Raw genomic sequence first — 70,687 nt, 5'->3', positions numbered from 1 at the left:
TCCTTATCGTTAACTATCTTTGAACAATAGTGCTTGTCTAAAAACTATAACTTAGTAACACAGTAACTCTACGAGACCCCTTTTATTCTACATTCTACACCTTAAAAATGGGAAATTTCTACTTTTCAGTTTCCTACTATGATGTCATTAGAGATATACATGCAGCAAATGTTTTGTGCTGTACCTGTTGGGCCTGTTTCCTCTAGCGCACATGTTCTGTCTCTCTGGGTTAATAAGAACTATAGCTATAGCTCTGCACTAAGTGGCCTCGGGGGTCATTGTGAAAAGCTGTAGAGTTGTCCATAAAAGCAGCTGAGATGAGAGGAAAAGTTTCTTGTACAGCAGATTCACTCTATGTTTGAAGAGCAGAGTGAATAGACTCAGGCTCCAGGTAAGTGACATGTTGTACTTACTTCAGTTTCTTTTTTTCTATTTGGTCTATCTTTCCTCCTCAGATTAGAGAACACTGACTTTTCTTTAAAATGTCTTGAAGCGTTGACTTTTGTATGTATGCTTTGCTACTATTTTTATTAAATGGATTTCTAATATATTTTAAACAGTTCTAAAACTGACCTTTAAATATTCAAAGATTTTCCATTGAGCGTTTAATGTTGTAGATTAAAGCAGTATTGCTAATCAACGAACCATTATAAATTATAAACATTAAAAATGCATGCAGTTTCCAAAATTGTACTTGTAGAGTTCATTCATTTTTAAATAATACAATGAAAATGGTCTATAAAGTAACATTTATGCACTGATATACAACATATTTTATTAACATAACAGCAAACAGTGACAGTCACAATTCATTGCAATAGACAATAATGAAAATGGTGCTTTTGTATTGCAAACATTTTAATTTGGTCTCATAAAGGAATAATCTCTAATTAGACTGTTCTGTCTACATACAGAACTCTTTAGTATTTGTGGCACAGCATCTTAAAGCACAAAATGCAGTAATGTTTATTACATTATTTACATGTATTATTGTTGTTTCATAATTTTAATGTAATGTTCTATCTATACAGAAACACAGATAAATAACTATTTCTGACATATCTCAAGTGAAAATATTTAATAATGGTTATCATATTTAATAATAATAAAAAGTGTGTAAAATAAAAGCAGTCCGCTGAAGACCAGGCTCACACCAGGAGCAAAAGATTCACATATCACAGCATCCATTGTTGAGATTGTTACTCGACAATGTACTCGCTACTAGAATGTCATTGAGATGCACATTATTTATATTACTAATCCCTTGCATTTTCAATTAATTTGACAAATTTTATGTGTATTCTTTTTTTTCTATATTGTAAATAGTGTGGAAATATTAAAAATAGAAATATACAACATCTTTGAAGTATTCTAAATCTTCTAGGTGTTCAGAAACCTCAACTTCTAAAGAGATTCACTCTGTGTGAGCAAATCTCGCCTCAGAGAGCCTCAGTGACTTAAATATTTTTCTTGACCAACCTCTCTTGTCTAGTTTGATAATGAGATGGAATATACTTTGCCTTTTGAGTTGTGCATTTTAGTAGATAATTATCCCATCATCACAATGATACCTCTACTACTGCATATAACAATGTTCATATTTATAACAATATAACAATGGTCATAATTCATTGGTTCTGAGAGTGTGAAACAAGATACCCAGCCATGTTGTCGGATCCAGTGCTCTGGCTTCTTTAAAGAAACAGTGGGAAGAGATAAATTGTACTTGAATTATTGAGGGCTGGATGGCCTGTTTTTATTCATAACCTTTCCTATGTTAACATCCTTGTCGTCATCATCATTATCAACATAATAATTATAGTAATGCTGCTGATACTACTGATACTTTTACAAGTGCTTTTATCATTAACTATCATCTTTAAATACTGTATTAAAACAGTTGAGCATGCAACTATGTAAGCAGAAAAAAGTAAGTAGACGACATTGAAAGACATCTTTTTAAAGGGCCTTTCATAGCAAAACAACATTCAGCTCAACTGCTTTTCTTACACTGCAGAACAAGTGATTCATTGCTTTCCAGCTCACCTGAGACTCAAGCTGAGGCAAAACTGAAACATCAGTACTTACTGGTGTGACTTGATATCCTTAACACCCAATTTACAGGAAAAACTGCCACTTCCATCTCATTCTATTTGTGTGTTTTTCATATTAGATATCCCCTAATTTACATGAACAGCAAAATAAAATACAAATTTAAAAATAAACTTAATTAGTGATTGTGGATTGTTTCATTGTTTATTATTATTTTCAGTTTTCAGGTTATTCACCTCATAACTGTGGTTATGGCTTTTAAATCATTAGTATAGAAGTCACCTGCATTATATATTGTGTAGATTTTAACAAAAAAAACTGAAAGTCTTATTTGCTTAAATGTGAACATTTATTACTGAAATATATGTATTCACAGCATGTGAGGAAAAAAATCCAAAGCTGAAATATACACGAATACAGGTTAACAAATAACCTTAGCAATGTTTGTGTTCCATTAGAACACAATTTTAAGATGAACTAAACTTGTTTCAAAATGATTACATTTTGTATATTTAATAATCAAACTAAATTACCTTACCATAATTTTAAAAGTTTAAAAATGACCAAAAATGGACACTGAAAACACCTTGTTAATGTAACTCCTTCCAGGCACACCTCTTCTGTCAAATTCTCTGAGCTTCTGAGTCATGAGCAACTCCAATGTCACCCTGCACTCTGAGTTTATCATCGTGGGAATGCCAGGCCTGCAGGAGCACTATACTGCACTCTTCATCATCTTCCTCATCCTCTTTTTGGCCACATTCCTGGGTAATCTGCTAATCCTGGTGTTAGTGGCCATAGACCACCGACTCCACATGCCCATGTACTTCTTCTTGTGGAACTTGGCTCTCTTAGATATATTGATGACAACATCCATCATTCCCAAGATGCTAGCAGTGTTTCTACACCATGACAGAACTATCTCTTTCACAGGCTGTTTTGTACAGATGTACTTTATAATTTCACTTGGTGCTGCTGAATTATTCCTTGTTGCAGTCATGGCTTATGACAGATATGTTGCTGTAGTGAAACCGCTGCATTACAACACCATTATGAGCCCCAGGGTCTGTATTACAATGACGTCCTCAGTCTGGGTTCTGGGTTACCTTGTGCCAGTTTCGTCTGTGGCACTGGCAAGCACTGTGCCATACTGTGGCTCTAATTATGTCCTCCACTGTTTCTGTGATTACCCCACTATAATGTCATTAGCATGTGGTGAGATTACAAGACAAGTCAATTTTTCCCTGTTGTTTGCTATGTTTGTTGTGTATGTACCTTTTTCATTTGTCCTGTGGTCCTACTTCAAAATTGTGTGGTCAGTGATAAAAATGAAAACTGTGGAAAGCCGTAAGAAGGCTTTCTCAATGTGTTCCTCACACATGACTGTGGTCTTCCTGTACTATGTGTCCTCTGCCATGGTTTATATTGGAATGAGAGTGGAGAGTATCCCCCCTGATGGACGCATCTTCATTGGTGGGCTGAATTACTTCCTCACCCCTTTGGTCAACCCCATCATTTACTGCTTAAGGAATGGAGATATCAAGGCAGCAGTTTACAGATACTTTAGGCTCCAATCTGTTTCTCACCACATTGCAAATAATTTTGTTAGCACAATAAAATGAGCCTCCTTTTCAGGAATTTAAATACTCAGTTTCCTTAATGGGTTGAGCCAATATCTCCATACTCCGGGTCTAAAATTAATTCCTAAAGACATTTTTGGGGGGTTTCATATCTCAAAACATATATTAAAATACTGCTGTTGCCTGCACTATCAGCATCCATCAGTCTAATGATAATCATACTAATTGATGCTAATACCTATGAAAACATAAGATCTTTTATGTTCCATTCCTAATTCTGTTTTCTTTGTTGTAGGTAAAACTCATTAACCCAACTGATTTTTGCAAATATACAGTATATCATTAATAAGATAAAGAATTGCACCTGAGGAGAAAAAAATAAACAAAAATAATAGTTTCTTTCCAAAATAAGCACTTTATTAATAAATCTTGATGAGAAATATTCTCATTATTTTCTGTACAAGTTGTTGCATGCACCTTTGATAACTTAAGAGTCTGCACTGCTGTACAGCTAACCACTGGATAGGTAAATATATGACTAATTTGGGAATGGAAAAGGAATGGTCACACAAAAGCATCTCCCTTTTCCATCTTAAAAGAAAAATATCAGTTTGTTCTAAGAGCTGTAGATAACTTTAACTTGACCCCTGGTTTACGTTACTTTTCGTATATGAACTGCAAGTATCTATTAATTTGTACTATTTTTCAAAATAATTTGAATAAAAACACAGAATGAAGTCCGTGCATTATTCTTTAAAGTGATATTTAAACTAATATATGCTCTTCTTAAGAAAATGTCTCATGACTGAAGTTCAAAAAGGAATTGTACGGTAAGTACCCATATATTTCATATGTTTATGATATGATATAAAACATAATGCTTTAATTATTAACAACAAAGTAGAATTGGATACAAACAAGCTTGTACAGTGTAGTTGATTCACCATGGGATATCAATGACCATACTCAGCTGCATGGAACATCAATGATGTTCTAGTTTTACTGTATTGTTTGAGAGTGGAGAATGAAGAACTGTGTAAAATTGGCTCACAGAGACAATTACACATCCTTCTGTTTCTCAGATATAGAAATATCATCAACCCTGCAATCAGTAGGCTAGGTATGACTGAGCACTGAAACACCACAGACCATACTTCCTTTAGTTACGTCAAATACCAAAAACCCATGCTAAAAAGACTTATATTCAAAACTAACACTATCTTATTTTGCTTTGTGGGTTACTTGCATTTTTTTTATGATACACATTTGTTAAGGTAAGATCTACACCAAACTTATGAGAGGGGCGGATTTTATAGATTTTCTGCTAGCACTGATGATGCTATTTCCCTGGCTCTTCACACTGTCCTGGGTCATTTGGATGATACACATACTGTACGTCAAAATGCTATTCATTGATTACATCAGGAATCTTAATGACCTGGGCATCAACACCTCTTTGTGCAGCTGGATTATGGATTTCCTGACTGGCAGACCACAGACTGTGAGGGTAGATGGAAAACTTTCTTCCTCGCTGACCATCAATATACAGTAGATGCCTGTCAGGGCTGTTTTCCTTGCTTACTTAGGATTGTGTTGCCAGACACAGATCCAAATCACCAGTAATGATGAGACAGCCTACAGGGATGAGGTCAGGAACCTGGTGGAGTGGTCCTTTCACAATAATCTCTCCTTCAATGTCAGAAAAGACCTGGTTATCAATTTTTCGAAAGCAGGGTGGGGACCACACCCCTATTCACATCAATGAGGTGCCTGTAGAGATGGTTAGCAGCTTCAAATTCCTGTATACCTTCATTACTAATGATTAAACATGGTCCCAGCATGTAACTGGAGCTACAAGGAAGGCACAACAGCTCCTTTACTTCCTCCAGCAGTTGAATAAATTTGGTTTATCTTCAACTATCCTTACTACATTTTACTGGTGCACTATTGAAAGTGTGGTATTACAGTTTGGTTTTGCAGCAACGCATTGTCTGACCAAAAGGCGTTACAGGGGGTGATCAGGTCAGCCTGTTCCATTACTGGTATACAGTTCCACTCTGTTGTGGACATTATTACTCAGGCAGGCTGGGAGTATTGTTAAGGATAACAAACATCCTGGTTTCTCACTTTTCATTCCCCTTCCCTCTGGTAAGGATTAAAGAAGCATAAAAGCACATGCCTTCAGATTCAGAGACAGTTTCTTCCTGAACTCTACCCAAACAACTGGCTCACACTGATGTTTTTTTTTTCCCCACTTCTTCTTTTACTTTTTTTTAGGTTGTTTGTTGTTTGGCTTGTTGTTGTTGCTGGTGCTGTTCTGTGTTTATGATTTTGGTGATTCCTTTGGTAAGTTGGAACATGCATGCAAATGGGCATTTCATTGCACTTAATGACAAATCTGAACTAAACTGTACTTTTTAAATTTAGGTACCACTACCATCTACTGTATGTACAATATTTATATATTATGTTATACTTATACTGTTTTTAATTTTCCACTACCACAATTTACCTTTATTGTTTTCCAACCTATGGTAAAGGGAAAAGGCTTATTATTTCACTTAGAATTAAGTTATATTAAGTATTTCTAAAAAAAATCTGTGAGCCTGTACAGTCACAGGAATGTAGCGAAGGAGGCCCTTCTCTGTAGTCAGCCTCATGGTCTTTGCATGTGAGTAAATGAGGAAGATGAGCTTATCTTTTGGATAAGTATCTTTCCCTGGTTCAGTTCAGATACTAAATTATGATGGATGTCCACTGCTGGTATCTGGATATTTGGCAGAGGAACATAGGTACATCTGGAGATTCTCCTAAAAGTCACAGGGCATGGTCAATCATCCAACAGGATGACTAACCAATCAGTGACCAGGGGAGCATTGGATCAGCGTTCACGTCACGCTCCCTTTCAGCACTGACTTGGCCTCCAACCTTGGTTCAGGTGTTGTGAATGATCCAACTAGCAGACTGAGATCCAGTAATGAATCTCGGTCACATGCCACCACCAACTGAAGGCCCCAACACACCGACGGACAATGACTTTTAAGCCATTGGACCGGCTCTTCGAGTTCTACAACTGAACGTCGAGGGTCTCTCAGCAGCTAAACTGCTGAACTATAAGCAGTTTGGGAAGTCACTACGGTGTTGATGTAGTCTGTCTACAAAAAACACGTAGCAAACCAAGTAGTGGGATGCTACACTATTTGAGAACTCAACCACATCTCGTCAACACCACATGTTAAGTTCGACCATGCAACATATGTGCATTCGGATGTCACCTATGCTTCTCTGATCTCTTCTTCTACTTTCTGTGATGTGATCCAGGTCAAAGGTTTCAGGATTGCAAATGTATACAAACCACCCAGTGAACACTGGGACCAAGGCATGCTTCCTACTCTTGAACACCCAACAGTGTACGTAGGTGACTTCAACAGTCACCACCTTGGATGGGGTTACTCTGAACCAGATGAGGATGGAGAAAAAGTGGTGGAATGGCCAACCAACAATGATCTTATTTTGACCCCAAGCAATGTGGGACCTTCCACTCGGCAAGATGGCAGAAGAAATACTCAGTAGACTTCAGCTTGGTCACCACTATTGGTAACCATCCTCAGCCAGTGAGCCAAAGAATGTTAGACGACTTCCCCCACAGCCAACACAGACCATTGCTCATTCACATTGGTCTTCAATTGTCTCTCATACATAGCTCAGCAAAGAAGTGTTGGAATTTTCGCAAGGCTGATTGGGAGTTATACAGCAACACATTGGAATGAAATATAGTCACCATTCCTTCATGCTGTATCCCAATCAAAGAAGCTTACCAACACTTCCAGGGAGCAATCTTCAAGGCAGCTAGCATGTCAATTCCACATGGTTGTAGACGTGTCTTTACACCCTGTTTAAATGAAGAGTGCAAGTCTCTTTTTGAAGAGCATAAAGCACCTGGGGACCCAGTTATTGCCGATCATCTCGTTGAATCCATGGATTCCACCAGACAAAGTCATTGGGAGAAGCTCAACTTCATTCATTTAAGCTAGAAATGCTGGAGCATAATTTGTCGACTGGGAGCTGCTCAAGAACCACCAGTCCAAGCTCGATCAGCTGTCAGCCCTAATGCTAATCATCTCCTTCAGGTGGCGAAAGCACCTTTAAAGAAGAAACACCAAAGTCAGGTGCGAGACGAGTGGCGGCAGTACTGCCTCCAAAAGACAGGTGGACTAAATGGTGTCATCCCAGAGACATTCAAGGAATCAGAGCTCTACTCGGTGTTACGCGGTGTAAACTCAGGCAGTGCTGCTGGGTATGACAACATCCTGCCTGAGTTCCTGAAACATTTAGGCCCGAAGATATGTCTCACTACTTTCTAAACACAGATCATGCAGGAAAAGAATATCCCATGAGTATGGCACCAGGCAAAGGTAAATGCCATCCTGAAACCTGGCAAGGATACAAACAGTGCGGCTATCTACCAGCTGATTTCCTTTCTCTCCGTGTGTTTTAACTTACTGGAGCATTTGATTCTCCAGAGGATCAGCCCGTTTTTGGAAAATTCCATCATAGTTGAGAAGGCATGTTTCAGACAAGGATGTAGCACTTGTGAAGTCCTTTCTCTTACCACGTTCATTGAGAACGGATTCTAGTAAAACCTTAGAACTGAAACAGTTTTCCTTGAAGTAAAGGAAGCATGTGATATGGCGTATGATTTTCCTCCAAGACAAAAGATTCTGGATTCACATGGGAGACAAATGCAGCTCTTGGAGGAAACAAGCGAACAGACTACCACAAGGTTGGGTATTATCTCCAAGCCGCTTCGACGTCTACATCACTGATCTACCACAGCCCAGACCTCACAAATTCATCTATGCCGAGGATATTTGCCTCAGAACCCAAGGTAACACATTCAATGAGGTAGAGAGTGTGTTGAACAAAGAAATGGAGACTATGGTGGAGTACCTCACTAGGTGGCATCTTCAGCCAAGTGTGAGCAAAACTGTCTCGTGTCTTCCATCTGCACAGTGGAAAGGCTATCCAGGAGCTCAATATCTACGTGAAGGGTTGATGTATTAAGCACGCCCCAAAACGGTTTACCTGGGTGTGACCTTGGATAGATTGTTGACTTACCACAAACACTTGAAGAGGACAGCAACTAAAGTCAGTACTCTGCTTAGTAAACTGGCAGGTACAGATCATCCCACACCAAGCTGGTTGACATACAACTTAACATGTCTATGCGTACCATCACTAGATACCTGCGTCCTACTCCATTACCATGGCTGCCGGTACTCAGTAACATCCCACCACCACACCTACATCAACAGGAAGTTACTGCCAAGCTGTTGGCCATAGTTAATGTGAATAATAGGTTACCGCTTCACGCAGACATTGTGTTTCATCCAACAGCACGCCTGCCCTCGAGACCCCCAGTCTGGTTGGATCCACCTCCAGAGGATATGAGAGCTGATTTGGCTTGGAATGCTGAGTGATCAACAACAGAAGTCGTGAACCACTCCCTTGTGGCCAAGCCATCTGTTTATCCTTCCGGCTTCGACCTACCGCAACAGCTGTGGACAATGATTAACTAATTCCGGACAAGATAGGGTCGTTGTGCAGTCAACCTTGCTCGATGGGGTCAGGCAACTGACCCAAAATGCAGCTGTGGTGCACTACAGACTATGGTGGACTGTCGGCCTTACACCTAGCTGATAATGATGCTGCATGCTGGCTCGGCACGCCGTGCAAACGCTAAAGAAAGAAAGAAGTGACCTGCAGGGTGAGGTTACCCACTCCACCTGGTAGCTTCTTGACCAATCACCGGTGCAATACAGTTGGACTTTTTTGCAGACACACCTGAATAAAGAATTATTCAGAAGTAGTCGCTATGCCTGGAGTGGCATCGAGCCAGCAGAGAGGATTGGACAGCACTGCGACAGACCCAGTCTGCTGTTCCCCATCCTTCTGCACAGGAGTTATGAATCCACAGTCATGGATGAGTATAATTCAATATTTACCTTCTCAAGAATAAAATTGTTATACATATGTTAATATCTATGTAATTCATTTAAGTAGCCATGGTTACTTAAAAGCCTCTGAATGCTGATTTTTTTTTTATGAACCTGATGAGGAAGTAAGTGTAACCAAAGATATACTAACATAAACAGTCTGTTTTTATGTATCTGTTTTTATGTATCTTTTCTGTATCTTATCCTTGTGAAGACTCCTTGTTGTTCTGTCGATTGATTCCTAATAGCCAATGTAAACTCACGCAATTTACTGTTAAATAAACTAAATAGCGTTCCAGTAAATTCATAATCCCAACAATGGTAAAGACATTATGTAATGCAATAAATTAATTCTTAATAATTAAATAACATTGAATTATCCTTTTCCAACATGTTTTATCCAATACAGTGTCACACAGGAGCTAGAGCCTTTCCTGGCAAGCAAAAGACGCAGGGCAGGATACACCCTGCCCGGACAGGACGTCAGTCAATCACTGGGCACACACAGACGTGCACCAGGTCCAATTTTCCCAGAAGCCAACTAACCTATCAGTATGTCTTTGGAACTTTGTGCCTGAAATTAAATGTAACATGAGAATCAGCATTGATATAGAGTAACCAGGGGCTGTTAGGCATAGTCTTATAGTCTTTGTGGCTAAGGGTCAGTGCCTGTGGCTGGAAGGTTGCCGGTTTGAATCCCATGGCCAGCAGAGGAATCCTACTCCGTTGGCCTCCTGAGCAAGGCCCTTAACCCCAACTGCTCCAGGAGTGCCGTATAAATGGCTGACCCTGCTCTGTGACCCGAAGCTTCTCTCCCTGTCTGTGTGTCTCATGAAGAGCAAGTTGGGGTATGCTAAAAGACATATTCGTAATACAAGAAATTGTATATGGCCAATAAAGTGATCTTATCTTACTCACATCTGACTGTACATAAACACATTCAGAAGCGCTCTATGACAGACCCAACTTGTTCTACTCTAAATAGGTTCTCAGTGCACCTTGACTGCATCCTGTCACACCCAGCCCAGCAGCGGCACACAGCCCATGGCTGCAATGGGAGAATGCAGCATTTCCACAAGCAAGAGCATTTCTCACAGGGCTCTTACTCCAACACACTCGGGCCTTCCTTTTAAAAAATCAGTTTTCAATCTTCTAATTTAGACCAGATCACCTGCTTAATATTGCCTCAGAAATGATGGTCTGTCATTTTGACCTTATGAGCTACTGCCACACTCAGCCCCAACTTCTGACGCACAAACAGCAAACCTGATAACTTTGAAAACCCATCCCTCTAATTTTTCAGTTTTCAGTTTCATACTTTATTGTCCCCTAGGGGAAAATTTGTTTTACAGCACATTCAAACACAACACAATGACAATACACATTATCAAAATGGAAGAGAATACAGCAGTGTTACAGGAGAAAGAAACAAGAGACAAGAGACGAGGTAATTACTTTGATTTGTTTAAAAGTGTGATTGCAGTGGAGATGAAAGATTTCCTGAGTCTATTGGTTTTACACCTGGGGGCACAGAGGCGTCTCCCAGATGGGAGAAGTGTGAGTTCACAATGGAGGGGGTGAGACACACTCCTGATGACTTTGGCTTTCTTAGTCAACCTCTGTTTGTAAAGGATGCTTAAGTTGATTTGATTATTCCCGATTATTTTGCCACTTATATTTACTAATTTACCCAGCCTATCACAGTTACCGGTACTTACTGTATGCTGCCAAACCAACAAGTGAAGCAGTATGTTAAGACACTTTCAATAAATGATTTGTAGAAAAGTGTAAGAATAGTTTTATCCACCTTAAAGTACCTGAGTTTTCTGAGTCTCTGTTGGCCTTTTTTATAGATCGTGTCGCAACATTTGTAAAGTGAAAGTCAAATTCCAAAGACCCAGTACTTCCGTGAACCCTATCCTACCAAAACCATTCCTATGGCAGTCTTTTCTGCGTGAATCTAGCTTTGTTCCCCGTCTGAATCTAACCCTGTCTCCTCATCCTCCAAGCATTCCCTGTCAGCCAATTTTTCCTTCTCATCCTTTTTAATTCTGTTTTTAAATGAGATAACCAGTGTCCCAGTTTATTAGAGGAAGAAAAAGTGACATCCCACAAAGCTGCTTATTTAGCACTTATCATCCAGCTTGTACTGAAATGAAAATGAAATTGAGAGGGATTTTACAGAATAAAATAGTATATTACATATTAATATATGATAACATTATTAAAAATAGGCTGCTAGAGGAGATAAATCCAGTAACACTAGTGGAATGAAGCTGAGCTGTATCTGAGAAAATATTGAGAATGTAGTAATTCTGCCTAGGGTCCTAAATACTATATAGGCTCATGCCATAAAAATGTCACCAAGAACATTATTAAGAGGACTGTACGTAAAGGCTTAAGTAATACCTATTTGGATGCTTGGACCATGAAGAAACGTATATTTTAAGAACTCATATTTTCCTGTCCTCATAGACAGTGATGAAAAGTTGTGTTCTAATTGTGATTGATTCAAATTAGGTAAATCAAGTGTTTTGTTGTTTGAAGGATGTGTGCAGGAGGGATTGTGTCATCAGTTCAGAAGGATGCTTATCACAGTAGATCTGTTAAAGCTACAGTATCATACAATTGAGGAACTCAATTCCTGCACAGCTACAATGCAAATTCAACCAAGTCAACTGTACAAGTTAAAAAATAAAAATAAGTGTTTCCTCTTACAGAACAGGGAAGACAAAGAAATGGCATCCAAATCCAAACGGGTCCAAAGGCAGGTCAGGGCACAGTCCGAGAGTCCATCAGTGAGAAATCCATCCTGGGACGCAACAAGGTTAAAATCTTCTGTGGTCTTCTCTGGTCTTCTGTGTTTAATAATTCAATTCACCTGAGGAAACACTGCATGAAAACATTATGTTCAAATTATGTTCTCCACATCTTCTGTGATTACCTCACTGTAATGTCATTAGCATGTGGTGAGATTACAGAACAAGTAAATTTAACCCTCGGTCTTGTCATGTTTGTTGTGTATGTACAGTACCTTTTATGTTTGTGCTGTGGTCCTACTTCAGAATTGTGTGGTCAGTGATAAAAATGAAAACCGTGGAGAGCCGTAAGAAGTCCTTCTCAATGTGCTCTTCACACATAATGGTAGTTATTCTTTACTATTTGTCAAGTGCTGTGGTATATATTGGGATGAGAGTGGAGAATATCCCTCCTGATCGGTGCATTTTCATTGGTGGGCTGAATTATTTCCTCACCCCTTTGGTCAATCCCATCATTTACTGCTTAAGGAATGAAAAAATCAAGGCAGCAGCTCAAGGATACTTTAGGCTCCAAACTATTGTTCCCCATAGTACAAATAATTCATTTAGCACCACTAAATGAGTCTGCCTTTCAAGAACTGAAATGTCCAATCTACTTAAACTGTTCTGCTAATTGTTCTGTACAATTCCTGGAAGCCGTAATGTCATCTGGTGTTCGTTCCAAACTAATTAGCCAATTAAAAAATGACCTAATTATTTTCATGGTTACACACATATACTGTAGGATTGGTAAGGAATCTATAATTCCTCATTAGGTTCATTACCCAAAATGTTTACTTCACAGCTATACTGAAACCTGGTTGTACTGTAAATATTTTGATTATGATTTCACAAACTATGTTACTTCATGCTCAGGTGGATTAAAAATCCAAAAGAGACTTCCAGGAGTTGTGTTTGTGTGTCCCATTTGTCTAAATGTGCAACGAACCAAATTTTAATGAGGCCTCTTATCACAAAAAATGTTAAAAACTGCTATGCCTATACAGTCAGTATCTATCATTATAATGATTATGACACTCACTGACTCTGGTTACTGTATGAAAACATAAGACCTTTTATGTTCCATTCAGAATGGAGAGTTATCGTTTTTTTTTAAACTTTTGTCTAAAATTCATTTAACTAAATTATTTGCACATACATATATTATATAGCATATAACTTTATAACTATAAAACTGCATCTGCTGATTTTAAGCAACAATATAAATATCAGCTAAAAGCATGACATTTCTTAAAAGTAAGATGTTTGGACATGATCTTAACATAGATGCAATAATGAATCTTTGGAATAACTTCTCTCTATTGCCCATTATGCAGATCCAGCTAAATTAAGGAATGACTTGTCCAAGAACACATGATGCCAAATGTCATTTTCAAGGAGTTTCCTTCAGGGTTAAGTACTTTGCTGCTTCACTTCATGATAAATAATTAGGACCTACTGTTTTGTAAATGAGTTAATTATTAATAAATGTAAATAGGTGAGAAGTGTGTACATTTTTATCTGTACATATTTTTGATTGACATTTTTGATTAAACACAATCTGTACTGCTGTACAGTTGGCCATATACAAGGTGAACATAACTCAGTTTTGATGTGAGGTGGGACATGTAAATATATTATATACCTGGCATTGCAATATTACCATTTAATCACATTTTGGAACGTGATGTTGGGGTCTGTTAATTTAACCTTCAACAAAAGTTATGCTAGGATGCAATAAAGCTGACTTGCTTTAGCAGCCCCAGTGATTTAACGCTACATAACAAAAGGCAGGACCAACACCCACAAACATACCATAAACAGGATAAAGGAGATCAATGCCTGCTGCATGTCAAAGGACAGAACCTAGAGCAAGATAGAATAGGACAAGAAGTGATTACATATCAAAGAACAGGACAAGAACTCAGATTGTGAGACAAACTTATTTCTGACTGGGAAACCTTGCAGTTTGTCTGTTCTGTGGGACAGACCCAGCGCATGTTGCTGTCATTATTGAGCTCAATAAAACTGAATCTGCACAAGATTGTGTCCTGCTCCTCTGATGAAGAATTTCCCACAACAGATGAAAAAGAAATAGTCCACAAAAATATCCTTCTGTCACGATTGTAGTCCCTCCCCCTAAAGGACGCTCCGGGTCATTCATGTTTTAGCTGATTTTGTACACCTGGTCCCTTTCCAGCCTCCCTACAAAAGCTAGATGCTCACTCTGTTCCGGGCTCTGCATTGGAACATGGACGCCCAGAGGCTCGCCTACCATCAAGTCGCCCTACGTCCACGGGTCAGGCCTAGATTTCCTGAACCAGCTGAGTCTGGGACCTGGAGCGCCTGGTTCCGTTCCCCCTTTTCCCCCCGACCCTTCACCGGATAGCGCTCCGGTTTTTAACTTTGTGTTGTCTGTCTAAAACTCCTCGCTGGATCCCGCTCCGGCTTTTAACTTTGTCTAGTTCGTCTTGGATCGATCATCCGGCTCTGGACATCTGCCTGCACTACTTCCCTTCGGACTCCCTTTTTCGACAGTTCGCCTGGATCACGCCCCCCCCATTTGTCTACCAGCCCTGTTCCTCATCTCCTCCCTGTGTCTGTTCACTCCCTTCTGGATTCTGTCATCTGCATAGAGTCCTGAATGATGCTTTGTAACACCTTCTTTTCCATCTTGGACAAAAAATATCAATTTGTTCCAGCTGTATGTAACTTGCACAAGACTCTTGGTGTCAGTGTTACTTTCCATATCCTAACCTTTAGCTGTACTGTAGATACAAATAAAATTGTGCTCTTCTTGAAGATAATTTGGAATACAAACACAGATAAGAAGAGCTCTGTGTATTTATTATTCTTCTTTCACCTTTCATGAGCTCCAACACAACAACAACAACAACAAATAAACTTATGTGTTCTCTTCTCAAGACAATGCCTCATGACTGAGGCATGTTGGAGACCAACTATGAGGACATGTTAAGGGAATGTAAACAAGAAGACAACAAACAATGTAGTATATCCTTGTGGTACTGCAAATCCTGGTTCACATTTACCACACAGAGATCTGTTGGATTGTGTTAATTGATTTTATCAACAGTTTTCATTTTTTGGATACAATTGTTACAGCTTATTGTGATTTTAGAAAAGTGACATGCCGTGTTTACGAATATCTTGCCTACACATCAACTATGGGCAAAACAACTCTGTGTAAAAACCTTTTTGAAAGGAGAATACATTCTTAGTCTTGATGTTAATGTCACTGAATTAGCTGGAAGTTGGCAGTCGGCAGTATTTTATTTTTTGAACACAGTGAGGTGATCAGGTGCTACCAAAAACAGTCCATATCCAAATGGCTCCAATGACATTAATCCTGCCTGCTCCTTTCTTTCTGTGCAGTTCTTGTCACTATCGTAATCCCTCCTCTTAAAGGCTCTCTGGCCCTTTTGTATTTTAGTTGATTACATGCACCCGCCTCTTGTTCTGTCTCCCTTTTTAAGCCTGGCACTCCAGCTATTCCTGGCTCAGCATTGGAAGATGAACGCCCGGAAGCCCGCCTACCAGTGGGTCCAGAAGAGACCCAACGGCATAGGCTTCATCATGGCATCCTGGCCATCTGCTACCAGGGCTCGGAGCACCTGGCCTCGTTACCTTCGTTTATTCCCTGTCCCTGTTCTGGATCCTGTTCCGGATTTTAACCATGTTTTGTCTCATCTTGGATGGATCACCCGGTTTTGAACTTTGGACTGCGCCCCCAGATTTTCCCCTTGGACTGTCTGAACTTGTTGGACTGCACCATGCCCCCCGAGTACTGGATCACTGTCGTCACACCCCCCTGTCAACCCTTCCTGATCCTCATCGTCTCCTCCCTGTTGTCCTTCTCCACTTACATCAGAATTACACCGTCTGCATAGGGTCCTGAACTACACTTTGTGGGAGCCTGGACCGGCTCCCGTTACAGTTCTGTGCAGCTAAATCAGTCTGGAGCAGCTCTGGACCTAGAGGGTTGCCCTTACTAAAATAAAACATTGTAATATATGAAATGTAGACATATCTTTCAGCATAATTCCTCAAAACCACTGCTCTTATCATATGCAATATTCTGTGTAGAATCACAGTTTTTTTTTTCTTCCAGTTCATTCATATTTTGGCTTATCTATTTATTTCTCTGGTAAAATATCACACAGTCTTCTGTATTCATCAATTTTTAAAATTCCTTATAATTCATTAATATATAAATACATCTAATTAGGCAGGTAAGAAAAATATTCAACATGTATCCTATCTGATTTAGAGACCTACAGTATATCACTTTATTGCATGTATCATGCAACTTTTTTGGGTAGATTTTTTGTTGGAATTTCAGTTCAAAGCAATTAAAACAAAAGATTGCAATCAATTTGGGGATTATATATGGAAATGTGGGGCTCTAAAAAAACATGAAAACTTTACTATACGTGTTTTATTGTATAGCAAAAAAAAGTTAACATTACGGCTTTCAATTAGTTACTTAGAACAATATATTTAATACATGTATAATAAGTACAGTACAATTTCTTTTGGATATTTATACAGCCTTGTATATCATAGTTTATTATATTATACAGTTATGTATTATACAGGGTTAGTTAAAATGTCAACTTTGACAGTTTATTTCAAATTAATAACATGGGTTACAGTGAAAAAAGGTTTTAAACAAAAGCATAAATATCAAAGTTTCTAACAGTTACCTTACAATTCTTCATCATCTGTAGAAGAGAAAACAAAACTTTAGTAAAATAATTGGCTTGTACTTGTCAACAACATTTTGACTAACCCTGTATTATACAGAGTGATGTTAATGTAATTTGACATCTATATTTAATATAGTCTATTCAGGGTATGTATCCATAGTTATCTGATGCATTGATACCTAGTACTGCTCCTGAAGAACACTAATTATTCCCCAAGACTTTGTACAAATTAATTTGTTAATTTGTTAACTGTTAATTTATTTAAAAAATGCCAAATAACAACTTCCTTCAAGTGTACCTAAAAAAAAAATACTTGTTTTTTTATATACAAATTTGAAATTTGATACGGTTGAAAATGGACAGAATTCCCAATGAACTAAATGTACAGTTTTCATACACTGTCGCTGTCTAAAGTAATTATTTGGATGATTTTTATAAGTACAGTTAATCAACTGTGAGTACAGAGTATTAATTAATTAATTAATTAATTAATTAATTAATTACACATTAAAATGTTAAATAAATTAGCCTCCCTGCCAAATGAAAAAATGGTTTAGCTGTGAGGGTTGAGCTTTTGCAATTTGTTGTAAGGTGATTTACCTTACAGCAAATTGCATAAGCTCAAACCTCACAGCCTCAGCGTCACATCTGAACACTTCTTTGAGCAGAAGTTTGAAATACTGTGAAATTAATGGTGGTGGGGTTTGTCTTACTGTCATCATCCCTTCTACCTTTTCCGTATTGTTCTTAGTTTTATTTGTGTCAGCTGTTTTTCATTCCCTTTCCATTATTTAAGCCTGGTACTCCATAGTTCCAGGTTTAGCTTGGGAAGACGGACACCCGGAAGCCAGGGAACCCTGAAGCCCGCTTACCACCGGGCACAGGAGTAGCCCGAGGGCACAGGCTTCATCACAGCGTCCTGACCTCTGAGTCTGGGGCTCGGAGCTCCTTGTCCTGTTATGCTTTTAACCTTTCGTGTTCCTGGTTCCAGTTCTCTGTTCCTGTTTTTAACCATCTGCGTCTCTGATGGATCTCCCAGTTTCTGGATGTTGGACTGTACCTTACTACCCCCTTTGGACTTCCTTTGGACTAATTCGCCTGCAAGTGATAAGCAGGTGCAAGTGATAAGGGAGATGCACTCATACAGTATGTGAGCGCCGGTGCTGAGTCTGCAACTCTGCTCCCTGAGGAGGAATTGGAATCCCCCCCCCACCCCCAGCCAAGAGAGGGAAAAGTGACGTGATGCTGGAAGAAGTGCAGGCAAACATTCTTGGCACGATAACAAAGGTTGCAGAGCACTTGAAAAAAATGAAAAGAAATCTTAAACAAATCTGTGGATTTTTTGTTAAAGAGGCCGGTTTCTTAAAAAACTACAGTGCCTTGCGAAAGTATTCGGCCCCCTTGAACTTTTCAACCTTTTGCCACATTTCAGGCTTCAAACATAAAGATATAAATTTTTTATTTTATGTGAAGAATCACCAACAAGTGGGACACAATTGTGAAGTGGAACGAAATCTATTGGATTTTTGAAACTTTTTTAACTAATAAAAAAATGAAAAGTGGGGCGTGCAAAATTATTCGGCCCCCTTGCGTTAATACTTTGTAGAGCCACCTTTTGCTGCGATTACAGCTGCAAGTCGCTTGGGGTATGTCTCTATCAGTTTTGCACATCGAGAGACTGAAATTCTTGCCCATTCTTCCTTGCAAAACAGCTCGAGCTCAGTGAGGTTGGATGGAGAGCGTTTGTGAACAGCAGTTTTCAGCTCTTTCCACAGATTCTCGATTGGATTCAGGTCTGGACTTTGACTTGGCCATTCAAACACCTGGATACGTTTATTTGTGAACCATTCCTTTGTAGATTTTGCTGTATGTTTGGGATCATTGTCTTGTTGGAAGATAAATCTCCGTCCCAGTTTCAGGTCTTTTGCAGACTCCAACAGGTTTTCATCCAGAATGGTCCTGTATTTGGCTGCATCCATCTTCCCCTCAATTTTAACCATCTTCCCTGTCCCTGCTGAAGAAAAGCAGGCCCAAACCATGATGCTGCCACCACCATGTTTGACAGTGGGGATGGTGTGTTGAGGGTGATGAGCTGTGTTGCTTTTACGCCAAACATATCGTTTTGCATTGTGGCCAAAAAGTTCGATTTTGGTTTCATCTGACCAGAGCACCTTCTTCCACATGTTTGGGGTGTCTCCCAGGTGGCTTGTGGCAAACTTTAGACGAGACTTTTTATGGATATCTTTGAGAAATGGCTTTCTTCTTGCCACTCTTCCATAAAGGCCAGATTTGTGCAGTGTAAGACTGATTGTTGTCCTATGGACAGACTCTCCCACCTCAGCTGTAGTTCTCTGCAGTTCATCCAGAGTGATCATGGGCCTCTTGGCTGCATCTCTGATCAGTCTTCTCCTTGTCTGAGCTGAAAGTTTAGAGGGACGGCCAGGTCTTGGTAGATTTGCAGTGGTCTGATACTCCTTCCATTTCAAGATGATCGCTTGCACAGTGCTCCTTGGGATGTTTGAAGCTTGGGAAATCTTTTTGTATCCAAATCCGGCTTTAAACTTCTCCACAACAGTATTACGGACCTGCCTGGTGTGTTCCTTTCTCTTCATGATGCTCTCTGTGCTTTCAACAGAACCTTGAGACTATCACAGAGCAGGTGCATTTATACAGAGACTGGATTACACACAGGTGGATTCTATTTATCACCATCAGTCATTTAGGACAACATTGGATCATTCAGAGATCCTCGCTGAACTTCTGGAGTGAGTTTGCTGCACTGAAAGTAAAGGGGCCGAATAATTTTGCACGCCCCACTTTTCATTTTTTTATTAGTTAAAAAAGTTTCAAAAATCCAATAGATTTCGTTCCACTTCACAATTGTGTCCCACTTGTTGGTGATTCTTCACATAAAATAAAAAATTTATATCTTTATGTTTGAAGCCTGAAATGTGGCAAAAGGTTGAAAAGTTCAAGGGGGCCGAATACTTTCGCAAGGCACTGTAAATAAAATCTCTTAGACAGATAAATACAGAGCAAGAAAAGAGAATTAAAGCTCTTGAACAAGATGTCAATGAAGCTGAAAGGCACCACCGTAGATGTAACTTAAAGTTGTTGTGAATTGCAGACAGTGTTGCTAAAGTTAAGGACATACTGTATGTAAAGCAGTGCTGCCAGGCCAGGAGGAGGATTTGATTTAATCTATTGACAGTGTTCATCGCATCGGGAGAGTCAACATGTCTGTACTTGTAAAGCCCAGAGCAATTATTATACAATTTATTAGAAGGACGACGTGGGACATGCTGTGGCAAGCGGCCAGAAGGAACAGGTTTCTGAATGCCAAAAACCTGAGGTTCACAGAGGATCTGTCTGCTGCTGACAGGGACACCAGGAATCAGCTGTGGCCCCAGATAGAAGCCATGCGAAGGGAAGGCATGAGGGCGTTCGTTGACGGGAAGGATATCCGCGGCCAGTGACTGTCCAGTACAAGAGATTTCACTGTAACTGTTATTATTTTGCTTAGTGTTGAACACTTTGTGTTGTAGTCACTTTTAAGGGTTCTTATTATGCAGATTTGAAAACTCGCAGTTAGTTTGGTAAGTTTTTTTTCAAGAATTTTTTCTGTGTTGTGTTTGTCTTTTTCTATTTTCTTGATTAATGCCAGAGGTATTCCTAATATAGTTAAAAGAAAGGGGATTTTCGTGTTTCGTAAAAGGAAGAGAGCAAACTTATTTTTTACAATTACAATTAACACACTCAAGTCAGTTTGATTTTCAGTTTTGGACAAGTCAATGGGGAGATGATATTTGGATTTCTAGTGTTACTAATGTTTCTAGTGTTACTAATCATTCAGCTGGTGTTGTTATCTTAAAGGGGAACTTTAAGGGGAAAATTTGTGATTAATAATAAGAACATCAATTTATTAACCCTTTACAATTTTTTGCATTAGGAATTATCTTTTCACATACCCCAGCTTGCTCTCTGTGAGACACACAGACAGGGAGAAAAGCTTGGGGTCAGAGTGCAGGGTCAGCCATTGTATGGCACCTCAGGAGCCCAACACAGTAGGATTTCTCTGCTGGCTGTGGGATTTGAACTGGCAACCTTCTAGCCACAGGCACAGATCCTTAGCCACAGTGCCACCATTCTGCCCCAAAATTATAACGGACATCATTCTGGATGGTGGATATTATTAATAGTTGACTGATAAAAAGCCATATGTAATTGTTCATGTATGTGCTACCAATAGCAAATCACAAAATAAACATTTTTTTCAAGAGTTAGAGATTAATATAAAACATCTATCTATCCTTAGATAGATGGCCCCTAAGGGTAGATAGTATTAGGGAATCATTGGAATTGGAAAACTTGTGTATGGGTTTGGGGGTAAGTGACATTTGGAGATGTCTGAACCCTGGAGTAAGACAATTTTCATGGTGTTATTGTAATTTCTCAAAACAAAAAATTTATCTGTGGTTGATTTAGAAAGAATTAAAAAGTCTTACTATTGATGTTAATATGAGTCCAGCTGTATTGACTGATCACAAGGGGATTTTTTTATCGGTTTGTACGTCTGGCCCTTTAAAACCTTAAAACCCGAATTATTGGAAGTTTAATAAGTATCTCTTGGATGATGAACAATTTGTTAAGGATGCTACTTCAGTGATGAGAGAGAGTTATGAAGAAGCTTTACGGGATAAATCATTTTCTCAGAATTGGAAATTTATTAAGTTCAAAATAAGACAACTTGCAATTAAAAGAAGAAAAGGTTTACTTAATTCTAAAGAAGATTATTAAAGATATAGTTGATCTCACTTTAACTACAAATTATAATCAAGAAGTTAAGGATAAACTAAATTTGCTTCAGTTGCAGTTAGATCAGGTTTATGAAGATAAAGCAGGAGGTGCGTTTGTAAGATTGAGAAGATAATATATGGTAGAAGGAGAAATAAATCTAAATACTTTTATAATTTAGAAGATAAAAGAAATCTGAGTTTAATTCAATGAAAAAAAATAAATATTAATGGTACTATTTTAGATAATCCTAGAGAAATAGCCTCTTATGATGCTGATTTTTACAAAAAAAACTATATTCAGCAAGGAAGGAGAATCTCAAAATGGATGTTTTTTTATGTTCTATAAGGAAGGATGCCAGATGCTAGATGAGGCATTTCAATATTATTGTGATCAACAGATTACAAAAAATGAAGTTAAGATTAATATTAAGAAATTAAAAGATAATAAAGCCCCTGGGAATGATGGGTTAAGTAGTAAATTCTTTACGTTTTTCAAGATAAATTTACAGATTTTTTAATGTGATGTTTTTAATGAATCTATACAAAAGAAATAAATGCCCCCCTCTTTAAAACAGGGTGTGATTTCTCTTATTCCCGAACCCAAAATCTTAGAAAATTGGAGGCCTATTACACTATTGAATAATGATGCCAAATTATTAGCGTTGATATTTGCAAATAGATTGAAAAAAGGTTTAGATCAGAGTATTGAGGAGACACAATCTAGGTTTATGAAAGGTAGACATATACGCAATAATATTAGTCTAATCTTGGATTTGATAGACTATAGTGATTTTATAGAAGACGAAAGTTATATACTTCTACTTGATTTTTATAAGGCTTTTGATACGGTAGAACATACATTTATTTTTAAATGTTTGGAATTTTTTGGTTTTTATATTTTCAGAATGTTATTAAATGTATTTATATTGTTATAATAGTTCAGCTACTGTAAATTACATCATGGGATTTATCCAAGATTTGATATTGGTAGAGGTATTAGACAAGGATGCCCTATTTCTCCTTTTTGTTTTTATTAGTAACTCAGGCTTTAGCTCTTTATAATAATAATAGTGTTATGAAAGGAATTCATATCTTAGGTAGAGAAATTAAAATTTGTCATCTTGCATAAGATAAGGCAACAGACATAAAGTAGGTACATTTTCTTTGGTGTCAGGATTATATTTAATTATAAATAAATTTGATTTATTCTCTCTTAAGGACTGTTGTTGACAATATACCTGAAAAAAAGGTGGTGAGTTATTTAGGGATCATAATTTCTAAAGATCAGGATGAAAGATGTAGATTCCATTTTGAGCCTATCTTAGACAAAACAAAGAAGAGATTTCAGTCTTGTTTAATGAGAGATTTGTGTCTGACAGGTTGGGTTTTATTATCAAAAGCAGAAGGGTTTTCTTGCTTTGTATGTTTCTCTTTCATTGGATGTCCCTAAGTATATTATTAATGATTAATGATAACTTCACTTAGAAAAATAAACCTCATTATATAAGAAAATCTCTTCTAACTCAACCTAGGAATCACGGTGGATTGATTTTCTTAGATTTTTATGCTGCTATTATTATCTTTCAAGGCAGTTGGATTAGAAATTATACTATAAACAAAAATAATATATGGAATTGTATTCCCAAGTTGATTTTTCAATATATAGGTGATCTTGAATTTTTGATAAAATGTAATTTTGATATTAATAGAATTCCTCTTAAATTATCTAACTTTCATAAACAAGTTTTATTATGTTGGAATTCAATAGATAAGCGCAACGTTTCACCAAATACATTTTATTTTTGGAAAAATAAAGATATAAAGTAAAAAAATAAAAGCATATTTTTTCCAACTTGGTATGATAACAAAATCTGGCTAGTGGCCTTATTGTTAAATGAAGAGGGCAGACTGTTTACATATACAGAATATTGGGAAACAATTAAGATTCCTATCACTCCCTGTGAATATATTATAAACTTTGATGCTATTCCTGAAAATTAACTTTTGGATGAAGTAAATATAAAAGAAAAAAAATGCAATAATAATTATATTAGGAATTTGTGCTATTTATATTTTAAACCTTCTTGTATCTCCTTTTGGAATACTATGTTTAGGAATATAAATCTGAAATTAGTTTGGACAATTACTGTCTTACAAATAAAGTTTAAGAAAGATCATTCATAGATTTTATAGACCTTTTAGTCTACTGTTAGTGAGATTCAGTGATAGGATTGTTTTTTTTTTCTAATTACAGAGAGAGCCAGAAGAGGATTAATTAAAAGAGGCAAAAAAGAAACAAAGTTGAATGTTATTGTTGATAAAAAATACATTATAATACCAATACCTTGCATTTATATTACAAAGCGCATACCATTCCAAAAGGATCTCAAAGCCATTAGCAATCTGTGGAATGACTAACATCACCACCACTGAAATATTTCAGCCACCTGCATGACAATTTTATATCAGCAATCTCACTACACTACAAAGTTTTAAGTGTACGTCATAATGCTTTGTACTTTTATTACTATATGGTCACATTTTTAATCCACAATTGAGACGCCCAGACCTCATTCTTTTCTTGTACAGCATGCCTTAAGGGGACAAGAGGTTACCACCTTACTGACTAAGATATATGTCAGGCTTCAACTGTTGTATTGGAAATATCTTTTGCACACTTAGAAAGACAACTGTCCTGGCCTCATCCTGCACCCAGTAGAATCTTTGTCTCACTCTGCCAGGTTTAGAGATATCTGTCAGTTTGTGCACAGGAATTACGGTACTTAGTATAACAGCAAAAACGTCATAAAAATGAAGAGCAGCAGGCAGGCACATGGAAAAGGTTGTGCACACACCAGACAGAGTAGCCATTGTAGGCCAGTGGCATAAGGGATAACATGTCTGACTGTGGACCTGAATGTTTTAGCTTTAAATCCTGGCTGACTCGTGTGGTGTTACATTAGGTCTGTTACTTGCTACAGCATTTTTACCCCCAAAATGTGTTTGTTTTGCAGTATGCTGGGCTTTTGTAGTAAAAACTGAACTGTAAACTGAACATTTTCAAGGTTATAATGGCACCTTTTTCCACCCAAATACCTCTCATTTGGCTAAGTGATATTTTAGAAGAATATATCTTGTTGGAAACAATCCAGCCACATCGGTCCAGTTTGAGCACCTATTTTCACATCAATTTCAGTACCTGTTTCCTGTTAAATCCTGTATCTATATTTTTTTCAACTCCAGTTTGTGGGTTTTCTTATACTCTTAAATGACACGATGGCACAAGATTCGATTAGTACACATTGTGCATGTTACAGTCTTCAAATGACAGACTGCAGTTGGTCTTGGCATTTTGATTTTTCCTTCCTTACCTTACAGATATTACGTCGATGCACAGAATATCTGAGTTCAATAAGAATGACGTTGCAGATTGCACAGGAAATCATATCCTCTCCTACTGCTATCTCCTACTTTACGTGGGTCGTTTAGTAATGGTTATCCAATGAACTTGAAGATGTTTTAGACATACCTCATGGACATATTGTATTGGTTTCCCTTAAGAAACATTCAAAAGCCATCTGCGAAATGCTGGTTTTCTCTTTTGTCGGATATTGCATACATTTTGCTATGAAGAAGGACGGCAAGCATTGGTTTCTTTCACATTGCCCTGTACCAAATTCTGATTATCTGGACCTCATTATTCTCTTAGCTGTTTTAAGGATGTAAAAACCAGGCATCTACTCAGCAGCGGAGTGAAGAGCACACCAGGGAGCCAGCCAGGAGTCAAACCTGGAATCTTCGAATCCGTAGTCAGATGCATTGCCCATTGCACCGCTGGCCCACGTGGGTTGGCATGTAGAGATGTGCTTTTTTTTCACAGAAAATAGATTTTTAGATCTTCTGCGCTTTTTCTCTTGAGCCGCAATAATCTTTCAGCAGAAAATTAGAAATAAACCTAAGGAGACACTGAATATTTAACGCTTTCAAACTGATCTTGTACATTTGCTATGAAGGAAGGATGTTAATGAATTGCCATCGTGAAGCCTACAATATTGCACGTGTTTTGAAACAACGCGTGTTTTACAGTCAGAGAACACAATTGTTTTTTGCTTGCTTCCCCGGTTTAAGCCTTCATTAGTATTCGTGTCTCTTGATGCATCGAAACATGAAAAGACAAAGCTTGTGCAATGTAATACAGGGTAAAATTGGTGCATTTAATGTTTCAAATACGAATTATGCGCTACAATGAGAAGCCCTCCAGGAGTCAGAACTGTCTGTATTTCTTCATTTTAAAATAGCTCTCAGAGACCTCTCACTCACTACCACCTGATTTGGACCAATTTACCAATTTGGGAACAACTGGCTAAATCTCATGCTCTGATTCTACTGGCTGGTATTCCAGAAATCCTTAAATTCAATTTTTGAAACCGTTCTTACTTTTTCTACTCGATCTGCATTGTATGAACTATGCTGCATTTAGATGAATGGAATGTCTCATGGGGTGGGTGACTCCTTTATTTTGCTTTAGGATGCTTTGTGATTAGAAGATTGTCACTGGCCGAGTGACCAGGTTTGGCTCAAAAGAAAAGAAACTCCCACACAGCAGTCTTCAAATGCAAACAAAACTGGATTTATTGCCATCAAAATAGGGATAACAAAAAAAAAAAACCCTCACAAGAATACTCTCCACACCTTTCCTCCATGGCACCCTCCCCATACTGAGCTCTCCCAGTCCCTTTTATAGACCCTCCTCTTCTAAGGACCATCCTCTTAAAGGGACTCGTTCACATTTTCTTAACAGAGATAGGCAGTTTGACCAAAATAAAGTATTTAATCATTCAAAAAAAAACAACTAACCTTACATCGGTTATTTATAGATGGCTCACCAGTAACCTTTGTTTGTCAGTAACATTTGTGTGATACTACAAACAGGAAAGGTGACTGGTGGCCATTTGATCAACACAATACAATACTCCAATGGGGAAAACACTGCAGTGATTTTAGGGAAACAACAAAAAGGGTAAGTATCATTCACACTTCATTCGTATCACATACACACTCTCAAACATACCAGAAGGGTAGAGGGAAATATTGGAGTATTTCACATTCAGTAAAAGAAAGAAAAATAACAAGCACTCTGTCACAAAGAACAAGGCACTACTTCTGTTTAAATGTAAGGAGCTACTAAAAGAAAAAAAATGTAAAACTTATTTCCTAAGAAAACAGATACATATTTAGACAATAGCAGATGCATTGTAATGACATGAACTGCTACAAACATATCTGAACATTAAAATATATATGAAATACAGACCTATATAGCTGAGCGGCATGTAGAAAGGGAAACTGACTTGATCGACAAACTGTGTCTTGTGAACAACAGTGTCATCTGCTGGACTAGTGCTGAACTGCAGAAAAACTGGGAATTCCCAACCTGCACTGTTACAGGTCTTCCTATCAGTCCTTAGTCACCAGGTAGCATCTAAGTTTTGCCAGTTAACAGTCATCTGGGTTGTATTTTCTCTTTTACACCATATAGAAATAATGTTCTTCAATTATAAGGAAATGGAATTATAAAAAGGACATTTACTGACTTTGAACTTTGAACACCAAAAACACAATCATTCTGTATCACTCCAGCATTGATGGAAACTCTGCTATAGAGCTTGCAGATAAAATCCACCACTAGCAGTGAGGCAGATTCCCAAGCGAACCTGTTAAGATAGGCGATTGCCATCATCTGCCTTGGCAGGGAAAGACAGTGTCCTCTTGGGCCCTGACCCCTGGGACAAGATCTGGTCCACAGTTGGCTGATTTAATTAGTACTCTGCTGTGGGGCCTCCAAGGATGGTCAGACGGCACCCCTGACACCAAGAGAAGACACACTGTCTCCGAGGCATGGATTGTGGCTGAGAACAACAGTACATCCACTGAGACCAGCACCAGCTGGAGACGCCAGTCACACACAATGACAGCACAGAACACCAAGCCATTTCACAGTGGCAGGCCTGGGGAACTGCAGAGTTGCCTGCATTGCCCGTAGTCTCTTTTTATTACACAGACAACAACTGTATCCTTCATTAAACAGCTCATATCTCTTCCTGTAAGAGGTGCACTGATCAAGCAAACATTATAGAAAGCATCACTTTATTACAATACATCTAGTTTTCTGCTCTGTTGTTACCACTCATTGTTCCTGTTATCCAGACACTGAAGACACTTGTGACACCAGGACAGCAGTCTTCAAGAAAAAAAAAGAATACACACCTGTGAAGAAAGATTCCAGATAAAAAAGCGCACATAAAATTGAAATTAAAAGACAATTTTAATATATTAAAAGGTTTATTTGAATTCACCACAAAAGTGCACATAAAATCTCAAAACAATATAATAACCTTACAATGAACCACAACTTTCAGGACACGTTTTTGGACTGAATCCTTTACACCCACGCGGAACCACAGTACATGAGGATTGGTCAGTGTTTATTTGAGCAGACTGTGCACCCAAGAGAAAAGGCCTGGTTTGGTGGGTTTGGTGTGCTGAGACTTGTCAGCTTTGGCCTTCTTCCTCTCCTTTTCCCTCTCCCTCTCTGCTCTCAGCTCTTGGTCAGCGCACAGGGTTCTCTTCAGCTCCCTCTCTAGGCTGAAGTGCACCATCTGACGGCTCAGCAAGGGTACGATGAGGTTGAAGTTGTCCACCTTCTTGTTGAGCTTGGCCAGCTCCTCGCCAAAGGCCTTACACTCCTGCTGCCAAAGCCGCTGCTCCGCAGGGGAGAGGGGGTCCCCCAGCCGGCCCCTTGACGCCAGGAGCCTGGCCCTTAGCTTGTCTACCGTCTCGCGGATCTCCTTCTGCGCCACGATCCACTCCGGCTGGTAGCCATTGTCGATGAGGATGCGGTTGAGGTTGTGAGTCATGGGGTCAGCGTAGGGGTTGTGGCTGAACTTGCCGAGAGGCTTGCCTGCCCCGCGCAGGTTGCTGAAGTCACCCTTAGCCATGGACTCCTGGATGAGGTCCTCCACCAGCCGCTCCACCGCCTGCGTGATCTTGACCTGCCGGCTGCTCCGCCGCACCTCCTGCGCCATCAACGCGCCCTCCTCCCCTGCCTGCCGTTCAAACTCCCGGCGACGGTAGTCCAGCACCTGCTCCGTGGCCCGGTCCACTCGGAACTGACGGTATTGCCGCTCTCGCTGGCTGGGCGTGCCCAAGCCCACCCCCTCAAAGCTGAGGTACTGCCTGTGCTGTGGTGCCTGCAGCCTGGACTTGCCGTCTTCCTCCTCCTCCTCTTCTTCCCCAGATTGGCGCGCCTTCTCGTTTTGCTGCGCCAGGTGTGCCAACACGGCTCGGTACGCCGCCACCAGCTGGGAGAACTTGTGCGGGTCGGTACAGAGAGCCCCGCTATCAGGGTGGTACTGCTTGGCGAGCCGTAGGTAGGCCTCTTTCACTTCGGCAGGGCTGCTGCCCCCCTCCCTGGACAGCTGCAGCAGGCGGTAACTGTCCTGCAAGCTGGGGTTCATCCTGTAACTCGCCAGCCAGCGGGCAGGGGGACATCGGAAGGGCAACAGGGCCTCGTGGACCTCCAGGGCAAGATGCCACAGTAGCCAGGAGCAGCTCATCCTCACTGACACTCCAGCTGAGGAGCAACTCAGCTGCCAATTAAGACAGAAGAAAATCAGATTCATGAAATCGTGAAAAGAGTAAGGGAGCCACAAAGAGGCAAACACCTCGTATGAGACCGTGACAAGAATATTTGTTTTACATTAGCATTTTCATTCATTTTAAGTTGTATAACAAAACTCGCATCCAGTAGCATCATTCTATTTTGTGTTTGGTGCCTCTGAAATGTAATACTGTACAAGATTTATTACAAGAAAAAAATAATGATGAACCTGAGATAAGATCATTAAAAGGAAACATGTCACATGAATCTGCAACAATGGCATGCATGAGTCAAAGATACACTAGTCTACTTTTACCAGTCTTATGATCTAGAGCTAATCCATGCTGAAATATAAGTGTTTAATTTTTCTCCTAGTAAGAATTAAAATTATGCTCAGCTTGCACTTTGCATTTAACACATGCTGATGCAGCTCCCCACTCAAACTCTTCCCATCCAGTTTCATTTATCATGTTTAGGGCTCTGCATTTTTCATAACATGTTTTGTCAAAAAGTAATTCAATCCATTAAGTCCTCCAGCCTGAAGACTTTGATATAGTCTCTTTTCAAGCCACACCAATGACAAAACCTGAAATCTTATGATACTCACAATTGCTATAATTATTCTTCCCATTACCACAAACTATCTCATGAAAAAAATAAAAATTGCTATAGATATTTTACTGAATGCATTTGTATTCATGAATATTTACAGTATTCTAATCCTGTAACTGTACAGGATTGTAATGGATAGTTGTTGGCGTGTGTATGTGTGTTTCTTGCAAACAACATGCCAAAAACAAATTTCAATCTATTAAAAATGTTACCTAAATAACAGAATCTTAGCGGGTATAACTATATTATTAGCAGTAGTAGTATATTGGGAATGTGACTCCTTTTTCTATACTTACAGTAAAATCCCTGCATTTAACAGAAAAAAATAATTGTTAAAAAAGCGTAGCTCTCTTCCACAGAATTGGAGAGATCAGAAGAAATACCTCTTTAAACATTTTTTTTCTCTTTTAATTTGGGAACTTTAGTTCTTCTTGCATTTTGATTTCCTTTCCCGGCATGGAACATATCTTCTGATAAATTGGTCTGGAATACATCTAAAAACTTTGAACAGTTACAGACAAAAGGAGGCTATTCAGATGTCCCTAGTAGTAGTTTGTAGCTAAATGATCCAAAGATCTGTTCCAGCTGTTTCATATAATAATCCAGGGTATATCCAGAGTATCACCTTCAACAGCTTCCATGGGTAGCTTGTTCCACACTCCTCCAACCCTTTGTGCAATTTTAAATGCTCTAAACCCTTGCTTGATGAAATGCCTTCAATTCTATTCCAAAGAAGGTAAGAAATGACCTGCACACACATTACAAGAAGCTGTGACACAAGTATAATGTTGGTGTTTGTGGCTAATTGCTCCTTGCTAATCCGAGGTATTTTCTAAAGACTTTAACAGATAACTGCTGAGCTGATTACAGTTTTGAATTTTGGACTATGACGAGCTTTGCTGCCGTCTGTGGGCTCAGGCCTGTATTGCAATGTCACAGAACAAAAAAATAAACAGGCTTAATTATGCTGCTCAGTCTGCATCACTGACAAAAGGAATCAAAAATCTATTTGAACTTAGTTTTGCAGTTTCATTTTACAACTTAGTTTACGTAATTTGGAATTCATGGTTCCTGAAATCTTTACGCTTGTACAATTTCAGGAATTCAGACTCTGGTTTATACATGTTGAAACATATTACCAACTTTACAGTGGTTTTAAATAACCACTTTTTTTTGTGGCGAGCCAGAGCCCAACCTAGCAGGATACACCCTAGATGGGATAACAGTCAATTTCAAAGCTCATCCACACACACAGATGTAGGGGCATGACTTAAGAGATGCCAATCAATCCAGACATGTCCTTGAAAAACAGAGGAAGGGTGAAACGCAACATCGCCAAATGGGGCTTCCCCATGGCCAAGGAGCGCTGGAGACTGTGGCCTAAGACTGTATAGGGACTAAAGAGGAAATCCCTGTTCCTTTGAGCTCTTGTGGGAGGACTGGACGACCGCAGTTCCAGAGGCAGGACAGAGAGGACAACAGCAAGTGGTAGGGCTTGGAGGAACTCTTTTATTATGCACTTTATAAGTCTAGGCCTAGCATCCACTTCCTCGGATTGAGAAAAGACAATCGCCTTTTAATAACTTTTTGTAATATAGTAGAGATCGCATGGCTTTGTTAGAATGTGTACTCATTGCAAGATAGCTCACGTAGGGAGCTGCGTCAGCATGCGCAGGCTGCAAAGGAACAAGTAAAAGTTTATTCCATGCTGAAAAGAGAAGAAAGGAAACACAACAAGCCGTAATGTCGTGTTTCCTTTCTTCTCTTTTCAGCGTGGAACAAACCTTTACTTGTTCCTAACTGTAACTATTGTGAAATGAAGTTTATTTTACCAGAAAAAAAATAAAAAAACAGGAGACCCTTAAGAAAACCAGGAGGTGTGAGGCAGCAGTTTTTACCTCTGTGCCTTTGTACTACCTAAAAGCATTCCCAAAAAGAATACGACATTGAGTTGCACACCTGATGCCTTCCTGTTCAGCAGGGTCTAGGATGGTAAATCCTGGCCCTGGAGGGCTGGCGTTTCTGTGGGTTTTTATTCCAATTCCGTTTTTGACAGGTTAAAATTTAATCAATTTCCCTTCAGGATCAATAAAGTCTTATCTATCTAAAACAGCTGTTTTCAGCACACAGATACTTTTCAAAAAGGCTCCCCTTAACTTGCTGTAATTTCTGAATAAACAGCTCTTGCTAGTTAATTGCTTGTTGATAAACACATACAGCTGGGAATAATACTGTTATCAGACATGAAGATATCAAACTGAATCAAAGACAACATTCATCCAGGACTGGGCTTGGGATTGTCTGCCCTGTGATATTCAATTGCTGACCCTACAATGCCAGAAATAAAATCCCTTTAAATCCCACTCTCACAGGTCAGTGAGACACCTGGTTTTCATTCCTGCTGAGGTGTTTGTTAATTTATCTACTTACTCAGCAAATATCTATCCTTAAAACCTAAGTAGATTTATAGTATAACCCCCTAACATATTGTATTGCCATTTCGATAATATAGTACCATAAATGCTAAACCTGTCCTACAGAACCGGAAATGTAAAGATTAAAACTAATTTTATTTGCTAAAGCAAAACTGTAACTGTAAATACGCAAAGCAATCAATACTGGTACATCATAATGAAAATCTAGTTTTCACCGTTACATAATTACAGAACTGCAGAGTTCACAAAATGCAGCAAGAACTGTCCCGGGTACTGCACGACAGTATTGCACTTCAGAAAATAATATCTCAAGTCCGTAACAGCAAATTACACTTTATATTTTGCAGTAGTGACACTCAATGTTTGTGCAGTAAAAAGCACAGGCGGAGCAATAACGAAACAAAGGGTTTCTACCAGTATGGTTGACCTCAATGTACTGTGATTTCCTAAAGTAGTGCCTTTAAAGGTGCAAAAGTCAGAAAGACGAAGGTAAAACAGACCGCTGTCAACTAACCTTGTCAGAAATGCATTAAAGCAAATAAAGAGCTTCAGATTCGCTCACAAAAAGCCAGTCTTCTATGTTCACACCTTTTCTGAATCGATTACCTAGAAAAGTGCCAACTGCCTAAACATAAAAAGAGAAAAAACTATCGACTTTATTATGTAAAAGTGCAATGTGGGATATGTAGTTTATCTGTCCTTAATGCACTATGGGATTAGTAGTACATCGTAACATTTGCAGTGGCATTGTGGTCTATGTAGTCAACGGTGATTCGCCTAACACTATTCTATCTGCATTACATAAATTAATAAACGGGAATATTGACAATATTCTGTCATCTGTAATGTTAGGCATGTATACATATTCAGAAAAAGTACAGGTAATCGACAAAAAGTAAACTGAAGATTCGCTTCGATAAATAAAAAACACAGGTTATATGAGCACTGCAACTTTGTTCAAACTTGTTTTAAAATTAATATCCAGCCCAAATCATTTTTGTTCTATATGTATGCTATATTTATGCGTATTAAGCTTTAATTCAACTGTTTTCCAGTTTGAGAACTTGCGCTTTGAGAAGCCACCTTTAAAAGCGCTATATAAAATACATTTTATTGTTATTGTTATTATTATCATTTCTCACTTTTTGGTAAGAAACCCTGACCCAGACTCGTGGTCTAAAACTGGCACGCCTGGTTTTGCCGACCACCCCCTCTTCCTCCAGACTCTCGAACTCAAGGCCCTTCCTCTCACGTGATGCCTAGTTTAGAGACTAGTGACAAGAGACGGAGACCCTGTCCAATGAGAGCGAATCATGAATAATATACAGGAAGCGCAGCTGTGTGTTAAAAATAGCAGAAGAACGGTTCAGGTTTGCTGTTTGGACTGTAATGGATCTGAAATGATCTGCAGAAAGAGGTGAACTTCTATTGATCCTGATTTACTTCAGAAATAAAAAAAAACACATTATCGATAGGCCACGAAACCGATGAACACGTTTGGTTGAACGAGTGTTAGAAGTTACTCAGGGATACTATTTTCGAAGCCTCGTAACTCTTTAACATTTGTGTTTTACGATAACTAAATGAACTGGGTTTCAGTACATCTATTGAACATAATAAATGAATATAAAAATAACATTTTCTCGTCTGGTTTGTGATTTCAAACGCTTCTTGAAGCGGCAACATCTTTGATTGTTATTATATTAAAGAATATTTATTTTATATGAAGATCGGTTTACTCCCGTTTTTACAGACCACCCAAATCAGCATACAGAGATTTTTCTGACAACTAGAAACTGAATCTTCATGTTACCTCTTGTTGGTGTTAACACATGAACCACTGTGTCTGTTTCTGCAGTGCCGGGCTCTAGTCCCACGCTTGGGCTGGCTGTCTGGTCTTGGACTTCATAGCCCCGGGGGGATGGAGTTGGACGGGGGAAATGGATACAACAGTGAGGGGGAGGAGGGAGCTGCCGCGATGCTGTGGACGATAGACGAGGCCGTGCAGCGGCAGACCCTCCAGATCGGGGCGTCGGCATGTGGGGCTACTGCTGTAGTGGACGTGCTGCAGGTCCTGGGGATCAGCGTGACGGCCGAGGACGCGGACCGCTGCGTCCAGACACGCCTGCGTCAAAACGAGGCCCCTCTCCCGGAGTATCTGCTCTCCCGGAGCCAGGCTGGTACGAGCTTTCCTTTTTGTTCCAGTACTGACAGCGGATAAGGTCCACGGAGGAGGAGAAATCATGTTTAAAGTGGCCTCTAGGCGTTAGTCAAAATACTAACTCAATACGGGCATTGTGAAAGAAGCTGACCCAGACGCGATTGTTTTGCTCTCACGTTCTCATGAACAGGTCGCACATGTTCTTATTACGTGTTCTCTGCCAGAACACGTTCGCATTAGAACATACATTCTTAAGAGCAAGGGGTGTCAGCCACAGTGCCTGCAGTCTTTCAGGCTCCCAATCCAGGCTCTCAGTTAATTCATTAACGAGTCTAATTACGTGGGGGGATTTATTACTCTTGTCCAGCTTCATATTCAGTTTTGTGGAAACCATCCTGAAGCAACAGCCTCAACTGAATTCAACTGACAAAAAAGTGTAAAAATCTTAATAAAGCCCCAAGTTGAGTGTGATGCCGTGTCCTTGTGTGTGGGACAGCGCCTCCCAGTGGTCTGTGATCTGTGCCTTCAGTCTGTCAGCAGCAGAGTGTGGAACGTTGAGCACTGAGCGACAGTGAGCCTGGACACTGCGAGGTCCCAGAGACAGGAGCTGCATTTGGAGGTGTTGGGCACAGTCCTAGTGTACCAGTGCAGAGTAGGGACAGCTGCACCTTCGCAGGCAAACGATTGTCAGTGTTCATTTACCCTGTGCTCATTGTTTACGAGAGCTGACTGGAAGTGATCATTGCCTTCCCTCAAGTCTTAATATATTGCTGATTTAAAGAGTCTTATAAACCAGGAGTCTCAGACTCTGTTGCTGAAAGGCCTTGTGTCTTTTAGTCTTTGTTCTGACCTGAATCTTCAATTAGACAATTAACCTCATTGTTTTCTAAATTAGACACAGATAGGATTTTTCTTAAGGTCTTTTACAGGTGATTACACAAGGCATTTAAGGTACAGTTAACTATAAACCACCTTGGAGCTTAATTGGACTTATATTCCAGTTATGCAGCTAATAAAATAATTAGACCATAAATGTAACTGAGGATGTGGTTGGAACCACTGGTATCGATCCTCTGGGTCTGGTGGTGTTGAAGTCCATGCTGTGCTGTTCAGGGTTGAGGGCTGAGGGCTTGTGTATGTCTTTCTGCTGTCCCAGTTTGTATATTTCTAGCGAGACTCCCTGTGATCAATGTGTGTATTTCCAGCGAGACTCTCTGTGACCAGTTTGTGTATTCCCTGTGAGACTCTCTGTGATCAGTGTGTGTATTCCCTGTGAGACTCTCTGTGATCAGTGTGTGTATTTCCAGTGAGACTCTCTGTGATCAGTGTGTGTATTTCCAGTGAGACCCTTTGTGATCAGTGTGTGTTTTTCCAGGGGCCACACACCAGCAGCTGGTGGAGGGTGCGGAGAGGGCAAGTGGTGGACGGGTGCTGGGCCGGTTTTTCCCACTCCACCCATCCCGGCAGCTGGCTCTGGTACCCTGGCTGGCCTCATGGATCCGGAAGGGTGCTGTTCCTGTTGCCACCATGAACATGCAGCTGGCAGTGCCCGAGGGTGAGGAGGTGCCTGATGCCTGGCACCACCAACTCATCTTTGGCGTCACACCCAGTGCCGTTTACATGACAAACCCCCTGGATGTGGGTGAGTGAGCTGCAGTGGTGGGAACCGACTGGCCTGTCCCTGAGACACAACTGTTTTTCTTCTTTAGTTCTCTCTGTTTGTTCTGTAAAGGATTTAAGGTTGAAATCATGTTCAGTCAGTGTTTGAATGCAGTGTTTGACTCAGCACTGAGTCATTATGTGTGTGCAGAGAGACCCTCTCTGATCAGTGTGTGCTTGCAATGAGACCCTTTTCAATTAAATATCAATTACTGTATGCATTGAAACTTTCTATGATCAGTGTGTGTATTTCCAGTGAGCCTCTCTGTGATCAGTGTGTGTATTTCCAGGGAGCCTCTCTCTGATCAGTGTGTGTATTTCCAGTGAGACTCTGTGATCAGTGTGTGTATTTCCAGGGAGCCTCTCTCTGATCAGTGTGTGTATTTCCAGTGAGACTCTGTGATCAGTGTGTGTATTTCCAGGGAGACTCTCTGTGATCAGCATGTGTATGTCCAGTGAGCCTGATCTGTGATCAGTGTGTATTTCCAGGGAGCCTCTCTGTGATCAGTGTGTGTATTTCCAGAGAGACTCTGTGATCAGTGTGTGTATTTCCAGTGAGCCTCTCTCTGATCAGTGTGTGTATTTCCAGTGAGACTCTCTGTGATCAGTGTGTGTATTTCCAGTGAGACTCTCTGTGATCAGTGTGTGTATTTCCAGGGAGACTCTCTGTGATCAGCATGTGTATGACCAGTGAGCCTGATCTGTGATCAGTTTGTATTTCCAGGGAGACTCTCTGTGATCAGTGTTTGTATTTCTAGTGAGCCTCTCTGTGATCAGTGTGTGTATTTCCAGTGAGCCTCTCTGTGATCAGTGTGTGTATTTCCAGTGAGATTCTCTGTGATCAGTGTGTGTATTTCCAGTAAACCTGATCTGTGATCGGTGTGTATTTCCAGTGAGCCTCTCTGTGATCAGTGTGTGTATTTCCAGTGAAACTCTCTGTGATCAGTGTGTGTATTTCCAGTGAGCGCTCAGGTGGTGCAGCAGCGTCTGTGCAGTGATTCGGTGCTGTTGGTGAGGAGAGAGGATGTCCTGCAGAGGCTGACAGCTGATACACCGGTCTCGGTATTGCCTCAGGGACACACTGACCCCTGCTGGGACATTCTAGACGTGGCAGGTGAGAAGAGCCCAGGGCCTGACTGTTAGCTTCTCCATTTGTCAGTCTCTTTCAAACTTCATCTCTATGTTTTTTCTGTTTTGGCCTCCAGGAGCATTATTAGTTACTGCCCTAGGCCCTTCTTCAAAGCTGCCTTGCCAGTTTTATAATGCTTTTGTACTTTTCTTAATTTAATTAAATTACTAATTTAATTTTTACATTTTTTAATAGAAACTAAATTTATCACTTCTGCCGTGAAGTTCAATTCATAGGTAGTGTTTTTCATGTTGTGAAGCTTGCACTTGATGATGATGATGACGATTACTAGTATTGTGTATCACAATATACTGTGTCCTGTGGCAGGCCAGGTAAGGCAGATGGTGCGTGAGGAAGAGAATGACCCCAGAATGACGCACATTGTGATCCCAGCAGCATACAAGTCAGGAGTCACTCTGTTTGCCCTGAAAGACACCGCCCTTGGACAGGAGCTTCTCCTCGCCCCCGATCTGCCCCTGCTGCATTCGGACACCCTCAGAGTCTGCGCTTAGAGGCTACACTGAACCCCTCTGCAACCTCTGTACTGCTTCTCATGAGCCATGGAGAGGAAGGAGCATGCAGGCAGAAGACTGTACTTGATTTTAATTGATTAATGTGCTGGAAAACCAGAACACGCCCTTGATCACCTGTTATGAGTTGATGAAGCACCGGGGATCAATGGGCAGGGGGATGCTTGTCTGTTCTTAGAGAGTTACCCCGCAGAAGACTCAAACTGAAAAATGTGATACCAGACTTCCTCGCTTCTCACACAGCCTCCTTTCACCCTGATCAGATTGTATTACTGGAGCTCTCCATCCCAACTCTTGACCATCTTAAATAACGTGCAATAAGGCTTAATTATGCTTCACTCCCATACTTCCTCTGGTTTGATTTCTCTTAATCTCAGATACAGATTGTGAATAGATTAAATGAAAAGACTTGAAACACTGTCATCTTTATTTCTTTATTTGTATAGTGCCTTTCATGCCAAAGCAATCCTAAAGTTCTCTGAATACAATGAAAGAAAATGTCAATAAGATTTACAAAAATCATAATTGAAATCTTGATAGAAATACAAAATACTACAAATTAAATATGACAATAGTGTTAAAATGAAAGTTAATGAGAAAAGGTTGACTTATAAAAAAAAATCATGAAGGTTATTCTCAAATTTGTAAATACCACATTTTGCAGAGATCTGTTGAATTAAGGTTAAATATCACCCTGCAACTCACAACTGGCAACCCCCTGAAACTAAGATGGTGTGAGTCTGGTCAGTACCTGGATGGGAGACCTCCTGGGAAAAACCAAGGTTGCTGCTGGAAGAGGTGTTAGTGGGGCCAGCAGGTGGCGCTCACCCTGTGGTCTGTGTGGGTCTGAATGCCCTAGTATAGTGACAGGGACACTATACTGTAAACAGGCGCCGTCCTTCAGATGAGACATAAAACCGAGGTCCTGACTCTCTGTGGTCATTAAAAATCCCAGGGTGTTTCTCGAAAAGAGTAGGGGTGTAACCCCGGCGTCCTGGCCAAATTTCCCATTGGCCCTTATCAATCATGGCCTCCTAATAATCCCCCTCTATGAATTTGCTACATTACTCTGCTCTCCTCCCCACTGATAGCTGATGTGTGGTGAGCATTCTGGCGCACTATGGCTGCCGTTGCATCATCCAGGTGGATGCTGCACATTGGTGGTGGTGGAGGGGAGTCCCCATTACCTGTAAACCACTTTGAGTGGAGCGTCCAGAAAAGTGCTATATAAGTGTAAGCAATTATTATTATTATTATTATTATTATTATTAATAAGGTGCTATACAGGTTTTGCTTTGATTTGACCAGATCTGGCGCTAGAAAAGGAAATACAACACGTGGTTTGGGAAACTACATCCCCCATGATGCTCTGTAAGCATGCTGTGTTGGAGAAAAGACGTGATCCAAACTTATTCGTTTTTTGCGACACAAAACTAGGGAGATCGCACGATTAGTTAGAAGTACACGAGTGCATTGTGTTGGATTTAGATAATGATGTCATAGGTTTATTTCGATAGTTCACCGCCCCCTCCCCATGTGTTCAAACTCGCAGCACGAGGCGTTTGCTGTGTGCTTCAGTTCCGTATCTGTGCAGGAAGACGCTGCAACATTTGGGACTCCCTGCATACGAAGTGTTATCCCACCAACGTTCCGGAAAGCACTGCTGGCCGCTACATTCACAAAGCCTCAGGCGCGTCCCCTAACTTTCAGGTAATAACTTTTGGGGTTTGCACGTGTGGTTTTGAGAGAATAGTATTACTTTGAGTTTACTTTGGACACGATTGTTTCCCGCTTTGTTAAACGTGTGCGTTCTCAACTCCATGACTCGAGTTTAATATGAATGTTAAACTTTATAATGTATTTATATACGACTCATAATTTGCAATTTGTAAAATTGCCCAAGAAAGAAACAATTTAAATGAGCCGCCTAGAGCTCATTTAAATATATGCATGGGTCAGTTAATTAAAAGTACATCAAAATGCATGATAGACACGATCAATGTCTTCTTGGACAGGTAAATTGCTTCAGAAATATAGGAAGAACCCCGGTAATCATATCTTTTTACTTTGGATTAAAACCTGCAACTCTTGGAACACAAGAGTAAAAATGTGTGTTTATGAGTGATTTGACTGTCTAGGGAAAGATTATTTGCATATATATTTTTTCTTTTACTGAAATGACATTTCGTCTTCTCTGACCTCGTGAGGCGCATATGAGCCGACGAATTTTGCAATTACTGTAATGAGAAGTCATGCACAGCGAGTTAAAACGCTACATTCCAACAGTAAAATCGCGCCCCCCTGTCTAGGCTTGAGAGATGTGTTGATGTTAGGTCTGTAAAAAGAGATTGTAAGAAGGGTGGACGAGTTTAAAAATTGCACAATCGCATTGACAAATTCCAATTACCCAAATCAGTAGTGATAACCGCATGAGTGTAGGTCAGAGGTAGACCTTAACCTCTTCTTTCAGTGATTATTTGTATTCACTGTATTCATACGGGAATCTAAGTTGCCCGTCTAAATTCATGTCTCTAGTTGCCAGCATTATTGGTGAGATTTAGATGAATTCTTAGTGGGACATGCAAGTTTTAAAACAAAAATCTCTCTCCAACCAGCTACGGGCTTAAAAACTGACGTGTGTTGTATTGTTTACATACAGAACTGTCAAACTGGTTAAGAAATATTCCCAGGTTTTATAAGGACACGATTTACCACCCGTTCTTTTTTAGGAAACTGATTATCCCTGGTGAGTGTCCTGGAAACTTGAATGATGTCCCAGAATCGGAGTCGGTGAGATAGGACAATGCAATAAATATTAGGTGTGCGGATCAGCCCCTTCTTCTAGCCAGAAGTTCATCCTGGGTTAGTTCCTGATTCCCGATTCCTCATTCATCCCCTGCCTGACAGCTCCCTGTGGATTGCAAGTGAATCACGACTGCAGAAGGTGTCATTTAGAACCAAGACAAGTTTGAAGAGCCTTTCCTGCAGTAATCCAGATACGGTAACTGCAAACCTCAGTGTGTAGAGCTAGGAATACAGGATTGACTAGAAGATGTTTGCAGCATTCTAGCATTGGATTGACATTTAAGGGGAACTGCAACCCTATTTTTACATTTGGGGTTTATAATGAATTGGCAATGATGAGTGCATTTCCAACCACAATGAAATTACCAAGTGCAAGATAATGTGTACAACCTCCAATTTACATCACAAAAGAGGCCATTTCAATGTGTGCGTAGCTCCTTTAAAGACGTCATTGTCTGTGATTCAGAACGAAGCAACAAATCTTCCAGTGATGCGAGAGCAGTCCTGTTACCTTTAGATCAAGCAAATTGTGCAACTTTATTTATTTTAAAATTGTTTAATGAAACCGACACATAGAAGCCAACTTGTTTTTTAGATACTTTTTAAGTATTGCAAAAAAGACCAACCTGCAAACCAGCTAAAATAGACATTTGTTTTCAAGTTTTGCAAAAGTGCTCTGTCATTTACTTTGGTGGTTATTTTATGATGTATCACACCTATAAGAAAAAAAATCATAGCAGGACTTGTATTGTTGGAGAACTTGTTGCACCATAGACCGTGCTGTCGTCTGAACAGCTGATTTAAGTGCAATTGAATTGTGTTCAACATATTGACTTAGAGATGGTTTTGTCGGCAAATACTACTTAACTCAGCATGCAGATGACTTTTGAACATTTCTGGGGTGAAGTTTCTGCTGCACAACCCGTACTTATTCGATTGTACCTCATGCTGAATCTCGCCAAGAAACTTGTCGATGGGCAACATCAGTGTCCATGTTTATTACCCATCTCTTGGCTAGTTGACGATCCCTTGGAAAAGAAAACTGTTGAACTTTCTGCTGATCCAGTCCTCAGTTTTATCCGACCACTAAAATGTCTCAAATGCTCGACAGTGAAGTATTGTTTAAAATATATACAACATAAAAAAGAGAAGAAAGGAATTAATATTGTTAGGAGACTGTTTCTCATTGACTTGCTGCGACTAGTGAGCAGGAAGGGCCGCTTTTACATCAGAATTTGCGCAAATACTCGCTCTTGCCTGTGGCAAGACCAGCAGTTTCTAATTTGTCAGTGACTACATTGCAGCTGTACAGTACGTATATGAAATTCACAATTTTGCATTTAATTAGAAATGTGTACATTTTGCAATACCTTCTAGACTAGAATACCGGGTCTGAGAAATTGGGAAGCAGTTCTCATTTAAGCCTGTGCCTATGAGTATATTTTCATTTCCCCAATTAGATTTCATCCGTGCTTTGGCACCAGTTGTAGAACTTGTTTAATAGTCTTCAGGATGATCAGAATGCTGCATCTTCAGTGCAAAATAAAACTATTAACACAAAGGGTTGATGGAGACTGGAACAAGCTACTTAGATATATGCCTATAGCATTGATGAGCTCTGTGTAATGTAATCTGTCCAGTTTGGCTCCCAAAGATAATATCCTAGAGGAATTATCACGTGTTTCCTGTTTGATATTTAGCATCTATATGAAAAGGGCCCATGAGTGTGGCAGTTATACACTGGTGTCCTTTTACACTGCTGAAAGATTTAAGGACAAAAGTGTTTTTAATGGGAGACTAGTCCCACGTGAGTGATGCTTATTAACGGGAGATGTCAGTGATTTGCTTCTGTCTGAAAGGTCACGGTTAGGCTGTAATTCAGAACTGACATTTTAAAAATGTTATATGCTGTGTTTGATGTTTTCTATAGGTCAGTCCTGCATGCAGTTAAGTTGCCTGGTTAGAAAATTAAACGCACCAGAATGCCCTGTGTTGATTAATAGTTTATGAATAAAGTATGAATAATTTTTGGAGTGGTGGGGGCAGTAAATCTATATAGTTTCTCTGGAGTGTCTGCCTACCTGTCAGTGGAATGGCTGATTGGGCTAGTAAGCTACAAGTTCAGTGAATCTTCTTTATTGACAAACCAAACTTTTTTCGTCTTGAATAGGCAAGATGACAAGGTGTCCTGAGTATTAAAAATCCTCCAAAGCATTGACAAAGTCAGTGCATTGGGTTTGAGCAATGAAACAGGAACCAGAGAACGCAAGTGGAAACTATGTGAAAGAGTGGCACTTCTTAACCCAAAGAGTTGTGGGAGTCTAGTCAAACTACCCAGCCATGTGGTTGAAGCTGATAACCCTATTCTTTTTTTTTTTCAGGAAATGGCTGGATGAGATTTTTGAATCAATTAACTATCAAACAGGCTAGAATGCACACATGGCCTCCTTTTTCATGATCTTATGTTGTCATATTTATTGGTTTCTGTAGAGTTCCACAAAAGCTTTAGGGGAGTATAACTGACTAATACTTAATGTATCCAAAACGATACCCAGATTGCAGATTTCTTTGTACTGGTTTTGAAGGGTTGTACTGCATGTTTTTATTTAGTGATGTGATAGTGGGTAATTGTAGTAATTTAGATTTTTTTAACAGTTGTATAATAATTTTCATTGCTCTATGTAAATATTCTTTCTGCCATTCGAGGTCTTTGAGTGCTAGGGCTCTCTCAGTCTGTCTGAATGTGTTCATTTGTTCTGTTCAAGTGTTGTCTCCTCCTTCTTTCTAGTCTGGACTGTTCCAATTTGAGGGGCATTGTGGTAAATGTTCTGGTTCACCAAAGTGAGTGCTTGAGTACCTTCGGGACCTCCATGTCAATGTCCAGGTGTTTTCTCTCTCTCTCAGAGACATGGCCGAGCGGGTGTTGGTGATTGGCAGCGGGGGCAGGGAGCATGTCCTGGCCTGGAAGCTGGCTCAGTCTCCGCACGTCCAGCAGGTCCTAGTTGCCCCAGGAAACGCCGGCACAGCTAATTGTGGCAAAATCTCCAATTCAGGTAAGAGTTGATGCCCTAGTGGGGCATTTTTAGAAATAAGTCCTTTCCCCAGCCCTGTGAGAGGAAACAGGGTAAGATACACTGTGTAACTTTTAGTAAACTGTATAATTCAGGCAGCCAGGCCTGTTGTCTGACTCTGTGAACGGTTTAGCTGTCCATCTGATTTTGTGATTTTCTGGGACACAGCTGGATAGTGGAATATGCATTCTGTGATTGATGCTATGTACGTATAACTTCTTATGCTCTGTGGTTAAATATGTTTTGTTTGGATGTTTACGAAAACGAAACTGGTTGGCCAGAGCTGTTCTTGGATTGTAAAAAAACCCTCTGAGAATGACTGTCTTTAGAGCACAGCAGGAGCTAAAATTGTCCCAGTTGATGCTTTCTGGAAAAGTAATTTCAAAACTTTTCTGACCTGCAGGAACCCTGCAATCTTTCTGTTTCTGCAAAGAAAAAGTAAAGAAGAATAAAAAGGTGTTTTAAGGCTTTTTACATAGGACAACCAGGTCTGAAGTAGTTTGTCATGGTGACCTGACCCATCTCTCCCTTTGTCCTCAGCGGTCTCTGTGAGTAACCACTCTATCCTGGCGCAGTACTGTAAGGACCACAACGTGGGCTTGGTGGTCGTGGGGCCAGAGGTTCCCTTGGCCGCAGGTTTGTAACTCCCCCTGCAGGGCGGCGACACTTAGCCACTCACCCTCACTCCCCCCGTATTAACCATTGGTGCCACAAGGTTTTAGCAGTGTACTTCGAATAAAGATGAACCACATGCTCAGATTAGCCAAACTCCCTTCAACTCTCCTCAGCAGGACAAAATGAAATAACTTCTTTCTTTGGTGAAGTGAATTATTGCAAATTGTAAATCAATTGAAAAGTTGCAGCTCAGGACACGGTCCTAAGTGGTTCACCCAGGATAGGCATTTGTTTGGCACTCAGGATAAGCTCTATGATCCGGATGTCATGGGTTCCAGATAGGCAGGGTAAAGTAAATGCTTTATCTGTACACTGAAATTGAATTGGGAAATGTCTGAATGCAATCATATTTATTTATTGTATACATAGGATATTTAGATCAATTATATAAATTGGTAACAGCCGTGATACTAATCCAGTGCCTTGTGGTATTCCACTAATTACATTAATTACTAATTACCTCAAATGGAGCATTCACGTCTTTACTCTTCTTTCTATCAACCAGATCTCAATCCATTCCATGTATACACATTTTCCCAGATTTTTAACATCTGCATTTTGAGAATTCATCTTTATTATTTTACCATATTGTATATTTTATATATGGTATCTGTATGCTCTGTGTTTGTCCATTACTGTTATTTCCTATTCAAAGAACTCTAAAAAGGTCTGCCTTTTATAAATCCACAGTAACTATCCCCAGTGGTTCTCTGCATATCCATATAGGTCATCCTCTAGTTTAGTTCCAGTTATAGTTTCCTTTAACTTACAAGAAGTGGTTATCGGATTGTAATTGTTTGGTTCGGCTTGGTCTCCCTTTTTGTGGATGGATGCTATTTTAATAATGTTTCAGTCAATTTATTGCTGTAAATGACATCTCTTGTTTCTTTAAGAACAATCAGGCTTTGGGTATTTGTGTTATGTTCTTCTAGTGATGCTTCTGTCATTTGTGACTGCCTCTTCCACTCTAATGCTATAGTATGCATATCATCAGTCATACTGCCTTCGAACACCAAACCTCTTCATTTAACTTCAAGCTGTGAATTGTGAGTGTTACCCCATCTTTAAAGACAGCTGTGTTGTTTTCCAACTGTATGTAAATGGGGCATTTATAAATGTATATTTGGGGTGGAGTGGTGGCTCTGTGGCTGGAAGGTTGCTGGTTCAAATCCCGCAGCTGGCAGAAGAATCCTACTCTGTTGGGCCCCTGAGCAAGGCCTTTAACCCCAGCTGCTCCAGGGGTGCTGTACAATGGCTGACCCTGTTCTCTGACCCCAAGCTATTCTCTGTGTCTGTGTGTCCATGGAGAGCAAGTTGGGTAATGCGAAAAGATGAATTCCTAGTGCAAGAAATTGTATAGGGCTAATAAAGTGATGTTATGTTGTTATGTTATGTAGATGCTATATACTGATTCTTTAGCCATTCATTTGCAAATATATAGCTGCGGTAGGATCCAAGATACGATTTGTGATGCTTTCTAGCAAATGCATCACCCCAACGCATAATTCATAAGGCAGCTTTCACTGCATACACCATAAACTCACAAAGCTCCTTTGTGTCACATTGTGAACACAGAGTTTTACCTGTGTTTTAATGCTTAGTGCTTTACCATATTATATTCAGAAATAGCGAAGTGCAAACATTCTAGTAAAATGCATTTTGTGTAAACTACAAGGGAAAGCATCGGTAAAACCCCCCAAAAGAAGTTCTTGTTGGATGTTTCAGTCCAAGAACGTCGCAACACAAGTTCTGCATAGCAGCACTGAAAACAAGAATAAATTAGTCTGCATGTTGTTTTTTTTTATTCTTGTCCTGCATGAATATAATTTCAAAGAGTTGTGTTCTTTCATCTGGTGCACTGTACAGTATTAAGCAGAAAAATAAACTTCACTTCGAGAATGCAAACTGTTTCTGAGACCCAAAACCCCCCCTCATTTACGTTAATATTCAGGGGGAAAAGGGATTCTTTATATTGCTCTGCTATTAGGTGGACTTTTCTAAAATGTTTCCCTATTGTCTACTGGAGTATGCCTCCAGTAGTTGTTTTAGCAGCTACAACAAGCTTTATTGGCATGAACGACGGATTACATTGTTGCCAAAGCAACAGCAGAATATTAACTGCATTATATTGTGTTGGAAGTCTTGTTCTGATCTTCTGTAGAGAACGTTCTGTATCTCCTTTAGAGGGGTGTTCGAGACTGTTACGCAGTCATAGCCATTATGTCCATCATTATCAGGGTGTCTTGCATATTTAATCTCAGTGGTGCCTATTTTGAACACATTTCTCTTGTGTCCCAGGGGTGGTGGATGACCTGACGGCTGCTGGGGTACGGTGTTTCGGACCCTCGGCAAAGGCGGCCCAGCTGGAGGCCAGTAAGAGCTTTTCCAAGAGTTTCATGGAGCGTCACGGCATCCCCACCGCGCGCTGGGCCTCCTTCACCGACCCGCAGGAAGCTTGTCGCTTCATCCAGGGGTGAGCAGGGGGAAGGGGGAGCTCTTTCACTGGAGGTCTTGCGAGATTCAAGCGGTCTTTTCAGAATCCCAAAACATCCTCCGCAGTTGTTTTGATCATGTACATGTTTGTTCCTAAATCAAGCCTGGCTTTTCCCGTGGGTCTTTTAAAACTAACGCACTAGAAGACAGTGACATTTTACAACTTATTTGCATTGCTTAAGCAGGAAAAATAGGGGATTTTTCTCAATGGATTTCTTTCATAATGAATCATGCCAGAATGTTTGACATGGTTGATAGGGCACCTCTGATACAGGTACATGTTCAGAAATGTCCTACACTAACAGACTAAAGGAATCGATCCTTTTTGGTCTTGAACAGAGAAGGCTATGAGGGGGATACAAGAATGAGCAATGAACCACAAGACGAGAGGAAATCTGAGGACAGGGTTATGGGAGTATAGAACAAGCTACTCGGCTAAGTGGTTGAAGCTGATACTTTGGTTTCCTTCAAAAAATGACTGGATGAGATCTGTCAGTCAATTAACTGAGATAAATAAACCAAATAGTCTCCTCTCGTTTGTAACCTTATGTTTTTATGAATGCTCACACACTGGGGTTTGTAAGTGGGGCAGCCTTTCATAACAGGTTTGGAGACTGAGAAAGGTTTCACATAGTTCCCTGAGCCTCTGGGCTTGTGTTCCAGAGCGGAGTTCCCTGCGCTGGTGGTCAAGGCCAGTGGGCTGGCCGCTGGGAAAGGAGTCATTGTCGCGGCGGACAAGGAGGAGGCCTGCAAGGCTGTCCGGGACATCATGCAGGTCGGATGGGCTGAGAGTCTCATTCTCTCTCTCCCCATATCTACTGTATATACCACGCTTAGTAGTGGGAGGTAGAAATTCACTACTAAATAGAATAACAGATTTGATTTTGTTAACCAACGAAGTCTGGGCTCTGGATAAAGGTTATTTTTTTCCCTTCATGGTCTTCAGCTGATCTCTAGTGGAGTGTCTGAACCATTACTTTATATTCATGACCAGCCAGGTTCTCTTACCGTTGCAGAGATTCAATGAGTTTCACTTAGTATTAATCAACTATTGATTGAAGTACTGTACATTAAAATATGTGTACACATCCATTTGTAATTCGGTAAAATTAGAGATCATTGTAAAGGAGTGAATCATTTTGCAAGACTTTGCATATATAATCCTGGTTATATTGCAAATCTGACATGTGACTCAGTGTAAATATAGCAGAATGTGTAAATAAAGGTATCTAGGAATAATGTAACAGTATCAGGCTATGTGAATTTTCTCTGCTGTGTGAGAGGTAGTGGCCCATGGTCTGTGCATACTCACACCCATGTCTGACTGTCCGTGGGTACTGGACTGGCTCAACCTGTCCATCACTTTGTCAGACTTTCACTATTTTCTTCCCCCAGGACAGGGCTTTCGGCTCAGCTGGGGAGGTCGTGGTAGTGGAGGAGCTGCTGGAAGGGGAGGAGGTGTCTGTAAGTCCTGCTCATCCCTGTTCCTACACACTCAGACATCACACTGTCCCTTAAAGCACTGTCACAATGCTTTAATACTGTGTGGTGCACTTAGCGCTCTTGTCTAACCCATGCATGTTTTGCATAGTAAAACAGTTGTTCTCAACTTACATATTTATTCAGAAATGATGCAGCTTTTCAATAGCATCCTCCTGCTGCCAAATCCCAGTTAATGGGCGAAGCACTGGTGCAGTATAAGGGAGGTCTATATCAATGAATCATTATACATCAAAAGGATGAGACCATTTCAGTGCTATACAGTTAGTTTTAAATGTAAAGAGATTACATTTTTATTGATTACATTTGCAAATTTACATGGAACTATATGTGAACTGCAGAATTCACGGGAATGTATTTTTCATTTAGCTTGTCCATCCTGAGAACAGTATGTGAATAATCACTGATTGTTTTGTTTGCTTGATTCTGGAAGATTGATACCTATCAAACAGACTAGTTGGGCCGAATGGTTGTTTATAGCCTTTCTTATGTCTTAGTGTTTTGTTGTGTAGCATCATTTAGACACTTGGATTTAGCTGTTCCTGCCTTGTTCCTCTCTTCCTCTCTTTCTCAGTGCCTGTGTTTCAGTGATGGCACCACAGTGGCTCCAATGCCCCCAGCCCAGGACCACAAGCGTTTGCTGGATGGTGACCAGGGTCCCAACACAGGAGGCATGGGTGCATACTGCCCTGCACCACAGGTGCATACTATGACAATCGTCATGAGCCAGGAAAAATAGGCTGTTGTTAGCTGTTCTGTGCCATTGCACCACTTTGCAGTCAGGCAATTGGCATTTGTGATCGTGTGATTAATATGAATCACAAGTACAATGTGTTCTGTTTTGGAGAAGTTCCTCGCCTACATGTGATCATAATAGAAGGAAATATTTTTGTGTTAGTATTAGTATTGAGTATTAGATCACTAGATCAAGTATTAGATCACTTTTAATCTATCAGTATGGAGGCGCTGGGTGCAGATCAGGATCAGGGCCTGGGAATGGAGGGCTTAGCCTGCTTCGGGATTGCAGGAATTGAGCCTGCGTCGGGATCAGGTGTCTGGGAATAGAAGGCTGGGCATGCCCAAGGATCGTTGGAGAGAATGGAAGTAGTCAGTGTTGAGTTGATGTTGGTTCTGACTGCTCAAGCAGGTAGATGCTCATCTTGAAAGATGAGAGATATGTCCCTGTAATCTTGCCCCTTTCATCTGTCTATCAGGTATCCGAGGAGCTGTTTCAGCAGATCAAAGAGACGGTGCTGCAGAAGACAGTGGATGGGATGAGGCAGGAGGGGATCCTGTATGTTGGTGAGTATGGATGTGTCTCTAGATGTAGGGTTCTCTTTTTCTGCTATCTCAACAGCTGGTCTAACAGGTATCTCAGGTCTCTTTTTAGGGGCTTGTGTGTCATCACTTACAAATCATGGTATTAGTTAACACTTCTGTGTGGATGACATTCACCTTGCGATCTGACTGTTAAGGGAGTTTTTTTTAATTTTAATTTTCATGTAAACTTACTAAATTGGAGTTTGCTTTGATATTTTGGAGGATTTACATTAAAATGGTCCCAGGCAAGCAGACCCATTGATAAAGAGGGTAGAAATCTAGAATGCTACAGTAAGGATGGGTCATTTCCAGATATTGAAGATAACACATTCTCTTTTTCTCTGTGTATCTGCAGGAGTGCTGTATGCAGGGCTGATGTTGACCAAGGAGGGACCCAAAGTGCTGGAGTTTAACTGCCGCTTTGGAGACCCAGAGTGTCAAGTGAGTGGAGGATGGAGTGCATTTTTGAGCTAAAAGCCTATGTTGACCATGCTCTCCTGGGTGAGCCCACCTCTCTTAAGCTGTTACTTCAATAATGGACCTTCAGTTCACAGAAGGCTGAATGATTTGTATTCGTGTTAATCGTACAAGTATAGCATACTGGTGAAACCTGAACCTGATTGAGTCATTAAGGACAGAGTTTCATATCGTGGCAGAATGGTTGTGTTCTTGGATTTCTGTAATCCCCCTACAGTATGTGTCCAGAATGCCTGTTTGGCAAGCACTTCTCTGTGGTGCCCAAGTAAGGCACCATGTGGGAATGTCTGTTCATACACACAGATGCTGTGTTAAGTCTGAGTAGTTGTTGTTGTTATCATCTGTTTTCAGGTTCTGCTGCCTCTGCTTCAGAGTGACCTGTATGAGGTTCTCCAAGACACGATGCAAGGCAGACTAGCCTCCAGCTCCCCCCGGTGGCTGGACAAGAGTGCTGCAGTCACTGTGGTCATGGCAAGTGGAGGTTACCCTGGAGAGTACAAGAAAGGCTATGAGATTACAGGTACTGTGCTGCCCCAGACTAAATGTACAGGCCCCATTTAGTATTGGAGTTAGTTTAACCAGCACATTACTTTTTACACCCTGTCTATAAAAGAGAAATATGATTGTCCTAGAGGCATTGATAAAACTGCTTTTGTGCTGATGTCAGACATTTTTTAAATGTTTTTAAAGGTGTCCCTTGAAATGGAAGGGGGCTGCTTTGCACTGCCTTTTCACCTGTCAGGTTTTCAAGCAGGCACTTATTTTTAGACACAGTGAAGCTGAACGTTTCTTCTGACACTGACATGGGTAACCTGTCTGTGTTTTTGAGTTAGTGAACTTCTTCTAAGTGGATAGTTTGAGGATTCTGAATCTATGTGGTGAGGGCACTGCGGGGAGTTTGGGCTTCTCATGTCATGCTGTTTGTTGACTCGTAGCTCTGTCCCACAGGGCTATCCCAGGCTGAAGATCAGGAGCTGCAGGTGTTCCATGCAGGCACTGCGCTAAAGGAGGGGAAGGTTGTGTCAAACGGAGGACGAGTGCTGACTGTCACCGCTGTACGAGACAACCTGGAGAGCGCTCTGCGGAGTGCCAACCAAGGAGTGGCCACAGTGGGCTTCCAGGGAGCTATTTACCGCCGTGACATTGGTCACAGGGCCATTGCCTTCCTGAAGCGCTCCAGGTGTGTGTGAGGAGAAGGGGCGGGGCTCTAACCCCTGGGAGAGGGATTGGACACCTGGTCTCTGCGTTGCTGCAGTGTTTCTTAGTCTCATGCAGGAGCTCCAGCCTTTGATAATATAGTGCCTTAGACAGATCAATTAAGTCATGAAGAGCTCAGATTAACTGACAAACAAGAGTCTTTGACTCTACAGGACAAATAGCGAGTCTCACCAAATTCAGGCAATAGTCCTAAAGTCTAAAACACTACTGTTTCTAATTCAATAATGCAAGTTTTTATACTGTATTCTGAGAGTGGTATTGTGAGAGATTTTCTATTTTGATTTTGAAAACGTGTAATACCGTTTCTCCTTTGTACAGTCTCCCAAGACTGTATTGTCCTGGAGTACTAGGATATTCCTGTAGAGAAGAGGGGTTTTATATTGACAGGAAAATAAAAATAAAAGTGGAACGGACAGACAGGCATTATGTCTTTGTCCACTATTCATGTCTCACAGTGGAAATAACCAAATCAATAAAATCTTGCTGCTGCAACAGAGATTGTTCATGTTTGTTCTGATTTTTTTCCCTACACTTCTGCAGTGAAGACCGGTTTCTCAGCCTTGTGTGTCGACCTGTCAGAGATACAGGTCCATGTTCTCTGTGGAAGATGAAGTTAACAAGATTTAAATTGGAGCGATTAATTTTTTCCTTGCATAATTTAATAACTTGTTGATTTGTTGGGACATTGCAGTTATTTGCTCTATTTTCAGTTCCTCTGTGAGTCAGAGTGTACATACTGAACTGCCTGCTGGATTATCTGGGTTTACAGAGCTGCTGGGATATAACACTGGGACAAGGGGAAGAAATTCCCTTTAACTTCCTCCTGTGGTTTGTAAAGGTTGTTTTCCCTGACTGTGAAATAAAGCTTTGATTGATTTATTGGCAGTATATTCACTGGCCCTGTAAGGAAGGATAATGCATCAGAGGGGCAAGAAAATAGACAATATTAAAACTTTCTAAACTCATTCCAGCTGGAAACATCAGATGCCAAGCCTGATATACTGTCCTGGATTGTTGCCGATTTTTAAAGACCTAGGGAAACTAATGCTTCTCATTAACATTTGTCATCAACAGGGGGTGTAAGTCACAGGCTAGTAGAATGTGTGGCTGATGCTGGAAACAATACAAGCTCTTCATCTGAGATGTATGACCTATGGTGGGTTGCAGCAGGGCTCAAGTCTGGCAAGAAGGGAATTAATGGCATGATTCAAATTTTCATCTCTCAAGAAAGCCGTTGTTACATGAGTAGCGGTGAATGTTGTCGTGTCAGGATGTGTCCGCGGGAAGGACAGGAAGTGAGTTCTCAGGACTTGATTAGTATAGCGCCATGCACTTGGGTTAGACCCTCCAGCCCAGACCAAAATGAGCGAGTGGTGCTGTGACTCGTGCCCTCTCAGATTATGTCCTTTCATTGACAAATTGTGTCTTGTCAGGTAGAGCATTTCTGGCTGTGAACATCCTTTAGAGAGTGAAAGTATGTTAACTTAGTCCAGGCTCCAACGTACTGGTAACACAAAGGCTTTCTGTTAATAAGTGGGGCATATCAGCTCCTTTCTGTTCTGCCTTTTCTGTTCACCAACCTTGAGATTCAACAGGTTTAATCATATAATCACTTCCCACTAATAAAGTGATTTAGTGTGACATGGCCATGTGTTCACTGACAGATCACTCACAGTCATGAATAACAATTAATCACAGTTATTTCAAAAGACATCATCCAACATTTCTAAAAAAATATACACGCATAACTAGTTTTAAGTAATACTCAGTAATAATACTTAACTATCCTGAGATTAAATTACATTATTTACAGTGAGGAGCACACTGAACCTTGGAGTCAAAGTTCATTTTCACTGTTTACACCAAGACCTCGGAACTATGTGGTAATATATTTTAGCTGGAGTGAACTGTCTGAAAACTCCTAAAACAGTACAGTGTAGTCCTGGAATCGTGAGGGACTCAATGCTATCACTGTATTTATGATTTTGGCATGTTTTGCACAACCCTGATACAGTTCAGATTTTGCAAACTCTAGGCTCTGGTGCCAAATGTTTGTAAATGATGTATAAAAAAGCAACATACCTTAAGGTTTGCCTGCCTGTGCTGATGTTTCCAAGCAAGGTCTCATTGAAATATCTGCAACCTGGTGTGGTCTTGTACATGATCCTGGGCATCTAAATCTGTGACCCTGAAGCTGTGTAGCTGATTCCTGTATTTCCCCTCCCCCCAGAGCTCTGACCTACAAGGACAGTGGAGTGGACATTGCTGCTGGCAATGCACTGGTCAACTACATCAAACCTCTGGCCAAAGCTACAGCCCGCAAAGGTATGACTCCAGTTGTGTTTGAGCTCTCTCTGCCAGAACCACTGGAGCTTATGAAGGACCTTTACTTCCTCACTGTGAAGTAAACTACACAGACCAGAAGGCAAGGAGCCAGGCTACACCATTTTCAGGTCTTGTCTTAAAGTTGACTGCTGTGCTCAAGAGTGATAAGTATTGACTAGAGGTCGTAAAGGGAAACATTGCTTCTAAGAATTTGCACAGTATTGAAAGCAAGCAATTCAAGCCATTGGCCTTCTTGTTTCTTCTAATTGAAATAATTTGTGGACCATCTTAGCTGCTTAATGTCTGATTTGAAAGCAGTTCCATTCTTTCCTGGACGTCTAAGGGTTTACTCACCTGGGTTGTATATGCCGTCTCTCCTCTAGGGTGCAGTGCTGAGCTGGGGGGGTTTGCAGGACTCTTTGATTTGAAAGCAGCAGGTTTCACGGATCCCATCCTGGTGTCTGGAACTGACGGAGTGGGCACCAAGCTCAAGGTACGTCACAGGGCGTTTTGTGTGCTGTAGTATGAGTTAGTTCAAGCAGGAAGCTACGTCGGCACGTGTAGGCTGCAGAGGGACAAGTTAAAGGCTTATTCCACGCTGAAAAGAGAAGAAAGGAAACGTTTCAGCTGTGGAGCCTTCTTCGGGTGTGAAGTGTGAGTATGAGTTAGCCCTCTGAGGAAGTGTGTAAAATAGAGAAAGTGTTGTCACATGAAGATGTATGGTGTGTGGGCTAGCATTAGTTAACTCGCTAAATGCGGATGTTAACAAGGTCTGGATGTGGGAGTCTCACACTACAGCCTTTTATAAGAGTAGTCAAATACAGATCTTTCCATTCTGAAGTACTGCCAGCCTTTTAATTGTGCAACAGCATTAGTTTGCAGCTAATAAATCACTCTGGTTGTGCTTGATCCCACAGTGGAATCTGAAGGGCTGATAATTAGATCATTTTAATCTTGTGTGAAGTCTTTTAAAGTATAGATGTACAACAATTATAGGGAATGGTTTTACATCAGGTCCCATTGATCCATAGGTTTTATAGGGAACTTCCATTCTTTCAGGGGAGCACCTGCTCACTTACAAAATGATTCAGACTAAGATGTGCTTGGAATAAGGATTACTGGGTAGATAAAGCGCCTTTCTTTCTCTGCCTGTCTGTAGATTGCTCAGGCCTGTGGTCAGCACAGCACTCTGGGTCAGGACCTGGTGGCCATGTGCGTGAATGACGTTCTGGCACAGGGGGCGGAGCCCCTCTTCTTCCTGGATTACTTCTCCTGTGGGAAACTGGAAGTGGGCGTGGCCTCCTCTGTGATTGGCGGCATCGCGGAGGCATGTCGCATGGCAGGCTGTGCCTTGTTGGGTGAGGGAGGGAGAGGACCTGTGGTGTGTAGACAGAAAAGGGGAGTGGGTGGAATGAGGAGGGAGCAGGGTGAGATGATGGGGAGAGTGGGCTGGGTAGGATTAAGGGCAGGTGGGTAGCTGAGTAGGCAGTGCAGTGTAGAGAGGTCAAAATGCATCATGCCCAGATATTTGAGATTAAAAATATCCTAGCATGTTTTCTGGTTTTTGGTGACCGAATAAGCTAAACACAGTAAGTAACATGAGAACTACTCTTCCCTAACAAGCCATCTAAGAAAGCTTAGATCTAAGATGATATAAGCCATTTATTCTTTAAAGAAAAAAGTGCCGTCTTATTCTCTCTTTCATAAAACGTTTGGTTCAGTTAAGTTCCATATGTTGCTGAATGCTTCCTCTGATCCTCCTCTGACTGCAGGGGGTGAGACAGCAGAGATGCCGGGGGTTTATGCCCCAGGAGAGTACGACCTGGCTGGGTTCTGCGTGGGCGCGGTGGAGAGGGGCTGCCTCCTGCCCCGGCTGCAGGAAATCACTGCAGGAGACGTGCTCATTGGCATCGCCTCCTCCGGGGTGCACAGCAACGGGTTCAGCCTGGTGCGCAAGGTGCTGGAGCGAGCAGGCCTGCAGTATGGCTCTCCAGCCCCCTTCGGCCTCCTCGGGCAGACTGTGGGTAGGTGACTGGCACAGACAGAGCCTTATTAACACATTGGCTGCAGCCATATTCATCAGCCCTGTCTCAGCAGCAGCATCGGGTTTCACACCTTGCACAGAGATTGTTTTGGCAAAGCACTACAGCCTGCAATACTGATACCATTGTCTTTAACAGATTCATCAGTTACAGGTAAGTCTCCTTCTTTCTTCCCATTGGTCAAAAGTCACTTTTTTTTACTTCGATACACCTGCCTGGATGATCCTGGGTTCATTGTTTTGCAGGTGCAGTGAAGCACACAATCAATGTTGTAAAGCTGGATTGCTAACTGTACTCTCTCTCTCTCCACCAGGGGAGGCTCTGCTCACCCCCACGAAGATCTACAGCCGGCTGCTGCTGCCAGTCCTGCGCGGCAAAGCAGTGAAGGCGTATGCCCACATCACTGGCGGCGGGCTCCTGGAGAACATCCCCCGCGTCCTGCCCCCGGAGCTGGCTGTGGACCTGGGTAAGACTGGGCCTGCAGGGAACAGGATTCCCAGTCAGCTATCGGAAACAGAGCCAGCCCAAGTCCTAGGCTTCAGGAACAGCTCAGTTGGAAGTAAAATGGACAGGCAGGCAATTTCAGGACCCCCACAATACAGAATAGGTAGTATGGTGATTCAGGTAGGGGCTGTAGGAACAAGAATATCAATCATCTGTGGAGAAGAAAAATTAACTTTTGGGTATTCTTGAGACTCTGATCTTAGCCTTGCTCGCTGTTGGAAAGAGATCTATTAGTCCTCAGCCCGAGCAATCTACAGAAACAATCTTTTTTTAAACCACTCCAGCAATCATGCATTTGGCAACTTCCTGTCATTTTACAGGATGATCCATGCTTATACACCAGTGCTGATATAACTTTCCAAGGCGTGTGTTTGGACTGCAGAGCGAGTGTAAGCGTGCAGTTTGAGAATGATGCATCCGGCAGGTATCTGATGATCATCAGTATATCTGGAATACTGCAAGGGCTTCACAATTTTTCTACTGAGCTTTTTTGTTGCAGATGCCTCGCAGTGGCGCATCCCAGAGGTCTTCTCCTGGCTGCAGCGGGAGGGGTGTCTGTCGGAGGAGGAGATGGGGCGCACCTTTAACTGTGGGCTGGGTGCGGTGCTGGTGGTAGGGCGCCAGGAGGCAGAGTCTGTGCTGCAGGAACTGCGCAGCCAGGAGGAGGCTTGGCTCGTGGGATCACTCACCCAGAAACAGCCAGGTGAGACTGCGCCCTTTCACAAAGCTGGAACCGGCAGCCCACATTGTGTCAGACACGGACACTCTTACCGGGGTTTTAGAGGTCAAAAGTCAGAGCAGGTGAGATATCACTTGAGTTCTGGAAAAGGCTCTGGCTGCGTTATTCTACGCAGTTAACCAGAATTACCATTTTATCATATTCTGACTTCAATAGCAATGCTTCACCTACATAAAAAACTCTGTGATGATGTCCAGAGTCAATCTAAAAATTATAATAATATATTCTATACACTCATATAGCACTATTCTGCAAACGCTTTACGGGTAATGGGGACTCCCATCCACCACAAATGTGTAGCCCCACCTTGGTGATGCGACGGCAACCAAAGTGTACCAGTACCCTCACCACACATCAGCTATCAGTGGAGGGGAGGGCAGTGGATCAATAGGGAAGCCCATTCATAGAAGTGAATTATGAGGAGGTCATGATTGGTAAAGGCCAATGGGAGATTTGGCCAGCATGCCGAGGTAACACCACTACTCTTTTGGAGAAACACACTGGGATTTTTAATGACCACAGAGAGTCAGGACTTTGGTTTTATATCTAATCTGAAGGATGGCCCCTTTTTGTGTCCTCATCACTACACTGGCTTAGTAGTACCCACACAGATGCTTCCAACTGTACTCCCACACCTCCTCCAGCAGCAAACCTAGCTTTCCCAGGAGGTCTTGCATCCAGGTACTGGCCAGGTTCACAGCTGCTTAGCTTCAGTGGGTTGTCAGTGGTCAGTTGCAGGGTGATATACAGTAGATGCTGTCTGTAAATTTTAAAGAGGTTGATGCTTGCCACAGGTAATAACTGTGATGGTGGAAAGGGATTTCTCATTACTAACAAATTACAAATTTGCACACCTCTAAAGTTCTAGTAAAAGTTGCATTAGCAGTGTGCATCTGTCCACAGGGGCTGAGCAGGTGGTGATTCGAAATCTCCAGCATTCCTTACAGGCGGGTATCCAGATGCCTGCAGATAGCAGCACCCTTCAGAACAGTGCATCTAAGGACAGCGCCCCCCGCAGGAGAGCCCGTGTGGCTGTGCTCATCTCAGGAACAGGTGTGTCCATCCTTCTGTCTTCTTTGTCATCGTGGCATAAGAAGAATTCAGACCTTATGCCACAAGAAGGGCTTTGTGACTGTTAATAGCCTCTTCATCAGAGAACCTCATCTTTCCTTTTGATGGAAGATCCTAAGAAATCAACTTGCACAGTATGGTTCTGTGCAAATCTTCAGTTCTTAATGCCCTTCTGTTTCTTAGCTGTGGTGCTCAGTTCCTGCTCTATGGGCGTAGTTTTAGTGGCTTAGTGATTGTCAGTTGAGCACTACAAGCCTGGTTAATGTTTTCTAGCCCACTACAACCAGAATGCAATAAGGAGTCATGCTTGATAGACTTGGAGCTCACAGAGACAGCAAGGATTAGTAGACTTAGTCTCAAAGGAACAATGTGCCTATGCTCTGCAAACTGGTGGGGACATCATGAGGGACGCTTATCTCTTTCATTTGGCTAGCCTCTAGCTTTGGCTAGCTAGTACTTCGCTGCAGAATTTAACAAAAGATGAATACTGTAGTTCAAAGTTATTCCCACCTAAATTGGTGGGAATAAAATAAGATTGGCACCTCCAATATGCTAATGCACTATTTTGTGATAAAATAGGTAGAAAAGGTATTTGTATTGCAACAGACACCAGGGACACATTTGTTAGCATGACCACTTTTTAATGTCGGATCCAGAGCAACATATTTCAGCTCAATTGTATTAGGGTGTCTGTTAGCTTAGTGACATTCACCGCTGCTTACATAACTTCCTGTCGCTCTGCAGCAGTGTTGCTGTGCAGGTGTGAGGTCCTAAATGATGTAAACATGTGTCTCTTTATCAGGCACAAATCTGCAAGCTCTGATTGAACATGTCAAGAAGCCCACCAGCTCCGCCGAGATCGTTCTTGTCATCTCCAACCGGCCTGGTGTCGAGGGGCTGAAAAAGGCAGTGCTGGCCGGGATCCAGACCAGGGTCTGTGTCCCTGATCTTGTGTGTCTCTGTCCTCCCTGTCTTTCTGTTCGACTTCCCATTGATTAAATTCTTACTGCTCTGCAAGACATGGTGCCAAACACGCCGACGTTCTACAGTCCGTTTTTACCAATTGCCCTTACAGTCTTTGTGTGCATGAAAACGCCTGTGTCATACACGTCTGATGTCCAGTGTCACCGATCTGTTCTCTAAATGTCAGTAAGCAACGTGTTCATCAATGTGACCACTGATGCTCTCTGCTGCGGACAGGTGGTTGATCACAAGCTGTATGGGAGTCGCGCTGAGTTCGACGGTACCATCGACCACGTGCTGGAGGAGTTTGGTGTGGAGATCGTCTGTCTCGCTGGGTTCATGAGAATCCTCACTGGCACCTTCGTCAGAAAGTGGAATGGTAATACTAAAAGTAAAAATAAATTAGGATCTGGGTCAAAGGAGCTGCAGTTCAAATACATTTTATAGGTAGGAGATCTACTTAATTACAGAGAAATTAAACATTATTCACAAATTGGAAAACCAGGGATTTCAAACTCTTACTGTGTCATCCATACAAGAAATTATGATATATAAAGAGTAATATAAAGAAAGACAAAATTTGGCTCAACACTAATGTAGCCGTCCTTTTTGTTCAGTGTCCACCAGCAACTGATATCTTCTGGCTTTATGGTGAGAATGCTTATTCTTATTTTGAGATCCATGGAATTGGCTGGAATTATTTCACTGACTTGCAGAGGTTTGGAAATTGAATCCCAGTGTTAAGTTACTTTTAAATGCATTTGATACACACATTATCTGCACACACATTGCAGTGATCTTTCTGTCATCCAGGCTAGTTATAGTAGTTCATTGTCAAAATTCAGAAAAGGCAGCTGATGGGAACCAAAAACGTGATCACAAAAGGTCACATTGTGAAACTGGTTTGCATTGATAATTAATTGTAATAGTCCGGGTGGGCACCTGCTTCATTTCCTGAGCTGAAATGTATCACTCTTTTTTCATGTCGGTTATCTTCAGTTTATTTGAGTGGATGTTTGACAACCACTCTTTCAGTCTGAGGAAGCCTCAGTCTGTACCAAACAGGTCAACACTGTCAATTGATGATGTACTGCTTAGATTTTAAGGCCATGATAGTGAGTTTTTTTTGTGTTAGCTAGCTTAGGAGTGACTGCAAAGAGATCAGTTGTGTATCTTTATGTTCCATGGCCTTACTGGAACAATCACTCTTCTGTGCAAGGATTTCCCACTGCAAACACAGAGGTGTAAGCTCTGTCTTCTGATATTATTGCTTATCGATGTGACATTTTCTCCATTACTGGAACTTTTAAATGAACCATGTCACATATTCTTCCTTGAAGCGACCTTCAGCGTTGATATTTTAGCATACAAGAAGAACATTTTGCTGATTTTGCTGGTGACTTCCTGAGGAACTGAATGAGAAATTACAAAATCTTGGAAGAGAGCTCTTCTTTGTCTATTCAGACTGGGAGAAAGCTCACTGCGAGATAAAAGTATTATTTTGGAGGCCTCTGAGATAAAAGTATACTAACTATAGGTACAGTTTGCTTAGCACTATTTTAAAACGACATATTCGTTATATTCGTTATATGACCAATCAAAATGTTAATTTGAAGGCTTTCCATAACAATTGTGGTCTGGACCTTTTCTGTTCAACATATTGGTATCAGTGCAGTTCATTCCAAATGACTAATTATTTCATGAAGCCAGCTACCCACTTCACTGAATTGAATTATGTTGTTTCAGCTCATTTGAAACTGGTGATTTTAAAAGACACTTGTCACAGTGGTGGTCCTTCAAGACCGGAGTTGGCCTCCCCAGACAACGGGGAGGTACCTCGGTCCCCGTTCTGTGTGGAATCGTGACAGGAGTGCAGGACTGTGTCTCGGCTTGCGCTGCTGCAGTCTGACCGCTCTCTTCTGCTTTACGTTTCAGGGAAGATGCTGAACATCCACCCTTCCCTGCTGCCTTCCTTCAAGGGCGTCCATGCCCACCGGCAGGCGCTGCAAGCTGGGGTGCGCCTCACCGGCTGCACTGTGCACTTCGTGGCGGTACGCCTGGTCTCTTTGCGTTTCTCTGCAAACTGCCGATCCAGCTCATCTTACACTTAATGAAATTATCTTAATCGGCAGGGTCAGTTAATCGTGTGTCAGTGAACCCAAGAAGGGTAACTAATAAGAGATGGCCATTGAGTCCATTTGACAGCTGTTTGGTATACTGTAAATCATTTGAAACTAATTGTAATGCTGGTAGGACAGAGGTCCCGGAATGGAATGAAATAGCACGATTTCTTTCACCTTTTCTTACCCTGTGCCTCAGTATTAAGGTCTGTATTGATACAAATCCTCACAGCTGAAAAATTATTAGCAGTTATGTTTCCTGTAATGATACTGTCAACCTGCAACTTAAGCGGTCACAGCTTTATGTTGTCGGCTAAGGAAAATATTGTAATGCTTTATTATTTGAAAGATTCATGAGGCATTCCTACGAAAGCTAGTGAGCCTATACAGTCATCTTTTTTACTTTTATACTGTTTTTATATTTAGATTTAATTTAATTTCATTACTGTAAGAGGGTAGTAGGGTTTTTTTAAAGAGTTTTAGGTTAAAATTTGGCTTTACCTGCTACTCAAAATCACCTACTCCAATGTAAGTTATAACTGTATTTCTATGGATTTCTATTTTGTTAAAAATAGGGGGGTGAGGAGCTTTTTTAAAGTTTATCACTTTTTTGTGCCACAGAATTGCAAACTACAGAAAATGTTTTCTTCCTTACAGTCATATTATTGTTCAGATTTACATGGGTATTGTTGAAGAAAAACCTTGTTCCTGTCATTAGCACAAATTCTCTATCAGCAGTCGTCTGTTTCTGTAAGTGAGGTTTGCAGTGTGACAGCGTTGTCTGTAAAGCAACAGTACTGCAAACCCGGCTCCTGTGCTCTGTGGTATTTCAATCAGCTAACAGTCTCTGTCTTCTGTAGGAGGAAGTGGATGCAGGGGCTATCATTGTCCAGGAGGCGGTGCCTGTGCTAGTGAATGACACAGAGGAGAGCCTATCGGAGAGAGTGAAGGAGGCAGAGCATCGCGCGTTTCCTGCCGCCCTGGAGCTGGTGGCCAGTGGCGCTGTGCGGTTTGGAGAAGACAATCGCATCATTTGGAGCAAAAGTGAAGTCCCATAGACCTCAACCACAGACTGAACATCTCAGTAACTCATCGTTCCCCTCCTCTATAAAAGGATATTTCCGCAAAACAAATCCCTCTTCTAACTTGACCCCTCCCCACTAACACATCTAACAACAGCAGCATGTGAGTCTGGCCGAAGAATAACTGAAAACCACGACCCCAACTGGCCAACCAGTTGCCACTTTAGCTGTAGGGCCACTTTCTAAGTAACATCTTGTCATTACAAATAACGAGGCTCTAACATGATTTCTTTAGCTACCATGGTCATTTTGGGATCAATAAAATGTTTTCTTGTGATTCCCCTTTCATAACAAAGCTCCATCTGAAAAGAATCCCCATGAAAGCCATCCCCTAGACCAAAAGCAGGTTGCTAACTAGCTGAATCCACCCAGAAACCAGACGCATCCCACTGATAACAGCACGCCTGGCTCTTACCCAGAGATCTCCCCCACTCTCCAATCATCATTGCTCAACTTGGTCCTCAGGTATGATTCTCCCTCCCCAGTAACACCTCAGCCATCCACACTGTCTTCATATCTCTTATGCACATCGTGGGGTCAACTACATGGGTGATTCTGTAAGGTCAGGATGAGAACATCCCTAGCAGGCTTCTCTAAAACATCCCTTTTTTACTTTAGATGCCAGAATCCTTTAAGCAGGGAACACTTGAAAAATGGTACAAGTGCATGATGTTTGTGTAGCATCCGTAGTCCTTCAAAGATGGAAAGTAAATGTGTGTTTGTATGAGTGTAAGCAAATGAAAATTATGGTTCTCACTGAAAAAAAGTAGTCACTAGTTCTCAACTTTCTGTCATGTTGTGATGGAAAGTGGTTAAATTTAAAGGTGTGACACAGAGTACTACTGAGTACTACTCAATACCTGGTGCTGAAATGCCTCTTGCAGATAGATATCCCCATCTTTTTTTTTCCCCAAGGCACATGGTTCCATTCTACATTAAAAATTCCCTGGTTAAAAAAGTGAGCATGTTGTCCATATTGTGTGTAGTAGGTATAAGTGAATATTTTATATTTCTGTTACTAAAATTTCAAGGTCAGCAGACTTCAGAAATAAAATGTCCCTGCCACCATTTATCATGGAATATCAAAGAAATATTGAGCAAGTTGTTTTTAAAATGAACTATTTGATTGCTTAAAAACTACTTTTATATATTCATGCCCTTACCTAAATTTCTACCGTGATAGTTATAGTACAGCTTGTGGCCTAGCAATTCAGACTAACACCTTCTGAAGTGGATCTGTACCTGAAGAACCCTCCACCTTGCTGTTCAGAAAAGCTGTACCTTTGTTTTCATCCTCAGTGAAGAGCAACAAAAGTTAACAAGGGTCATTCCAGGCAAGAGGTCATTTCCTCTACATGAGCTCTAATTAACAGAACAGAGAATCAAGATCTGATACACTAATATTTTCCAATAGGAATTCTATTAATCAAAAAAAATAAAACTTTATTTCATGATTAATATAACTACACATTATAGGAAAAGAGTAGACAGGGCTGCTGCAGGTGTTGAGCTGTTATCTGCCCCCGTCTTCAGAGGCGTGCAACCCAGTCTCTGGATTGTGATACTGCCTGACAACCCCTGTACCTATAGCGTGGGACTTCATAGAGCCAGGAACCATATTCTTCTTTAAACATCTGACAGTCATTTGAAAGTCACTGGCCTTGCAACACAGCCTCCAAACCGCACACTGTTTCAGGTAACATTCTCTCCTTAATCCAAAATGCTGTGGGTTCTTGGAGTCCCGATGCCCACAGGACAGGGAAGAGCAGCATGAAGCCCTGCATACTGGGTGCTGTAGTCTTTTGAGCAGTGAGTGCACTGCCCTTGCTCCAGCAGGGAGAGATGGTGTACTTCTGGAGCTCTTGTTCCAGTGGAGCCAGGTCAGGATTTGCAGAAGCGCAGGATAGACAGGGCCTCTCGTCCTGCCTGACGTGAAATACACACCTCACCCCGTAGCCCAGATTGCCCCAGCAACTGCAGTATCTCCTCTGCAAAACGAAGGAAGCAGTGAATGCACTGGCTGCCTTCCCATCAAGCAGGATTGGCAGATAGCTTACGTGATTCTACAGAACAGGGGTAACACTTGGTAATTTTAACCAATCAGATCTGGAGAATCTTTCTTACATCCCCCTCTGTAACCCTGTTAAATCTATACACAGACTCAGTAACTCAGTAACACAGTAAAGCATATTATAGAAACAATTATATTGTAAAACATGCTATTTGGCTACATCCAAGTCAGTGCACTGCATTATTTGGCTACATCCAAGTCAGCGCACTGCACCTGCAAATTTCTGCATTCACAGTTCTGGCTCCGTTGTGTTTGTCAGATTCCCAAAACGACCAGGCATGAGAAATTCTATGGATGTTAACATCGTGACCTAAATCTGTTACTGGAGGAACAAGTGCATTTCATCTATAATGTAACCTTAACGCTCATATTTAACAACAGGCATAAAGGGATGTAAACAAGTAACTTTGAATTGTATGTTTTAAAACAACATTTTTACTCTTAAGAAAGAATGTCCATCTTAAACTAGCAGAAAACAGGCCTCACTTCTTACCTGGGTCGTTGTCCTGCACAGTAACTAAGTAAAAAAGGCCCTGGCTGGACAGCAGCTGTGGCACCAGTGGAAACAGCCTGTCCATCACCTCTCGGCCACGCCTGCCCCCAGCCCAGGAAGCCTCGATGCTATGGCTGCCCACCTGTGAATGGAGAGACAGGACCATTAAGCTAATCCTTCTGAAATGCTTCACTTTTCTGCAGCAAGCAATACACATTTTCTCCTCTTCACTAATGACGTATGCTTACAAAGATAAAATGTAAAATGAAAAACATTTTGTCCCCTTCAGACATCGTTATCAGTCTGCTTCTCCTGTCAAGGGCAAGCAGCACTCATTTCCATGGCAACAGCACTGGAAACAATGCAGCTGCAGACCTGGTGTGCAGGGCCGTCTTCTCACCTCCTCTGTGGGGGTCACAACGTAGGGAGGGTTGAAGAGAAGGACATCCACGTTCTCCCGCAGCCTGGGCAGGATAGCTTCCACCTGTGACAGAAAAACAGTACTTGGTCAGCACGGACTGAAAACAGAGGCAGGAGCTCAGGGATTGGGAGAAGGAGGGAAGACAAGGTAGCAACAGGAACTCAGGAACTGGAGAGAGTGGCAGTACTGGACAGTGTGTAGAGCCAAGACTGGGAGAAGCAGTGTGGGACAGCAGGTAAAGCCATGAATAGGAGGTACTGTGGGACAGCGGTTACAGCTGAGACAGAGAGAGAGGGAGGCAGCAAAGGATAGAAGCTAGAGCCAAGAAATGGGAAAAAAGGCAGTATGGGACCGTGGTTAAAGAGAGAAGCAGTAGTGTTGGATAGCACTTAGAGCCAAGACTGGTTGAGAGGAAGGCAGTGTGGGATAGCAGGTACAGCTGAAAAAGGGAGGCAGCATGGGATAGCAGTTAGAGCCGAGACTGTGAGAGAGGGAGGCAGCATAGGTCAGTTGTTAGAACTCAACAACCAAACTCAATTCTGAGAAGGAGTTTGGACTAATGCCTAAAGCTGAGAGGCCAGGTTAGAGTGAGTGAAGCAGTTAGGGCTGAGACACTTGCACAGGTTAAATTTGTTGTTAACGCAGAGCTATGATGAGAGACTCAGAAACAAGTGTAACATGAGAGAAAACACCAAAAGCAGGAGTGCAGTACGCAGTGACAGAACAGTGCTCACCAGGTCTGTGATGAGTGGCTGAAGGGAGACATCATTACAGCGAGCAGTTTCCATAGTACACAGCACTGCTGCAGGGTTCACATCTGTACAGCTGCAGAGGACAGAAATCTCAGCTCACATGAACACACAACACAGGGGCATACCATCCTGTTCTGACTGATTCCCAAGACTTTGAACAGCACAGGGAACACAGTGAAATACAGGAAACAGCTGCTGAAAGTCACTCAAGTTCTTCATTTCAAATACTACTGATCTAGGTCAGCACCTGAGGGGGTGGTATTGAGACCATGGTTTCATGAAGACATGAACTCATTGAGGTAGACTCACAAATACACTGCTTTAGGTCCCACGATGGAGGCCAGGAATGCAGAAAGTACACCAGAGCCACTGCCCACCTCCAGACATACAGACGGGCTGAAGACAAACAGTGACCTCCATTAGCAACCTGCTGATCTCATGACAGAGATACACTACTACAGGGATTGCATTTACTTCACGATTTAGCAGTTGAAGACTTGGTGATGTTAAATACAGCCTCAACACACAGGTCTCCAATTCCCACTTACTACTACTCACGGAGGATTGACCTGTTTCTATGACACAACATGGAAATACTGTGTGCAACGATACAGACACCACCCAGTCTGCATCTGGACATGCTGCAGTGTGAAACCTCTAGACTTATTAAACGCTAGAGCATTGTTCTTTAGGATAAAATGAATACAATTTGTGTAGCATTTTCATTCTATCCTTTAAGTAATGTCAATATGCTTTAAATAAATATTTTAAGTAATATCAATTAGAAAGGATTGCAAATTCTGAAGGCAACTGAATGTGGTACATACAACTCAGAACACAATTCTTAAAGCAAATGCAAGATGTGCACAGGCCTTAAAGCAATCAACAATCAATGCATATTTTCTTTATATAATCTATAAAATGCTGCATATCGGTCCCTTGGTGAAGAATGTAACTGCCTATTATGTTACTGTTTTTCTATTAAATTTCAATCTCAACTTACTGTATGTCATTTCAGCTTTTGGCCATATTTTTAGGAACAGAAGTCCAAGGACTGCTTGCAGTATAGTATATTTTCTGCTTTTCTGTTTCAATTGAGTTTTCTGTACATGTGCCTGCACCTCCTAAATCAAACTGCCTTGCAATACTACTCAGTTTCCCAGTGATTCAGAATCCAGTCACAATATCTTGACCCTGGGTTTAATAGATACACGGACTATGTTCTAGCTGGATGAGTTCCAGGAGAGAAAGGCAACTGTAGTGCAAGACAGTCAGACTGGACAGAATGTGGGTATGCACTGCTCAAAACAGTCAAAACCATAGCGAGGAAATAAATGGAATAAGTAATTAACAAGTAATTTGCCAACATTTCTGTGAATCCATAGCAGTGCTGCCTGCAAATCAGACAGGAGAATATGAGCCACTCACTCCTCTGCCAGCTATAAGAGGAAAATGGCTGTCCTGGAGTCAGTATCTGTTAAGTATCATACACTGAAAAGGAAAGGGAGACCGCTTACTTCAGCCGACGCAGCATCTCCGCATCCCGCTCCAGTGCGTCCATCATCAGGAAGGAGTCCTCTGCAGGGTCATACACATCGGAGAAGGGCCCACGCCCCACATGGGCGCACACGGGGGTGGGCAACATAACTGCACCTGGGGCATGTAGAATGACACAGGGAGAGACGGAAAGAGACAGCGCAGAATGAGAAACACGCATGCTGCCTAACCTCAGATCCTTCCAAGCAGACTTGGAAGAAAATGTACGTGAACTATTTGCCACTCCTGTTTTTAAGGAAAATAACATGATTAAACAAATTCATCCAGGACGTTACATCTCAAAGGTGGCTAATTTAAGAGTCCCTATAAAAATAACCAGATGTAATAGGAGACTATTGTGATATAATTCCCCCAGGCGTCCCCCTGGGAAGGTCGACCCTTTATATTATAAATGACCTCTGTACTACTTGTGTTAAGAACATAAGATAACAAACTAGATGGAGCTGTCTGGACCATTTGATAATTAGTAGCTAATTCAAAGCCAACACCATCCAGACATTTCTTGTTTGAAAAACACTGCTTGTTTCATATTCCCACATTTTTTTTTGTAAAGAAACACCCACTGTTCTCTGATTGAACTGCACTTGTCCCTCAGTTTCCACTGGTGCTTTCTGATTTCTGATTTGTGTTTCCACGATACCGAAGAAGTCCACTGAGCAAAATCCCTTTGAGGACTAGAATCAGGTACCCTTTGTAGTCTGTTCAAAACTAAAAAGATTCAAATCCTTCAGTCTGTCAGTCAGACATCTCTTTAAGCTCTAGAATGCATTTTCTTCTCTGGACTGAATCCAGAGCAGCAATATCTTTTCTAACATGTTGACATTTTACACAATTTCCTGAAGGAACACTAGTTTTAGCTGTACCCTAAGGGTAAGTGGGCTAGGATCTGCCAAAGAAACAGCAGATTCATTCTGGCTCTGGCAGGACACACTGCACCTACAGATAGATATTCCCTTGATTATGCAATATTTAGTGTCTGTTTCCAAAGTATGAAAGTGGCAGCCAACACAACACAACTTACTTTCTGAATGTGGTCAAAAGGGACCTTTAAAAAATCTAGTCACGCTCTTGAGTGAAGGAATGGTGACCAGGAAGCAGCACCTCTGATCTCTCACCTTCAATCCGTGACACCATGATTAGTGCCAAGGCCCTGGGTTGATCTGCTGAGGTACTCAGTGGAGTTTAAAATGTTCGCTCCATGTTCACAAGGGTTTCCTCCCACAGTCCAAAGACATACTAGTATGTTAATTAGCTGCTATGAAAATTGGCCCTGGTATAGTGTTTGCGTGTCAGTGTGTGTGGCAGGGTATATCCTGCTTTGCGCCTGTTGCTTGAAGGTGTAGAGTCCGGCTCCCCTGAGACCGTGAATTGGAAGAACAGTTAGAAAATGCATGGATGGATTGCACTTATTCACTACAAACTATACATATGTACAGGGTGCTGATATCAGTGCTTCATATTCTTACTATAGACTGTTTTAGTTCTTACAATTGTTTTTCTGGTAGCCTAGCTTTAGTAGAACTTAAAATAAATGTGATTTCATCGGTTATATAGTGGTGATTAGAGGCCACATAACGTCCGCACTTTTGTTTTAAGATTTTCTCCTGAACAACTTAATCGGCTAGAGTACGTTGAATATACCACAAAAGCTTTGTAATGATTAAGTCAAATACAGAGAGGAGGGGACACATACATCTAAATCAAGGCCGCTGCGTGTGGCCCCGAAATGCCAGGAAGGCCGCCAGACACCCCCAGAAATTAACAAGGAATTTCGACGACATAAGCCCTATTTGGGTCTTTTAACATATGTCTGGGGGCTGAAATGCTTTTAACAGGCATTACCGAGGCAGCCAGTAGCCGCAGCTCCTGTTTTGATCGGTGTGGGATAAGCTGCTTCGAATATAAATAATAAAAAAATTACCCTCACTTGTTTTTATTTTTTAAATAAAACTTTATAATACGTAACGACTGGCGAAAGATCTATCGGTTTAAACTATATTTGTGACACCCTAATGAAGATTGTAAAATCCGCTGCACGCTACTGAAATTAACACACGATTGTCTCGACTTCCACCCAGAACAAAACTAATTTGTATAAAATGTTATAAGACTTTGTTTAATGTTAATTATGAATTATAGCACCCTACTACTGCTACATCACACGAATACTATGTGTAACGTGGTTTTAAAAAAAGTTTTTTATATAGATTAATATACGTGCGTCTCCGCGAGTACCACAGTAAAGCTAAATGTATCCTTTATTTTCAATTGATTCCATTTCCTGGAGTTCTCTACGCAATTCATTGTTCAGTTTATTTAAATAAAATCAGAAACAAAATCTAAAAGTCAGAATCGTCTTACTTACGTAAAATACGATATACCTGTTAACAGAGTCCTTTCATGCGAAACCATCAAAAAGGTAAACTGTACTGTATTATATTAATTCTAAACAGAGGCTTATGTAGCTACAGCATACATCAACCTGCAAATGCATAATGTAAATTAGTTATCATTTATATTTAAAACGTTTGATATACAAAAAATTCTACTCCACATCTCCGCATAACACTACTACTACTAGTCTGCCACAATAAAAAAATCCACTTCCTGTACTGCGCTTGACTCACTGCATTCTGGGAGGCGTAGTTTTTCAACTGCCCAAGCAACCCATGAAATCTTTCACGTTGGAACTATATTACTTAAACCGCCAATGACGGAAAAATCCTGAGATACGGGCTTTTTTCAAATGTACTGTATGTGCTCTTCACCTGAAATGTGTGTACGTGCCAGGTCTTTCACCATTTCATCGTAAACGCGTAAAATGCGTTTAAAGCGTAACGCCGAGATATGTAT

General features: G+C 41.1%; 5 protein-coding genes across 12 annotated transcripts; 3 read left to right on the top strand and 2 right to left on the bottom strand.

The window, feature by feature from the left end:
* Positions 1–2,699: 2,699 nt before the first annotated feature.
* On the top strand, positions 2,700–3,674 carry LOC102694768 (olfactory receptor 2AT4-like). Its single transcript, XM_015361537.1, has one exon. The coding sequence runs from the start codon at positions 2,700–2,702 to the stop codon at positions 3,672–3,674; it is 975 nt and encodes a 324-aa protein (XP_015217023.1).
* A 24,598-nt stretch (positions 3,675–28,272) lies between these two features.
* Positions 28,273–34,566, bottom strand: dnajc28 (DnaJ (Hsp40) homolog, subfamily C, member 28). Of its 2 annotated transcripts, none has more exons than XM_015361473.2 (2): positions 34,470–34,566; positions 28,273–29,598 (listed from the first exon to the last, which is right to left on the bottom strand). In XM_015361473.2, the coding sequence occupies exon 2, from the start codon at positions 29,563–29,565 to the stop codon at positions 28,435–28,437; it is 1,131 nt and encodes a 376-aa protein (XP_015216959.2). In that variant the 5' UTR covers positions 29,566–29,598; positions 34,470–34,566; the 3' UTR covers positions 28,273–28,434. The 2 variants fall into 2 exon arrangements, with proteins under 2 accessions (XP_015216959.2, XP_006638111.2); XM_006638048.3 differs by lacking the exon at positions 34,470–34,566 and adding an exon at positions 33,171–33,306.
* Positions 34,567–34,577: 11 nt separating this feature from the next.
* LOC107079177 (uncharacterized) lies at positions 34,578–38,553 on the top strand. The gene is made up of 4 exons (XM_015361474.2): positions 34,578–34,836; positions 36,193–36,459; positions 37,438–37,590; positions 37,933–38,553. The coding sequence occupies exons 1-4, from the start codon at positions 34,578–34,580 to the stop codon at positions 38,115–38,117; spliced, it is 864 nt and encodes a 287-aa protein (XP_015216960.1). The 3' UTR covers positions 38,118–38,553.
* Positions 38,554–39,522: 969 nt separating this feature from the next.
* On the top strand, positions 39,523–63,502 carry gart (phosphoribosylglycinamide formyltransferase). 3 transcript variants are annotated; one of them, XM_069197300.1, is made up of 23 exons: positions 39,758–39,845; positions 40,865–40,997; positions 43,845–43,993; positions 44,552–44,647; positions 46,985–47,159; positions 47,843–47,954; positions 48,575–48,643; positions 49,254–49,379; positions 49,894–49,981; positions 50,355–50,440; positions 50,828–50,996; positions 51,425–51,656; positions 53,925–54,019; positions 54,403–54,512; positions 55,179–55,377; positions 55,792–56,043; positions 56,375–56,527; positions 57,065–57,268; positions 58,208–58,357; positions 59,178–59,308; positions 59,576–59,717; positions 61,274–61,389; positions 62,319–63,502. In XM_069197300.1, exons 3-23 carry the CDS (start codon positions 43,849–43,851, stop codon positions 62,514–62,516), a joined length of 3,048 nt encoding a protein of 1,015 aa, XP_069053401.1. In that variant the 5' UTR covers positions 39,758–39,845; positions 40,865–40,997; positions 43,845–43,848; the 3' UTR covers positions 62,517–63,502. The 3 variants fall into 3 exon arrangements, with proteins under 3 accessions (XP_069053400.1, XP_069053401.1, XP_069053402.1); XM_069197299.1 differs by lacking the exon at positions 40,865–40,997 and having other exon boundaries at positions 39,523–39,845; XM_069197301.1 differs by lacking the exons at positions 39,758–39,845; positions 40,865–40,997 and adding an exon at positions 41,041–41,136.
* Positions 63,503–63,957: 455 nt separating this feature from the next.
* n6amt1 (N-6 adenine-specific DNA methyltransferase 1) lies at positions 63,958–70,427 on the bottom strand. 5 transcript variants are annotated; one of them, XM_015361717.2, is made up of 8 exons: positions 70,200–70,427; positions 68,950–69,189; positions 67,795–67,930; positions 66,587–66,673; positions 66,260–66,350; positions 65,505–65,588; positions 65,105–65,246; positions 63,958–64,528 (listed from the first exon to the last, which is right to left on the bottom strand). In XM_015361717.2, the coding sequence occupies exons 2-8, from the start codon at positions 68,966–68,968 to the stop codon at positions 64,422–64,424; spliced, it is 666 nt and encodes a 221-aa protein (XP_015217203.1). In that variant the 5' UTR covers positions 68,969–69,189; positions 70,200–70,427; the 3' UTR covers positions 63,958–64,421. The 5 variants fall into 5 exon arrangements, with proteins under 5 accessions (XP_015217203.1, XP_015217204.1, XP_015217205.1 ...); XM_015361718.2 differs by having other exon boundaries at positions 70,216–70,427; XM_015361719.2 differs by lacking the exon at positions 68,950–69,189.
* Between the last annotated feature and the right edge of the window lie 260 nt (positions 70,428–70,687).

Source organism: Lepisosteus oculatus, chromosome 13 (assembly GCF_040954835.1).
Source record: "Lepisosteus oculatus isolate fLepOcu1 chromosome 13, fLepOcu1.hap2, whole genome shotgun sequence".
Lineage (NCBI taxonomy): Eukaryota > Metazoa > Chordata > Actinopteri > Semionotiformes > Lepisosteidae > Lepisosteus > Lepisosteus oculatus.
Note: the sequence above shows the minus strand (reverse complement) of the source record. Positions and strands in the feature narration are given on the sequence as shown.

Bases quoted from the DNA above. Each gene is read 5' to 3' on its own strand.
- LOC102694768 (XM_015361537.1), top strand. From the start codon at position 2,700: ATGAGCAACTCCAATGTCACCCTGCACTCTGAGTTTATCATCGTGGGA.
- dnajc28 (XM_015361473.2), bottom strand. From the start codon at position 29,565: ATGAGCTGCTCCTGGCTACTGTGGCATCTTGCCCTGGAGGTCCACGAG.
- LOC107079177 (XM_015361474.2), top strand. From the start codon at position 34,578: ATGGAGTTGGACGGGGGAAATGGATACAACAGTGAGGGGGAGGAGGGA. The intron at 36,460-37,437 runs GTGAGTGAGCTG...GTGTATTTCCAG, and splicing joins GACAAACCCCCTGGATGTGG to TGAGCGCTCAGGTGGTGCAG. The intron at 37,591-37,932 runs GTGAGAAGAGCC...GTCCTGTGGCAG, and splicing joins GGACATTCTAGACGTGGCAG to GCCAGGTAAGGCAGATGGTG.
- gart (XM_069197299.1), top strand. From the start codon at position 39,670: ATGTGTTCAAACTCGCAGCACGAGGCGTTTGCTGTGTGCTTCAGTTCC. The intron at 56,528-57,064 runs GTAAGACTGGGC...TTTTTGTTGCAG, and splicing joins GGAGCTGGCTGTGGACCTGG to ATGCCTCGCAGTGGCGCATC. The intron at 57,269-58,207 runs GTGAGACTGCGC...ATCTGTCCACAG, and splicing joins ACTCACCCAGAAACAGCCAG to GGGCTGAGCAGGTGGTGATT.
- n6amt1 (XM_015361716.2), bottom strand. From the start codon at position 70,246: ATGGTTTCGCATGAAAGGACTCTGTTAACAG. The intron at 66,674-67,794 runs GTAAGCGGTCTC...GTTTGTCTTCAG, and splicing joins GAGATGCTGCGTCGGCTGAA to CCCGTCTGTATGTCTGGAGG. The intron at 64,529-65,104 runs GTAAGAAGTGAG...TTCGTTTTGCAG, and splicing joins TGTGCAGGACAACGACCCAG to AGGAGATACTGCAGTTGCTG.